At 42.1% G+C, this 71,790-nt stretch overlaps 2 protein-coding genes and 1 long non-coding RNA gene across 4 annotated transcripts; 2 read left to right on the top strand and 1 right to left on the bottom strand.

The window, feature by feature from the left end:
• Nucleotides 1-21,682: 21,682 nt before the first annotated feature.
• CIPC (CLOCK interacting pacemaker) lies at nt 21,683-32,240 on the top strand. Of its 2 annotated transcripts, none has more exons than XM_048307195.1 (4): nt 21,683-21,746; nt 23,657-23,831; nt 24,737-24,906; nt 28,415-32,240. In XM_048307195.1, exons 2-4 carry the CDS (start codon nt 23,765-23,767, stop codon nt 29,291-29,293), a joined length of 1,116 nt encoding a protein of 371 aa, XP_048163152.1. In that variant the 5' UTR covers nt 21,683-21,746; nt 23,657-23,764; the 3' UTR covers nt 29,294-32,240. The 2 variants fall into 2 exon arrangements, with proteins under 2 accessions (XP_048163152.1, XP_048163151.1); XM_048307194.1 differs by lacking the exon at nt 21,683-21,746 and adding an exon at nt 21,838-22,131.
• A 15,752-nt stretch (nt 32,241-47,992) lies between these two features.
• On the bottom strand, nt 47,993-55,857 carry ZDHHC22 (zinc finger DHHC-type palmitoyltransferase 22). The gene is made up of 2 exons (XM_048308010.1): nt 54,399-55,857; nt 47,993-50,180 (listed from the first exon to the last, which is right to left on the bottom strand). Exons 1-2 carry the CDS (start codon nt 54,955-54,957, stop codon nt 49,915-49,917), a joined length of 825 nt encoding a protein of 274 aa, XP_048163967.1. The 5' UTR covers nt 54,958-55,857; the 3' UTR covers nt 47,993-49,914.
• Nucleotides 55,858-55,883: 26 nt separating this feature from the next.
• LOC125327936 lies at nt 55,884-56,970 on the top strand. The gene is made up of 2 exons (XR_007204459.1): nt 55,884-56,503; nt 56,779-56,970. It is a non-coding gene; the product is annotated as an uncharacterized LOC125327936 (long non-coding RNA).
• The last annotated feature ends 14,820 nt before the right edge of the window (nt 56,971-71,790 follow it).

Genomic DNA, 71,790 nt, shown 5'->3' with positions numbered 1-71,790 from the left:
ATAGCAGTACGAAACAGCAGTTCAGGAAGTGATGAACTATATCATGCCTAGTTCAAACTTTAGAGGGAATGCAGTCAGTCAGCTGGTAACTCATCACAAAGCTGTAATTAGAAATTCAATTCTTGAGAAAGATGATAACAAACTTTAATAAAATCAACAAGAACTTGAGTTTATACTTCATCAATAAAACAGTAGTTTCTGAATCACATCAATATCATGTGTCAGTTCAATCCTGTAACACAGAACAGAGAACTACACTACAGGCACAAGAACATGCACAGTTTCCATCTTCCAGAAGTCACTCCTGAGGCCCCTATAATGACAGGGGTTTTGTTAGGTTGAACTCAAATGACACTAAAGTGAAACACTCTACATACAAGAAAGGCACCCCTCCATCCCATTCTGCTCCCTCAAGAAGATCCTTGCCAACTTGACCACTAAAACAATTTTCATTCTGACTTGAAATTAGTGCATCAAAACTAAAATCCCATCAAAGCTCATCTCATGGCCAATCTCATCAGAGAAATTTGGGAGAGTGAAAAATATTTCAAAAATGAAATTACACTACCAAAAAGGAGAGAAGAAAACAATAAATTTTTTCTCCTCTTCCTCAGGCAATGAATGGAAACTCAGAAGCAGGTGATATATTAATTAAATACAACAATTAAAAACAATTACTACCAAAAGCTCATGATCCAGCAAGAGATAAAGAACGTTATCTAATAAGTGGGTATCAGTGGGCTCAATCCTCTGTCCTTGCACACATCAGCCATAGAAGTCACTGGAGCCCATACTGAAACCTGGCCTTGAACAGACAGTTGCTTTGCTTTCCTGAACGTGTCTGATATCCACAGGACAGAAATCACGCCAGTACTTAGCTTTTCCTTTTGCCCATGCCATTGTATCTCATCACCAACTTTTCTGGCCCTCTTCTCTTTTACTTAATAATTTTACAACAAAGCTTGTGCCACCAAACACTTCCTGACACAGCTGTACATGGAGAGCAAATCTTCCTTTAGTGCTCTTACAGGAAAGACAGAAAACCAAATGCACAAAGCCTCATTTCACAAGCTTTGCTTTTCAACTTCATGACCGTCCCTAGCCTGCCCTAAATTTACAAAGCTATACCTTGTAAGCCATTAAGATTCCTTTCACCCATTACTGTGTCTGGGAGACAGTTCCAGAAGTTCATTTTTCTGATGGCTTGAGAACTTCTTTCAACTTCCTGTCTAAATGCATTAATTCATATTCATCTGATCTTATCTTTTAACTTTAATCATTCTTCTCCCTCCTTGCTATTTACTCCCAAATGTATTTCTAGAAAGTAATCATATCCTCTTTGAATCTTCCTCTTGGTCAGCCAAACCAAGCCATGTTCTTGTAATCTCCCCTCAAAAGACTTTTTTACCATTCCATTAAAGGTCCTTGAAGACCTTTCCTGGGTTTATTCCAGTTTAAATTCACTATTTTTTTCCAGTAAAGAAAGTCAGTCTGATACCAGTAATCCAGATGAGATATAACAGTATTTTGTCTTAATTGTATCAATATTTTCCAATATCCAAGGAGAAATCTGGGCTTGACCTTTACAGAGCCTTCTTCATTGCTAAAATATACTATCAGTGCATTTATTATATTAAACACAGAGGTTTAACTTCCTGCATCCCTGCTGACCAATGAGCCTCCAGCTCACAGCAGAAGGTCCTAAATGCATGACTTCGCAGTATTAATTTTTTTTCTCCTGATGATTCCTGCTGACTGTCATGTCATTCTTCCTACCTCATAGGCAGATTCTCCTCAATATTACTAATCCTAACTCTCCATTATCTGCAAATTTCATGAGCACAAACTGGGTTTTGAATTAGGGTCACTAATGTGAAACAGTAAAGAGAATCAGTCACAAGATGAATCTTTGAAAAATACCATAAATAAATTCTCTACGTTTTTACAACCTCTCTTTCAAAATAACATCACTGTTAAGTCTTCAGGTAGTTTTTAATTCCAAATCCTGTCCTCTTCTGCTTAAATAAAGATTTCCATGAACACAGTTTTAAATGTTTTGCTTAAATACAGATATATTGGCTCCACTACACTGTACTTTTTGAAGAAAACCCTTATCCTATCAGAGAAAGATGAGGTTTGTCTGACATGATCTACTTTTGTTAAAACCGTTACACATTATATCCCATTCTCTATTTACCTCTACTTCCATGATCTTGATTGCTCCTTCTTTTCAAACATTTTCTAAGACCTTGCACAACATCAAGGTCAAAACAGGAATCCTGTAGCTTTTCTCTCTCTTCTTAAAAACAAATTTTGGTATAGCCAATCCCATTGTACCACCCCAGAACTGAAAGATTAATTAAAAATCCTTGCTAGTAGAGTTGCAATTTCAAGTGCCTGTTCTTTCTGGCACATAATACAGATTTCTTGTTTTCTCAGGCTAGAACTCTAAACTTTTTATATTCTTATACACTGGTGATAGTCATTCCTATTACCCTAACATTATTCCCATTGGGTATATTATCCTCGTCCTCTGAATGTAATTATCTTTATTCTCTATCTAATTCTCAAATCATGAAGACCACACTTGCACCTTATAAAACCTCTTTTCATATTTAAATACAGTAGGTCACCAAAACAACAGAAGTACATGTCTTATATTAGCACTATGGTTAATGTGATATAAGAAATAGTCAACGCAGTATAAAAGAGTATAAAGGAAACTCCATTAACATAATTTGGCTCAATGATACTAGAAGACTATCACTGAAATCAGGAAAACATTCACAAGAAGGTATAATCTCCACCACTGCTTCTTACTAGAGGCACCAAGATTGTTGCAATCTTTCCATTTAGTGTGGAGAAAATGTTATTACATTGCTTTCATTCCTTATTTCATGAACAGAGGATGAGGTGAAAGATGTTGCAAGGGGAAATTACATCTAAGTTTTATGCCATGAAATTTTATCAAACAAAAAAGTGTATACTTTGTAAAATGTAAGTTTATAGACTGTAAACAGAAGAGCACATGGATTCACTGGTTTGTTATATTCACTTCTTATTTGGTATTGCTTTCTTTTTGCTATTATTATCCCATGAGAAAAGCCCATTTAAGTTCTTCCTGAGGCAGCATATGTCAGAAAAGAGACATCTCTATGCCATTATATGCATCTAAGAAAAAGGAGAAATCACTAAAATTAAGTTCTTACTCTCTTTTTATTCAGAGAGTTATGACATTTCTTCTATCTGCCTTTTCAGCCCACAGAAATGTGAAATAAAATGTAGAGTTCTCACAGCTCTTCAATCATAGTTTTCAATCATCCATGAGACTGGAGAACGATGTACAAGATTTGGAGAAATGGCATCTCTTTTCTTTCATTCCAGCATCTCCAGACTCCCATCAAGCTCTGCTCATCCAACTTAGTATGCTTGGACAAACAAGGTAACCGATCAATTTGACAATTAGTTAAACATAACAGCCTTTAGGATTTCTTCCAAGTTAACCTAAAACAGAACAAAGGAAATGAGGAACTAGGTCTAAATAATTCTTTTGCATGCAGAAACAGACCCTAAAAGAGGTATTTGCCTTCCACAATATTTTTAAAGCACTCTATAGCCATCTCAGAGAGATCTGCATTCAGGATACTCTCTTCCTATTTAACTGCCTTGGCCTCTTTCTCATTCCCTTCGATCTCACCGTTCCCATAAAGGGTCACAGATGTTGCAGATACAAGCATTCACAAGCTTGTAAATGACAGCAGTAATTTTGTTCATGTATATTCATTAGAATAAGTTTATAATTGCATGTTCATATAGTATTTCCATGGTACTATTCCACTGCTCTATCCAGGCAGTGCCTTTTACACATTATCCATTTTTCACATGACTTCAAACATCTAAGAACATGCAATTGGACTTATTTCATAGTGCACAGATAAAACAGTTTGGAGAAAAATTGCCCAGGAAGCCTATATTCTGTTTTTGCCCCTTTTGAATGCATACTTCAAACTTTAAAATTCCTTTGAGGTATTTTTGTTAGTAAAATGCATTTTTTTAAATCTAAGTTCATAGGTCAGAAAAGACTTTAAAATCCTTTAGTGGGATCTCTGGCATATCACAGTCTATTAAATTTTATTTCATACTAAGGCTACTAACTTATTTTTCACGAAGGCAAGAAAATAACCCCCAGTCCTGTTTTGAAGGTTATTCATATTTCTTTAGAGAAACTTTCAAATCTTCATCTTAGGGGTTGAAGAATCTCCATCTTCCTCTGTAGTTTATTCCATCACTGTTAAAAAATTCTGAGTTTTGTTCCTAGTGTGAATTTATTTGAATCCAGGTTCCAGAACAAAAGGATGCTACTGTAGTATGCCTATCCTCCCTAAAATGAATAGCTCCTTAGAATGTCGGTTTTCTCTACAGGAAAGTATTTATACATTGTAATCAAATCACTTCTGAATAATTTCTCTCTCCCTCTCTTTAAAAAAAAAGTGAAAGAGGCAGACTGGGCTCTTCAGTTTTCAAACTACAAAGTAATTCTCCACAATTATTTCTGTGGCTCTCTACCTACTCAAAGTGCTCACCAGTCTCTTTAAAATTCAAGTCTCATCGTTAGTCAGGATTCCAGCACCAATTCCATATGCAAAATTTAAATGACTTCTCAAGTGGTCCATTTCCAATTCAATTTACTTATTTTTGCCAATTCATTACAGTAGGAACCCGTGTGGAGTCATTTATCCACTGTGACCTTGAAAACTTTTCTGAATCACTGTTTTCCAGGAAACAACTCCTCTTCCTACAGAAGAACAGACAGCATGTTTTCTGCTCATAAATACATGATCTTGCTTTTGTCAGTGTTACAATACAACTTCTTTTGAATGACCATAACTTACTCAACCAGTCCAAGTGGTCCCATAAGACTGCCCTGGCTTCACTCAGTATTCACTATTTCTCCTATTTTTATATTACCCGCAAATGTTACCAAATGCACTTAGTACCATTTATTTCTTAAAATAATGGGGAAAATATGGATTAGCATTAGCCATCCACTAGCCTACTAATAACGTGTTAATCCTTGTGCAAGGTAACTCCATTCATGATGACTCCCTACTAACAACTATATTTTTGTCTTCCACGTTCTTCAACCAGAGCAGCATGTGCCTTGTTAATACTGTATAAGGTTCATTCTTGAATTAGGGTGGTTTTTTAGTCCCAGTTCAACTGCCTTATAAGAATCTGTATGTATGTTCTCTATAAATCAGTAAACATATAAATGTCAATCAGACTGACTAGACTGATTTTCTGTAAATCAACTTTGACTGGCATTCATTATATTTCAATTATTTAATTCTTTTTTTAAAGACAAATTCTTAATAACTTTCCATTGTATTGGCATGGGTTGATGCCAGGGTAACAGATCTATAGTTACTTGGGACAGGCTGCTTACCTTCTGGAATGTGAGCATAACCTTATTGCTCTCCCAGTGTCATGGAATAAATAATTAATTAGGGGTGAATGCAAATTTCATCATATAGAGCTATGTTGATCTCTATAATAATATGGTTCTAATCTTTAAAGTCATAGAACATGCTGCTGTTGGAGTCAGACAGCGCTAATAAAATCACCAGTATAAATGCAATATAGGTCACAGCATAGAAGTGAATAAGATGCACTTTGTTAGTAGATATCAGATACATTTTATGATAGCAAAAGAGCACCAGGAGTCAGGTTTAATTATATGTTTTGTTAATTAAAGAACTTCTTTCCCTCCTTTTCTGTTTACCAAACCTAGCTGGTGCTGTGCTTCTTATGTCCTGACAAATATTGTACCCCTACCTGACCCATGACTATTCTTCTTCCTCATTCTTTTCTAAGTCAGATAGCTTGCTTTATCTACTCTATTCCCACTCTTATCAAGAGGAAGGAGCTTTAGGATGCAAGGAAAAAGGTTTTACCGGTTTTCTTTCTGGTACCATGGCACTCCAGAATAACAGTGTCTGGAAAGGTGATGGTCCATGCTAGTCTGTTCAGAGAGTTCTTGGAAATGGACCATTTGTGCTCCCTTTATAAAGGGGATCCATCAGGAGGAAGGAAGATGAGTAGAGACAGAGAATGCTCAGGGTATTTGGCAGCTGGATTCCAACAAGCCACTCCAGAATATTTTAAAAACTGTTTTTCAGAGATTAACTGTTCAAATAAATCTGAATCACCAGAGACACATACTGAGCTTGCTGAACAGAACTGTATATATTTTGCAAAACTGACATCTGTCAGAATCTGAGTATCTATTCACTGTGATTCATCTTCCAAATTTCACTCTTTTGACATAAATTGTGGCATCACTTCTTCCCATACATGTCATGTACAAAGCCTGTTAGTGTTAAAAGAAGGAAGAAAAGTAGGCTTAGAGTCTATATTCCACATTTCTGCTACTTTTTCCTAATTTAGACAAAAATGCAGCAATTGTACGAATAATCAATAATGCTGGCTAGATGACATTTCTAATTATAAAAATTCTAGTAATAATCAAAGAATATTTTTTTCTCCCTGTGTGGTTCTAGCTGTTAATTAGATGTGCCATTTTTTTCACCGTGACCATGGCTGTAGACTTGCATGTCCATAAAATTTCTATCTGCCAAACTCACATTGTACTGGTTTTTGTAAATGTAACATCTCTGTAAAAAAAAAAAAACCAACAGTCTGTTGTGTTTTAATCACACTTTGGGCTCAACACAAATTTGAAAGCCTGTGTTATTTCCTATGAAAGTATAGAGATGTTTTAGATCTGATTTCCTTTGACCAAAAAATGACATAATACTGCTTGGATGCAGTAAAACGGAATTACAGATTAGTTTAGGTCACTCTATGCTATGCAAGTCATTATCTTTCTGTAAATGAAAATCAGGTCAAAAATTTTGCACCAAGTTCCTCTGAATGTTGTTGAGAAGGTGCAGCATCAACCCTCTTCTTTTAATCAAACAAATATGAGATAGATGGTTGCAGGAAAATTTTTGAACTCCCAAAATATGCCATATGATGGTGTCAAATGCTACATTATATCACAACTATACTTTCAATGTATACTGAACACCTGCTACAGAAATGTTTCAAGTGATTTTTAATGTAAATAACTTTATTCTCTTTATTTCCATCATTAGAACAAATGAAAATATCTCTTCTCTGGTTTTCTTTTGAACTAGTAGGCAACATCTATACCACCCTGGACACAATATTCTTTGCTTTTCTTTTCAGACACAAAATCGATAGCATTAAGTAGGAACCCCTTTTTCTCTCTGGATACTCGTATCCATTATTGGATCATTTCTCATGTGCAACGAACCATCTGCTTTAATGTCAAAGTTGATTCTTTTAGTTGTTCCTTTAATTTTTTCTTCTGTCTCTTCACTTGTAGTATCTAATATGAAACCACAAATTTAAATCTGTCTGAATGAGAGTATTCAGGACAAAGTGCTTCAATCACTTTCAAATTGCTCATTTTGTGCTACACCGAAGATGATGTTTTTAGAAGAAAAGAAGGTTGCAACTTTCTCTCAAGTTCAAGTCTTTGACTTCATTTCTTTCTTTTCTTCCTTTTTTTTTTTTTTAAGTGCAGTCACCAATTGATCTGTCATATTGTGGTTTTCAAAGATGAACTGAGAATGCCCTGAAAGGAGTTTGCAGTTGAAGAGCTGCAGGAAGACCTAGAGTAGGGAATTACATTTTCATTGTGGCTAACTTTCAATGACACTGAAGATATCTCACTTGGAAGATCATCAAACCCATGTTTTCCTCTTCAACAGACAAATCTTCATTCATTTGATGTAGAAACTCTGAAGAAACTAATTTTCATTTTGAAATAAGTGTGAATTCTTTTTATCTTGTGATTTAACAGCTCTTGACGATGCTTACATTTCACTTCAGAAAAATGAGCTGTTCTCATAACTTCAGTCTTTCCGATCACTTTTTCCCACTAAGTCTTTTAGTATTCCCTTTTTCAGCCCAGGTTAATATACATGGAATTTTTGTAATAACTACTTCTAAGTTACCTATTTGTTGTATTAATAAAAACCTATCCCATTTACTAAAAATAAAATAAAAATAACCACTTCTTGAAGTTAACACTGTAAAGAATGGAAAAAAGATTTGCTAATCATGACCTTCAATGATTTATCTTCCATTAATTTCCAGCAGATCAAATCCATCCTTGATTACATGATACTCTTACCAATTTTCTCCTTCACTATATCTAACATTTAGCTCCATCTCTGTTCTCCTGTGACTAAGAACATAATAAATTCCACCCATAAGGCTTCCAGTTCTGTAACTATGCTTAGTACAAAGAAATATTTTTTTAGTTTTATAATATTTATTTGACAAAGATTTAACAGACAAAAATGGAGACAGGAATAAAAGCAAAACAAGGCCTAATTTCTGTAAAAGTATATTATTTGGTTCTTTCTTTTTTTAAGAATCCTTATTTTTTTCAAGTCGCTGTACGTCTGAAACTTGTTTTCTATTAAACAGTTCACACACTGCTCTGTGACTTACCATGTTACTGGGCAATAACAATAATGCTCTAAGTTCTTGTTTTGTAAGTAGAGCAGTGATAAGGCCTTGTGATGTCCTTGGTGAGATGGTACTTTACACAGACATCAAAATTTTTACCTGAACTACAGATATGACTTTCAGAATTTTGTTAGATGAAGCCAAAAATTTCTAACTAAATTAGAAGTCAATCTGAAGCTCCCAATACAGTATTTTAAAAAGCTTGTGGAGGAAAAACATTGGAAAAGGAAAAAAGATGGCTTATACTTGGTGGGTGAGTTTTGCACTGAAAACATCAGAGTTATTTTTGGTTTAAGTATCAACTGCATATAAGTTTAATAGTTTCTGCCCCCAATTTTATATGGATACAGAGAAGCTCTTTCTGACGTTTGTATTACAAAAATCAGAATACCTCTTTCCTTTTTACAAAATGTTATTGAAGTGAATGTTGAAAGTGAATGGTGAAAAGTGCTTGGTTGCCATCACCGTTGTCTAAAAAGTGTTTGACATAGGCACAAGACTGGGACAGCCAAGGTTAGAGAAGGGCAAATTTCTGACATACGATGCCACTGGAAAATACCTTGAAAGCTCATCTCATCTATCTACAATCCTGATGCAGGGGAAAAGTATCAGTACCATTTCTGAGCACAGGTAATGTGAACATAACAAACTCCAGTAACAGAGATTTGACATCATCTCTTCCCAACACATGCCTGTGCTTCATAATTTCTACTTATTCCTCCCAATATCTAACCTGAATTTCTCTAGCTGCATTTTAAAACTCTTATTGCTTCTTGTCCTATCCATGCTGAATATGGAAAAAAATTATTATCCTTCTTTCTGGGGTAGCTTAGAAGCCTTATCTGAAGACATGTTTCACCTCAGACTTTTCTCATAGACTAAACACCGTCAGTTCTTCAAACTTTCCTCATAAATCGTGAGCACTCTCATTGTTCTCCTTTGGACTCATTCCAGTTAACCCACCTGCTCTGTGAAGTGTAATGATAAATGCTAACTAAAATATTCTAGGTGAGACTTTACTGATGCTGAGTATTATAATTTCCTGTATCTTACAGGCTACATTTCTAGTTTTGCATACAAGGGAGAGGTACTCCATCCCCCAGATCCTTTTTTAAAGGACTAACCAGTCATAATCCAAGCTATTAAAGCTGTTTAATCCCACCCAAATATGAAACTTCTAATTTCTCCATATTGAACTGCATCCAGTTTTCCAGACAGCTTCTCCAACCAGACAAGACCATTTTAAATTTGAATTCCGTCCTTCAGCTTGCTGTGGTCAGCCTATTGCCATCTGTAAATGGAATAAACATACTTTGTACTCCCCAAGCCACTACTGAAAATACCAAATAGTATGAGACACAGGAGAGATGCCCATTCAACCCAACTGATATAGCCCTCCAATTTGACAGTGCTGATTACTTTTGTTGTTTTGCTACTACTGCTACTGATAATGATTGTTTTGAGTATGCTTTCTGAATAATTCAGCACTAATCTTACCATCATGATGTTCTTACAAGTTTTCCTGCTTTGCTTAGGAAAATGTGGCCTATATATGACATGTAAAGATGGTTAGAAAACCTGCTGAAGTCAAGATACACAACATCTATTATTGCCCCTCTGTTCACAGATCTATTAGCCCAAAGCAGAAGGAAAACAGATTGATTTGATGTGGGCTGCTCTCAACAGATCCATTCTGTCTGTTAGACATTTCTTTGCTATCTTCCAGATGCTTACATATAATTCATTTGATTATTTGTCCATTTTATTTGTTCTAGCATTTTTTTAGGACTTGTAGTTAAAGTGGCTGATGAAAAATTCCATGGCTTCTTCTTTTTTTTTCCTTTAAGCATTACATTTTTCCTTTTTCAATCTCTTAGAGCCTTAGCAAGCATCCCCTATGTTATCAGAGATGCCTGCTGACAGCTTTAAATAGTTTTGGCCAGTGCTCCAAATAAGCTAGAGTCCATTTTATTAGTCTGCAAGATCATGGTCCTTAGTTTTTCATAATAATTATATTAGCCACATGATTACAGCAGATTTCTGTGGTGAATACTGAAATAAAAAAGGCATTTAATTGATCTAAGACATTACTAGTTTTGTCTCTCAGCTTAGTATTGAATAGCTTCTCAGTCTTTCTCTTATCCCTTACAGAATTCAAGTACAAACTTCATAGACATTAACTGTGATGCCCTTCATAAAACCAGATTTTTTAAGCTGGTCACTTATAAAAGGTTTCTTGCTCCTCCTAATTATAGCTTCTTCTGTGCCTTGTTCTTTTTGATTTCTTTTTGATTTTTGATTTTGATTTCTTTTTGATGTCCCTACATACTTATGCATTCCTTTATACTAATCCTAGTAATCCCACATAATTTTTATTTCCTGTATGACTCACATGTTTGAGGTCAATGTATATGATTTAACCAGATGATTTCTTGCTATATACTTACTATTCTTTCCTTGCATTGGGATCATTAAATTCCAAAGAGCATGTTTTTCATGAGGAAGTGCTTAATTCCTTTATTCCCTTAAATTTCTCTTACATGACATGTGATCTCCCAGTATCCTGAATTTGCTGAAGTCTGCTTTCTTGAAATCCTTTTTCTTCTACTTTGCTGTTCTCCCTCCCTTCCTTCAAAAGTATCATGGATACTTTCATTTCATGTTCACACAAGTTTCTCTTTCACTCTCATGTTCTCATCCACATCCTATTTAGCACAAGCCTGCTATTCTAACCTCTCCAGTTGCTTCCTCTACTTTCTGTATCAAGACCCTCACAATTTTTTTTTTTTTTTTTGCTCTCTCACTGTAAGCTGTTATATTCCTTTCCAGCTGAAGTCTACATAAACTTTTCCCCCTGTTTTTATGAAGTTTCATGCCCTAAAGCATTTGGCTAGTTTCTCAAAGAAAGCAAAAACACCCCCAAAAAGTGCCACCCCACAAAAGCCAAAACTGAACTCAAGCCTTATACAACAGGTATTGCTTGGGATTGCAATGGAAATCTTGGGATTGCAATGGAAATCTCCCTGTTTTCTCACCAGGTGTATGTATCCTCTTTCTGGATAAGCCACCATGTGTGCCCTTGTATTTCCATCAAATGAGCCATTTTAACAATCCATTACTATGTTAGTTGAGTTGGAGTTTCATATTAAGAATCCCAGCTTTTCTGCTACTATTTTCTATTCCGAATTTCTGTGTTTGAAGAAACATTTCCAGATTTGAAAGGAGAGCAGATCACTCAGGCTTCAGATTGCCTGCTTAGACTGTCATCAAGGGAAAAACACCTGTTCTCATGGAACTGTTTACATCAGTTTTTTCCAATGAAAACCCCAAACGTTTCCCAATGTGCATTCACCACTTGGGTGTTTTTCTGCTGACTCTCAGTCTGTGATTTGGAGTTTGCTTTTATCTACTGTAAGATGAAGAGAATGGCACCTATACTCCAGATTTAGGAACATTTGCTATTTACAGAAGAAAAATGGGAGGAATATTTGGTCTTAAAGTTGGAAAATAGGTTGGAAATCTCAAGTTATTTTCTCACTCTCCTACTTGTGCAGATATTGTGTTTACTAAGAAGAACATGTACTTTTCATGTGCTTTAAATAAAGTACAGGCATAATCCTAGTGAAGACAAGAGAGCTATAGCATGAATTCACATTAACTGAAGTAAACTCTTAAGATTAAAAACTTTTCTGGTGGTGACAGTGCCCTGGTGTGTGAACTTTGGCAATTCATTTATCTATTCTTTAATTTTTGGTTCCCAAAATGCAAAATGACTACGACAAGTTATCAAATTCATGAGGTGTTTGTCTTAGAGAATATTTATAAGACCAAAAAGGTTCCTAGATTATAAATGGTACAGAAAGCAAAGGATTATTATTAAAGATGCCCTCTTGGAATGATGCTTATATCTTAGTGATAACTTCATCCTTAAAATCACTAAAAGAAGATTTAAAAGCTTACAGAAAATGCTGAAATGAGGCAAATTTTCTCCCATCTCTGTAGAGCAGCAGCATTGAGAGCTCCAGCACACATCTGTCATCTGGAGGCCAAGCAGGCCTTCCACAATTCCAGGAAATCAATTCCAAAGACTGTAGATTGTCAGTTGCTTGTACACTGGAGGCCATCCAGGCAGCAGATTAAATTGTATGAGAAAATTGTAGCAGGCTCTAGACTGCGTGTAATGGAGACCCTCAATGACCTTTCCGAGGACTTGGGAAATATGCATTGAAATTGCCAGTGGGCCCTTTTGTAGCACCAAAACTGCATACTGAATTTCTCTTACTCATCACACAGGGTCATTCACAACTGAGCTGTTTCTGAAGAGGAAAAACAAACCAGAAAATGTAATCACCATCTTTTCTTCTTGCAGAAAATGTACGAGGTTACCAGAGATGCATTATCTGTACGACCAAAAAAAAAAAAAGAAGTTGGTACTTGTGAAAGCCACAGTCTGTAGCAGCATTTAATGGGGCTACTGTTCCTGAATCTTTCACCCTGAGAGATTTTGGCATAATACGCGAAACATTGGCCAAAATGATTGCTGATTGAATAAGATTGATATAGACAAGTAACAGTTTCAGTTTTGTTGTTTTATTCAGACTCTGTTAACCACCCCCTAGTTTTTAGGTTTCATTTTTTGTAGAGTAGACCCTGACAGTTCAAACTGCAAATGTGAGCCTTTCGATGCTGCTTACCTGGAGGTTCAGGCTACAGTATGCAACTCTCCTTGTCATGAACAGAAAAATTGCATGTACACAAAGAATGTAATCCCCTTAAAAAAATATAGATGAACCACACGGAATCCTGTTTCTTACTTCTGACCAGTCTATGGTTTCAAAACCTGGGGAGTTAACACCCCTGACTTCTACTTTCCCATTTATCAGTGGCAAGGTGGGCTGGTCATTTTATGTCACTCCTTAATAGTATTTCTACTCTTTAGGAAAGCTGCATGGCTTAACATATATTTGTATTTTTTTTTTTTTTAATCTACTAGAAAATATTTTCAGGGCATTTTAAGCAGATGGAATGAGTAGATTTGTTGGTGTGTAGTTGTGCTTCTCTGAATAGCTCCTTTACGTTCACTATGACAGATAAACATGTCCTTTTGCTTTGCTAAGAGATCATATGGAATCATATCCCAAGCTGCCCATAGCCTAAGAGTTTTGCGTTTAGCTTCAAAGCAGCTTTTAGGGCATCAAACTGAGCAAGTTTTTGGTCTGACAGCAAGGCTATACAATCTCTGTAAGGCACATGATCAGAGAGGGAACAGGAACTGCCCTTACTATTCTCATGTTTTGTTGACTCTGCCACAGACTTCCTACATCACTTTGACCAAGTTTTTAAAACTATTTCCTAAGTCCCTGTACAGTATTCTGGGGTAATAATTCCCCATGTCAGAAGTATCTGAATAGAAATTCATTGCTAAATGTCTTTTACACTAAGACTTCTAAGTAATACACTTTTTCAAAGAAAATTACCTCTCTGCTAAAGGAGCAGTTGTTCTACAGATTATAAACTAACCTTGTTTATATTTTTAACTTTGCTTTATCAGAGATCTTGTTCTGATACTTCTGTATGTTGTACCTTACGCTTTCACTTACACAGCAGTATTTTTCTGCCACATATATTTGATATTTTCAAAAACATTTTGATCAGCTATAGCACTTTCGGTGCTAGGTACTGTAGAATTAGACCTCCTATGTTCTGGGAAGGAAAGATGGGGAGAAAGGAATGGAGCAGCAATCCTTGCACACACAGAGAAAGGAAATCTATGGGCTAAATGACTGAAGAATGGAATGAAAGGCATATGAATATAAAGAGCAGACTTTCAAAGACTGTTTTAGCCACAGGCCTTTTCATGTCAAATATCTGGTGTATCCAGGCTGTAAAAAGCAAAGCAGGAATTTCTAGGATTGATTTTCATCCCTTTGACTCATCCCTTTCCTTTGCCCATTTGCTCTCGTAAGACAGGTCCAGAGTGTGCAACAGGAAACCAAGCAAAAACAATACAAGAAAAACGCATTTTAATTTTAGCCACACAGCTGCTTCTGGGTTCTTTAAATACACTCCTCTCTAAGTGCTTCCATACACCAAGATATCCAAGCACTCTAGACAGGCTGAGTCTCAACTGCAAACTCATTCCGCAACTAATCCCTGTCTGGCATTGTTACAGCAATCAAACCAAGTTGGTCAAACGCCCAGTTGGGGCAAACTGGGTGCTTATCCAAGGGCTCTCTGTTATGTGCCTTGAAGTGATGAGCTACAGTCTCCAAGTTCTTTGGGCAGAGACAAGTTTGTGGATAGGGATTAAACACAACCTCTTTTTTTCCTTACCTTCTCCTTCTGCACATTAATACACAGCATAAGAAACCAAAAATATCTTTTGAAGGCATGCCTGTGAGTGACACTGTGCCCTAGCATAATGTGACAGGTGACCTATTCTCCTTGTTCCAGGCTGCATGTAGTCTTGCTGTCTGGAAAACTATCTGGGGAATTTAAGAACTACCAGGAGAAAAATGGGAAATCTAAAAGCTCAGTCACATACTCAGTTCTTCATCTTGGGTTGGTTTTTTTTTCCCTATGGCTTTTGAAGGTGAAACAAACTACCTCTGAATTCCAGAGGTTTTTTACTGCCATCATGTGGAGAATTTCCTTAAAAAAAAGATTAAAACTGTCTTCCCTGACAAGATATGATTTTTCCTGCCCTTGGCAAAACTGAAAGAATCTAATTCAGTCTTCCATCTACACAGAGCTAGTCCTGGAGCCTCAAATGCCATAACATCTGGTAAATATTCAACTGACCTTAGTACATTTTGCTTTTGCCCTATTGAAGCAGTTTATTTGTTGGCATAGCAGAGCTGCACAAGATTGTGACAGCCTGGGTATGCTTGTCATTTCTGATATTCCATTACAGGTTTCTTTCTCTGGTCTGCAGGAACATACAAGCATTTAATATCAATGCTATTTCTCTCTGTGCAGCAATGCTACAAAGAAAAAAAAATATTACAGCAGGGTATCACAAATCAAATTACATAAGTTATCTTGGAATCAGAAATATAAATTTTTCAGGCATTCCTATTCCCACTATGCAATCTGCCATTTTATCTGACCACTATAACAATCACACTTGAGAAATCTGATAAACATAATACTGTTCTGGAAGGCTGGAAATTTAGACGGCTATATTCATTTTAATAAAACAAGAAGAGTATTTCTACATTCCAAGAAAGTCCAAGATTTCAAAAGTTTTGACCAAAACCAATGACTGTATTTCAGTTAGGAAAACCACCACATTTCATAGCTATTTTATTTAATTCTGTACTGTACTGATTAACATTGTATTTACAAATAAACTACGTATTTTTTCAATAAACTTTTCAGCGATATTGACAGATTTGCCTTAAAGGTTTTCCTTGTATTAAATCAATACAATCTGAAAGACAATTACTGTCAGGACATTTCATAGAAACTCTGTTATTTTCCCAAAGACATGCAAACAAGTGGTCCCATTTTCAAGACTGGTGAGCCCCCAGTAGCTCCTTATGAATCCAGCACAGCGGAAATCAGCCTTGCATGTAGACTAGGAATCCAATTTGTATCTTCTGTCCATTCTGCTATATCACTTGAAATAAACGCTGGTTTTTAGCTTCTCCCTGACCATAGGTTGCAAACAGTAATTAAGGACCTCAGCAAAGCCCATAAATGACTCCAGAACAAAAGTACATTTTAATTGATACTGACATCCTGTTAACAAGACTTCTTCAGAAGAGCTGCTACACCCACCAAGTTTTAAAAGTTGGTCTGAAGATCTGTGAAGTACTACCACCAAGGGACTGCCTTTTTCTAGTGTCATAAAAATCTGTTCAGATTTGGCTACATTATACAGTGTCCACTGTAAAAATCAGCACTTAGCAGATTTTTCTTGATCTGCTCCTATAAGCCCTCACAATTCCTATACCACTGGACACAAACTATTCAGTGTTTTGCTGTGATAGTGCAGTCCAGGTTTCTAAGGTAAAGGTAAAATATACCCCACTACTGTTCCCTACAATAGGGGAACATACTTTGCCCTGCAAAGCAAGAGCCAGTTCTATATTTGTCTTTCAAATGGTTCTAATAATTCTGAACGTTTCACAATCATACTGCTAGGCAAAGCTTCAACCACTACTAAGAGAACCCCCACACACCAGATTAGTTCAGCCACCTAATATAACAAGCCCACAGGGAAAGCAACTGAATCACAGTGGCATCTGAGATTCTCGGAAAGCCGACGTCCAGTCTATATGCTTGGCTCATCTATCCATACTGTGAGGCACAGCACATGGCTGTATCAATGTTACCACATCATATGATCTCCTACTGACTAGTCTGTAGGAAATGTAATCCTTCTATGTGCAACCAATATGGTTGGTCTTTAGTCCTCCGCAGCACGGGTCTGTACCCAAGGTTCAAGATTCAAGTCCTCTTTCACATGAAATATCTTTTTTTATCCTTGCATATAGAGTTACAAATTATTGCCTTTTCATTTGCTTGCAAAAGTGATGAAAATAACAGGCCAAAATCTTTACCAAAATCATAATCTCAAACACAGCCATGTCAAATATAGTTCCCAAAAATTAGGAAAATACATATTTGAGATCACCAATTCATCCTTAATTCTGATACATTATACATTTATGATGTCAGGATTTCTTTAATTACCTACTGACATCTTAGTGTTTTTCTACCAAACAAGGTGTCATTCAGTTGAATGGCTAAACGGTAATGGGAATAAATCATGTAGAGAATTAGGCTGTTGTTTTTAGCATTCCTATCTCATATTAGTTGCCCTTGGTACATAAAGAAAGAATCACAGAATCACATAATATTCTGAGTTGGAAGGAGCCCACAAGGATCATCACAGTCCAGCTACTGTCCCTGAACAGGACAGCCTCAAGAATCACACAGTTACCTAACATTACTTGAAAGTAAGATTTTGGACTCCTTATTGTAATTCTATGTAAATTAGACAAAAGCCTTTTCACCCTGAAAAAAAAAGTCCATAGGCAGTCCTTGATTGGACCAAGTTTGTCCTCTATATCCTGTAATCCAAAGAGAATCACGACACCCAGTGGTTACCAGAAATAACGCAGGCATACAGAAGCCATGTAGAATGTGAAGATGCTTATCTCAATTCTCAAGCTCACAAAATTAAGATGCAACTAGAAAAATGAAGACATTGGACAAGGTACAATCCATATTAAAGAGTCTGTAGAGATGGTCTTACCAAACTCAACACTTACGACACAAAAAAACTCGCAAAGCCACCACCAACACCTGAAATACCAACCCAAGTAATTTTTGAACTCCAGGAAAATATGACATCTAGCCTACTCTGGAGAAAACAGTAGTTCTTCCATGACAACAGTGTAAATCCTGTAGGTTTTTCCACCAGAAAAAAAACACTATCATGAGGAGATTTCCGTGACAGCACTGCACTGATTAAGTAAATCTATCCTTCTACACCCTGTAGCTTTCCACACACTATATTGAAGACTTGACAGAGAAGATGACTGTGCTGGGGAAGTGAGGGAATACAAAAGGGCTTGCTGCTCTCCAGAGTACTCTGGACTGCTGCAGTGCTCTAATGCTGCAAGGGTTAAAAGCAGTCACTGCTCTTTTGCACAGCTTCCCCAAATCCTCAGTTGGCCCAAAAGTCTAGGAGTTGCAAAGAGGGTATTAAATCCACTTTTGTTCTCCTTCAACACAGAACAGTACAGAAGAGTGTAAGAGCATCAGAAGTGCTTTATTTTTGATTTGCCATCTCTGCTAATCATTGGTTATTTTTAAATTAACATCATTCTGCCTTCTCTTAAATTGGATACATTTATGGTAAAGATGAAGTTGCAGATGGATATAACAATATGAAACGTGTACTTTGAAAAGAATACATAACTACAGTTGAAATTTAGAAGAAGATGAGCCATTACTAAAATACTTTCCTTAGAGAAAAATCTTGTTAAGTCAACTGCTGGTGAAATTCTATAACCTGTGATAGACTGCAGGTCAGAGCACACGATCACACAATGTTTCCTGCTTCAATATTTATTAAATGAGATATTAATTATTTACAAAATCCATATGTGGAAAGTCTTTTCAAAGAGATTTTGAGCTTTAATATTGTTTTAATGTCCAACAACACACTTTATCTGCATAAATTTGTTCTTTTGTTGAGACCAATGAAAAGAGGCATCATTTGAACAATATTCTTCTATTTATGTATTAAAATTACAGAAGCGAGTAACAGAAGGAACAAAGATACCTGTATTGAAATATCATACAAATTAGACTGGTTCAATGAAGTGAGATGAATAAAACTATTTACTTGCAGAGTAACTGAATACAATATAGTACTTGTTAAACTGTATTTTGTCTGTGATAGCAAAACAGAGCGGTGAGTATATGAAGAAAAAAGATTGAGTACATGGTGTTTTCAGACCTAACCTTTCCAGTTCAGACAGTGTAATGAGAAACCACATTCTTCTGACCTGGCTATGCTTTACTTCCAAAGTTTGCCAAACATTTCTTTCTACTTCTGTGTTAGGACAAAAGATTCTTTGTCCCATAAGCATTTATGAAGTCCATGCATCAACACCTTTATTAATCGTTCAGTAAGCACACAAGACCTATTATTTAACCACCTCATTGGATAAAAACTTGCCTTTGTCCCTCTTAAGCCATGAAAGATGATTTCTGCATCTTCTCCTGAAAGAAGAGATTCAACACCTTTTTTTAATACGTGTTGAAACACCTACACTGAATAAACATGCAGTCATACTTCACTCACATTCTTTTCACTCTTTTCCTGTTGTATGACCAGAATAAACAGGGAAGTGAACAAAAAGTTAATACTTACTTGTCAAAACACTCACCTTTAGGATAAACAAATCAACTACTGTATAACATAAGGAAAAAGGAAAACATCCGGTTGGCACTGACTGTAATCACTGAACTCACACAGTAAATAAGACCTGGGATCAATGAAGAATCAAATGAAAGGAAAAGGGAGAGAAGGGGCAGTGACAGAAATATCAAAATTACAAAAAGGGCATATTTGGAGGAGGAAGAATTTAGATTACAACGTTCAATATAAACCTCAGGTTTAAGCCAACATAATTCAGGGACAATTCAGGTGATAAAATTTAATTTATTTAGAACAGAGGTTTACCTTGACTATCCAAGAAAACTGCTCTATTAAACAGTATAGTATTTCAGTTCTCCTACCTGCTGCCCCTTGGATGAAGGCCTGGTATCACAAATTCCAAATCTGTTCTGAATCACTTGAACTGAACAGCAGGTTGTCTGTCCCAAACACAGGCTACTTGCCCTCTGGTGAGCTGTTTTCACTGAGTATCCGCACATACTCCCATATCCTGAGAAATCTGGCCTCTGTGCAGGACAGTAAGGGTTGTTCCTGGGTATAAGGCAACCCAGGACCAAGCCTGTGCAAATAAGACAATACAACAGCATTCTTAGCATGCTTTTCCTCAGAACTCAAAACTCCTGAACAGTAAGGCATCCAAATCCAGAGTCTAGAGATCACACATCTCACACTACAGTTTAGATGTAATCAGAGCCAACTCTGGCATTTCAGTGCTCAAAAATACATCCTAAGAATAAGAGACACTAGTGTTCTCTCACAGCATTTCAGATTGGTAGGACTGGAACCCATCAGTGCCAATTTTTCAAAACGACAACGTCATTTCATGTAATCTCAGACATTTTTGTGTTGTATTTGACAAGCTGTTTATGAGACCATTCTGAGATTAAAGGTCCTTCTCTTTTTCATTCAGGAATTTATTAGATCTTGTTGATCTCTTTAATCAGCGTATTTCAGGTTCTCTAACAAGGCTATCATAACAATGAAAGTGTTTCTTTCCATTTCTATTTAAGGAATTCACTGAGTCTTTGCTCAGGTCTTCCATACAGCCTTTTCAGTTTTCTCTAATGAAATGGCTTTCATGTCCAAATGCAAAATATTCTGACAGATTTCTGGGTGCTGGTAGCATTTATCCAGTTCTCAGAACAAGAATAGCTACTCTAGTTACATTCATTGAACCGGGGACTCATTTTCTCCTATTTATTTGCCCTTGATTTATATGCAGTTCATGGAAACCAAATCTGTGTATTTCACACTTTCCAATCATGTAAAAGTTGGTTGGTTTTTATGGTTTTACTCATGGCAGGAAGAAGCGATTCTTCCCCTGGACTTGGCACAGGTAAAACCACACCTCGAGTTCTGTGTCAATTCTGGGTCCCTCCATTCAGGAAAGGACACTGAGGTGCTGGAGCAAGTCCACAGAAGGGCAATGAAGCTGGTGAAGGATCTGGAGCACAAATTCTGTGACGAGCAGCTGGGTGTGTTTAGCCCAGAAAAAAAGGAGGCTCAGGGGTGAAATTATGCCTCTCAGAAGGAGGCGGAAAGGAGGCTGTAGCCACGTGGGGGTTGGCCTTTTCTCCCAGCAACCAGTGACAGGACAAGAGGACACAGTCTCGAGGTGTGCCACGGGAGGTTCATCTTGGAGATTAGAAGGAATTTCTTCACAGAAAGGGTGATTAGACATTGAAGCAGGATGCCTGAGGAGGTGCTGGAGTCACCGTCCCTGAAACTGTTTAAGAAAAGACTGGATGTGGCACTTAGTGCCATGGTCTAGTTGACATTGTGGTGTTAGGTCATAGGTTGGACTCGATGATCTGACATCTTTTCCACCCTGATTCTGTGATTCTGTGAGTCCTCTTTTTGTCGTGTTTACCTCTTTGAGACAACTTTGAGACCTCTTTGATGCTGCTTTCCTCATATTTGAAGTGCCTGTGTTTCATCTCTCATTCATAGAGTGAGAGAGGCTGCACAAAAGTCTCACCTTCTGTGTGGGGAAGGATCGTACTTTTTTGCACAGCATTCGGGAGGCGCAGCACCATCCCAAACTCCCGCCTCCGCTCACCCTGCCGGGCTTCCCCACACGCCCGGGCACGCCAATGAGCACGCTCAAGGCCCGCCCTCCCGCCAGCCCGCTCTGCGCATGCGCGCTCGGGGCGCAGCTGGCCGCGCTCCCCCTCGGCGGCCGCGGGGGCGGGGCGTGCCCGGGGCGGGGGTGGCGCATGCGCGGCCCGGCGCGGCTGAGCTGTGGCGGCCCCGCGCCCAGGTGAGGGGCGGCCTGGCTCGGCCCGGCCCGGCCCGACGGGAGGCGGCGGCCGCCGCCGTGAGGGAGCGGTGGCGGCCCTGGGGCTCCGGCACTGTGCTGTACCTGCCGCGCCTCGCCGTGTGGCGGGGCGGCGGCTCAGGCCCGGCAGCCGGGTGGCTCGGCCCGCCTGCGCGGGCTCTCCTCGTGCCGCAGGAGCCTGGCGTGTGGGCCCGGGAGGCGCTTGGGTGGGATCAGCGGGAGGAACGGCCCTGCACGACGGCGTGGGCGCCCGGTTCTAAATGCGGTGCGCGGCGGAGGTCCTGCCCGCCGGGCCCGGGGGACGGCTATGGCCCGGGGATGAGCAGGAGGGTTCTCACGCCCGTGCCTCGGGGGAGTGGCACTTCTGGTTTGTTTATTTTCCGTTGTGGTTGTGGTGTTTTGTTTTTTTCTATAAGAGAAGATGATGTGTCAGCCCTTCTCAGATCTTCCCTTGATGCAAAACTGGCAGATGTGGTGTTCTTGTTTTGTTTATTTCTAGCTCTCTTTCTGTTTCTTGTTTCGGTTTGAGGTGGTTTTGGTGTTTTGGGGTTTTGTTTTAGATTAGCATTTCTGCATATCACTTTCTTAAAAAAATACATTTGTTTTGGAAGGGGCTAAGTAATGAAAGTGTGGATCAGGACTTAAACCACTTCTTCCATTACAAGGATAGCATCTAGTCTGCACTTACGTAATCGTGTTTGTGCCATACCTGTTGGCTGGCAGGCAGGTGTGACTGAAGATGGAAAGTAAAAATGATGCAACTAGCTACTTGAGGAAGTTTTCTTCTGCTGACCATTATTCCATCATTCTTGTGATAGATAGTCATATTCCCATTTCAGAATTCATTACTGGTGCTAAGACTCAGGATTTTGGACCACATGTCTAACAAAGTTGGCAGGACCTGAAGAAGAAACTTTGATTTTTGGGTAGATTATTCCAGAATGTCTGTTGCAATGTCCTTTGAAGCAGCTTGTACTGGATACTGCTGCTGATGTGCTGCTGGCCTGACTGATGCAGACTCCTGAGTTCCTGTTTTTGTAATTTAAATATAAAACTTAACATGAGACATAACTTCAGTGGGTTACTTTATGGGAAAATAAGTTCAACAAATAGTAGTAGAAATAATTTCTGCACTTCATTCTGTCAGTTTTCTGTTAGCCAAACTCTCAAATATCTTCTGTAAGAGAAGCAGAAACTTTGTCTTACTAGATGCTGCCTACCCTCAGTAAGCAGCTGAAGGTTGTGACAAGTATGTAGTGTGGGAGGCCATAATGTTACTACATTTTTCTGATTTTCATAGCTTTTAAAGTTTCAGCCTTTCAGTGTTTACATTCTGGGTGTGGGCATTTCTAAGGCCCTGTCTCCCCTAGGAGTGTATTGCGCTATGTGTTGCTCTTTTAGCAGCATGGATTTCTTTAGCCCCCAGTGTGTTGACTGATCACTCATTCTTTCTCTCATGACTTACTCTACTCTTGAGAATGAAACAAACTGTGTTAGCAAAAACACAGCTTTGCAGGTTCAGCTGTATTTGTTTTAAGAACTTCACCCAGCACAACTGTCTTGTTTTGCAATTCAGCCCTTGGGACAACAAAGCTTTCATAAGATAAATAATGCCCTAAGTAATTTTAATTCTTGAAATAAATGTTGTTTATGAATAGCCTTTCATTTTTAGTTTGTTTTACTTTTTGGAGTGGAAAGACATGTCCAATACATTAGGTTTTGATCTAAATTTCATTCTTTCAGCATTTTGATATATTTGTTAAAGTCCCCAGTTAGGTCACTGGCAGTATAAAAGGAGATATGCAACTACCCACTGTTGCTGTGTTATACTGATGGAACTTTCTTCAGATTCAGATAAAGTCTTTCTTCTTTGTTTTTAACTGTTTTTGTAGTTCCTCAATGGAAAATATGTTAAAAACTGCCTGCAGCACTATGCAAGCACTTGGACAAAATAGTCATCTACTGACACCCTTGAGGAATTGTTGGGCAAAGTGACAGAAATGAAGAGCTTCAACCATCGCTTCAGTATGGCGGTAGCTGAATCTGACAAAGACTCCGGATATTCAGGTTTAGAAAACTGCTGTGTTACTTTTGTTGTGTGTTACCATGCTGAGGCTGTGCTTTAATTGGTGATGTTTAACAAATCTAAGTAAAAGAGTTTGTGTCTCACTATCTTGGAGGGCCTTTCTATGCAAGATAGGTTTCACCTGTAATCATCCTGCCACCAAAGTCTTTTGAAGTGGAACATGACCAAGTTATAAAGTTCATCCTGTGAATTTGAATGGCATGGGAATTTAGAATTAATGGAAGAATCTCAGACTTCAGAGTCTAGAAATGGAGTTGTCAAAATTGCTTTTTGTTCTTTGCAGTGATTAATGAATTTTTGGATTATGCTGCCCAGTGTCTCTTACTATCTGACCATATTGTCAGTAGAGCCTGATAAACCAGAGAGTAATGGTTATAACAGTAGTAAAATAATAGACACGGTGTGCTGTTTCAGTACTCAACAAAAGTGTGCAAAAATGACCTTTAAAGGAGAAAAAAAGCACTTCTATGAAAGATACCTGCTTTACTGGGGTTTTAGATAGAAAATTTCAAGACACAAAATGCCTGCATCACAAACTATGGATGTGGCAATGCTGGAGCCTGTAGTGCTTTCCTGTATAAGTTTTTAGAGCAACCTTCATGATACTATGCAGTCCCTTGGAGACTAAATACAAAAGAACAAAAAGTAATAGATTTTCGGGGGAGAAAATGTCTGTGTAAGAATATATCTGTGACCTGAAATACAAAGCCTTTTATTAGAGGCTGTCTAACAGCTGTCACAGCAGCTTTAATTTTGTTAATATTACAGAAGTAAATTTTATTGTTTTTTGTGACTTCGTTGAAAGGAGGCAGAATAGTAGGACTGGAAGGCAGTAATAAGCATATTGCATGTGAAACGACTAACAGCTGAATTCTACATCTGGCAGATGGAAGTTCAGAGTGCCCAAGTGCTATGGAGCAGACGGACTCAGAGGATGTGCTGAATGCACTGTGTTGGAATGCAGAGGATGGACCTTGGCAATGCCCGAGGACCACAAGCAGCTCCTTTCCTGCACTATCTCCTATGGTTGTTATGAAAAATGTGTTGGTTAAGCAGGTAGGGAAGAAATAATATCTTTAAAAATATTGCATGTTCTTAATTTTTTTAAAAAACGTTTTTCCTTTCAAAAAAGATTTTGCAAAGTTGCTACAGTCCAGAAAGCAACTGGTAATTTAAGAAGTTCTAATGTGATTCTCTGTTCTTTTGAGAGGCAGCTGGAATCACTAAGATGGAATGTGAAATCGGGAAACTGCTCCATATAATAAACCTCTTTGTCTCAAAGGAGTCCCCCCAAAATACATCTGCAAGAATGTTATGTAAATAGCACCAAAGATTAAACAGAAAAGGGTGATTTGCTTTTGGAAGCTGCTGTTGTCTTTTTCATTCAGTAAAGATGGTGAAGTAGGATGATAGGTTTGTTTCCTTAACTCTTAGGTTCTAGAAGTGCTTCATATGCAATGGGAAACACTAATCCAGAAAAGTTAAATCTTATCCAAAGTTAGCTGTGGTCCTTCTGTTTTAATAGTTATTTCACTTAATTGCATGTGATGGCTCACACTGCAACAATTACACTCCCTATTTATATTCTCCAGTATTTTTGTAATGTATAGTTCCTCTGGCACATCTGTGAGACCCTCTGTGTAAATTTTACATTTTAACAGAAGATGTGAGAAGTCCAAAGTACTGTCATATTAGTAGACCTCCTGCTCTATACTCACTCATTTTTGGAGCAGAGCAAAAGTTCTTCAGTGCTTTTTTTTACTAGAATACTTCTGAGAATACAGTGGGAAGGCGGAAAAAGAATTTAGATCCTGATTCTTTTTCTACTGAATCTGTTACGACAACAAGCAAGACGTAATATACACTGTTAGTATTTAGTAGATTATGCTTTTGTGGGGGAGGTGGTTCTGTTCCCTGAGCATCATGCTTTATCTTGACAAGAAACAATTTTATTTTATAGTCACGTTCCTAGATGTGTGGACAACACACTGTGTAAACAAATGCTGACGTTTTTATGTAGTTTTTATACAGGCAAGCTTCACCAAAGGCTGATAGCCTTTGGCCCAGAGCTCAAGAATTAAGACATTACCTGCACTGATTCCAGTGGTAAACTCCAAGTTGTGTTGCAAGCAATAAAAAGCAGCCGTTAATAATAAGTAGCTTATATATAGAGATGTATATATATATATATAAAAATCCAACCACATACATATATATAAAAAAAAACCTGGTAGTATAGCAAAAAAGAAATTTGGCAAGGAAGAGTTGGAGGTGGATAAAATGACCACACTTGGTTCTCTTGAGCAGTGCATCATAGTATCTAAGTCTAACTGTGTATGATTAAAGATATTACTGTTAAATGGAAAAACATTTACTACAATAAAGAAAAGCAACAAATCTGAATCAGAATAATAATGAAATGTCTTTCTGCCTCTTTTCATTATGCCTGGTTATCTCAGATGGTCAGCTTTTTAAAATGGTCTTTTCAAGGCAGCGCTCAGTTGGACTTGCTGGACCAAAAAAAAAAGAAAAAGCAGCATCCAGTGACTGCTGTTTATTTCTTCCAGTTTCAATCAGCATCATTCTTCTGTCTTGGAACCACTGTGATCCTCCACAGTGATGGTTACCTGCTGTTATCTGCTGGTCCAATTTCAGAATGTAAACAGCTAACGATAATGCTACTAAAAAAAAAAAATCAAGTGGCGATTAATTATCTAAAACACAGTTCTTCTGGTTGTGGTAAGGTTTCTGTAAGTCTTGTGAAAGTCTTCAATAAGTAGGAAGGCTTTTTCAACAAGTGGCACTGGTACATCAGGAAATCAGCCTTCATAGCTTTCATTAAAAAAAGGCAACAAAACACACAACAATTTGCAGGATTAGTAAAATAAAGGTGTCCTTCTCTACTGAAAATGAGATTTTGAGTAGGAGAACAAGAACACTGTGCAATGTGAGAAGGAAATGAAGAAACAACAGAGATAGGAAGAAACCTAAGAACAAGATAAACAGTTAAAACAGCTCTTTTGGTCTCAATGATTATGGGGCTCTGCTGTGCTAGGTGCTGTTCAGTGCAGTAAATGGCAACTTCTGACTCCAAAGCTTTGCTCCTTAAGGCTACATGTTCTGTCCTGTGTATGTATAGCTACAGTATTTATATGCTTCCTCACTCCTTACATCTCCAGATACTTTTCTTTTGAATGTTCTTTCTCTTGTGTTAAGGTAGTAATATTTATTTTTACAGGTAGCTGTTCTGTACCCCTATTCCATAAGCATCTTGCCCACTGAACCAAAGAAACATTGTGTCAGAGTAGGTAATTGAATGTTATCTCCAAGTCTCAGTGTCCTAATCAGTGGGTAATACCTGCTTTTGGTAAGTTCCAAGTCCTTTACTGGGGGAATGGACTTTAGCAAAGCATGTTAGCGTTTGCCAGTTTAAAACTTATGAGGCTGGTGGAAAGGATATGGATTTCAGATTACTAAAAATAATAAGATGTATTTGTGGTAGCTAAAAACTGTGCCTTCAGCAGACCTGCCAGTTGTGTTCCAAGTTGTAAGGAATCGAAAAAGCAGCTGACAATGTATTAGTATAATTGTAGTGGTGATGGCTTGAATATATTAAGAAGTGAGATTTTGCTTTAGAAAGAATTAGTGTCTCTTACTAGACTATTTGATATCTTTGGAGAAAAGCAGTCATGTTTTTGGCCAGAAGGTCTCATGAAGATCTGTAGTAAGGTGCTGGAGGAAAAAGAGGTAATGTCTTGTAAAAATGGATGTTTACCCCTATATTCCAGAGTATGGCTTGTGGGAGGGAGTAAAAACTTTGGCATTGTTCTTGATGTAAAATGCTTTTAAGGTTTATCAGTGCACACTATTTCACCAGAGGTATGAAGTTAAACTCCTTTGGGCTTCTGGCAGGCTTTTCTCCTTGCATTGATTGATATTCAGCCTTTTTTTTTCTGCTTCGTAGTTTTAAATTGATTGAAACCGTGTATTGTACTTCAAATTACAAGACTTACTGAACAGCTGTTGCGTATCTTAAATAACCATTTCAAAAGCTTGCTATAAGAATAGATTTGAGAAGATTTGACTTGCTGCATTTCAACAAAGAGGGTGTCTGAATTGTTCCTAAAATGTCTTTGCAGTCTTTCCTTGACTCTTAATATATTTCATAACCACAAAGCTTAATTATTTTTCAGCTTTCCTGTGCACTTGTAGTTTGATCCCAAGTCTGGGTCAAACTTTTTAATGAACATTGAACAATACAGGCTTTCATTGTAATCCTCATTTAGGAAAGCATGTATAAATTCAGATTGAATTGTTTTAAAATATATCTGTTGTTGTATAGTAAAAGGATTATGGATTACAGCTTTATTTCCAGAGTTACGCTCCATTGTCAGAGAAAGAGAAGGATGAGTTTGATAGAAAACTCTTCAGAAGACATTAATTGGACAGTATATATCAAATATGGAAAAATGGCACAGTCTACCTGTTTCATTTAAGTTTTTTTTTATCATCTTCTACAATGCTTTTGTAAGACTTGTGGTTTTTCCCTGTTTGTGCTTCTCAGGGGAGTTCATCACAGCTCCAGTCTTGGACTGTGCAGCCATCCTTTGAAGTGATTCCAGCTCAGCCACAGCTAGTGTTCCTTCGTCCGTCAATCCCACCTCCCATTAATCCTCACTCTGTTGGGAAAAAGAGAAATGACTCCACTAATTACCTGCCCATCCTGAATTCTTATCCCAAAATAGCACCACAGCCGTGCAAAAGAGATCACTCCTTTGATCTAGAAGAATGTCAGGAAACCACTTGCCATAAACGACTCTGCACTGAAGCGCCCAAGATGGAGACTTCTCCTGTACTGATGAGCACAGGCTTGCCTCCTAGTCCTTTTGCCCACCTACCAGTTAGCTTTAAGACCCCTCAGGATTCTAACCAGCAAAGTTCTTCAGCTGTGATGACAAGTGGAAAACTGTCAGCTCTTCCTGGTTGTCATCATGTTTCCAGTGACACTCAGAAAGTGCCAGGTTTGACTCCCCTTTTGCCCTTTGGAACTCTGCAGGCAACAAAGTGCACCCTTCATGAGAGCGAGAGTGCATCACAGACTACAATGCCGTCTGCAGTGTGGAGCCCTCCATTGATACCAGAAGAGATTTGCACTACCCCTGAGCTGCTCTTGCAACAACAAAGCAAGTGCAGACGCTTTCAGAATACGCTTGTTGTGCTACGCAGGTCAGGATTGCTGGAGATCACTTTAAAAACCAAGGAGCTCATTCATCAGAACCAGGTGACTCAGGCCGAGCTGGACCGGCTGAAGCATCAAACGCAGCTTTTCATAGAGGCAATAAAGAATAATGCTCCACAGTCATGGGCAGAGCTAGAAGCATCTCTAACAGGATCTGATAAAGCTGATAGCAACCTTGAAGACCCCACTTATCCCAACATGTAGTAAAAATCTGCATAGATGTTGGTCAAGTTATTTCTGTGCCTCCTTTTTCCTATCTCAAACTTTTACTTGAGCATTTTTTGAGTCCAAGACTTGTAATTGCCATTAACAATTTGTCTTCAGAGCCAGCTTTGGGACTGGAATAGCATGGTGGGTTCTAGACAGAATAGGTACTTAGTACTGCAGTGAATTTCATGCTAACTCTTTGTAATTCCTTGGACTGAAGAAGCTTGGATGGGCTCTGCTGGCGTGTTCCCATTCTTGAAGGGAAGACAGTCATTTGCAGTATTCTGCAAGCATCTTCCTATTGCCATCTTCAGATAGTTGTTTCTGAGAGTGCAGCAGCAGAACAGGCCCCACTGTGGGGCCATCATCAGTTCCAAGCAGGTGAAGGGAGCTGGTGTGAGGTGAAGTAAGTCCTTCTCCCACCCCCTTCCTTCTTTTTTTTATTTAGAGAAATCAGATGAATGTAGCGAGGGTGGGAGGTGTGTCAGCTTGGATAAACGCTCTAAAAATTTTATCTACCTAAGTTTGAACTTCAAAAAACAAACTCCAAGACATTTTTTCCTCCATATAGATTGATAGCATTCCTGGGCTGCTTGCCTTGAGACGTTGCTGATAGCACTGTGTGCATAAGATACTGACCTTGCTAGTGGAGAGCCACAGTAGTCATGTTAAAAAAGCTGTTTTACAGATGTTTATTTCATTGCAGTTTATCTAGACACTTAACTACATCACTCCCTGCAATCTGAAGGGATCATTTTTCAGAGCCAGTGTGTGTAGAAAATTGAGAACAGCTTTGTCTCAGAACGTTAAGGAATCCGAATAGTCTGTGATATGTTCCTTTCTGTGTGACAATGTTTTAAAAAACTCGTGCCATCTAGGTGACTAGGTATTTTGATGCTGTGATTCCTTTTATCATCTGTTTCAGATTGTTAAAAAAAGGAACTTGAAAGTAGAGTGGATGTCTTGCTAATTTGTGACTAGACCTTTACGTTTTCTGATGCCTCTAGGAGTCAGTATTGCAGAAGTCTGTAGAGAATACTTTTATAGTCCTTCCTCAAATAGGTGCATTAGAGAAACTGTAAGGGCCTTCTCTCTTGTAAGGGATTTTACCCTTTATACACTGATGAAATGTTTTATGTGTCTTACCAAGTTGAGGCATGTGAGTCCTCTTTGTACTAGCCATGGGCCTAGAGACTAAATGTTGCGGCAGGGTTTGCCCTAGTGGAGCTGTAGCAAACTAGTAGCCATGCCTTTCATGGGATCCTGCCTACCTGCTGAAGACTGGTGCAGTATGTGGGAATTGTTTAAAAGTGTTCTTAGACACTGTTCTGGCATTTCTTTTTTTTTTAATATACCTGATATAGTTGTGATACCACCATGTCTCATAACTTGCAGCCTGGTGATACTGAAACTTACCCAGCAAACCCAGAAGGCAGCACAGTACAGGGTAATAATGTAGGACATGTCCAGTGTAGACACAATCTATCAGTTGTGATATCTGCACGAAATGACATTTGGCAGGATAGATGTGATGGTACCTCAGGCCATTTATGAAATAAGAAGATTTTGTTTTCATCTGAACTTCTTACAAGGAGAGGAGGCAGATCCATTGATCAAATACATGTAATAGGCCTAGAGGTGAGAGGTATGAGAAAGTGCGTAGGATATTTTTCCTACTTTTCCTAAAGTTCTTATTCTATCTTTTAAATAGAGAGGAGAATTTGAAGTTCAGAATATGTATTTATAGGAAGCAGTTGCCCTAGAAAACAAGATGATGGGCTCAGGGTACCTGGAGATGAAAGGGAGGCAGAAAAAATGAAGTCAAATTGTAGCTGTCTGAGACAAGAAAAAATGAGTCTACCGGTGACCTTCTCCATTCTATTTCCACTGCTCTGATAGAGTATAAAAGAATGAAAAACTTGCCTTGCAGGGCAGTGCCCTCTGACTTAGGGAGACTTAGCTGATGGAAATCTCTCCTAGTCCTTATAGTAGCACATGTATTTTTTCCCTGACAGTACGGAGGGTGGGCTGAAGTGGGTGTGCTTACAGCTAATGGGCCTTTCAGCTGGTGTAATTTGTATAAATATATGTTCAATAAATCTGTGAATAAAGTCCAGCAACTGGTTAGAAATCTCCTCCTGGGCATCAGTCCAGACTTAAAAAGTATTTACTCAACTAGAAAAATCCACTCTGGAACTCATACTTAAATCTGGGGCCCCTTAGGAAGCATATCCCTAGATAATGGAAAACCTTAACTCAACATCTATTAAAAAAAAGGATGTTGAAGGTCCCTGGTGATAAATATATCATCAGGTACCATTCTGTTCAGTTTTCTTAGCTGCCTTTATTCCTGGGAGCCCTGATAGAGATTTAAAACAATAAGGGCTTTCCTTTCTTGGCTGCAATGTAATAAAATAGGTTAGCTTGGAAGTGCATTGAGAAAATTAGTTGACTACATCAGGACCAGGGTATGTCCAGATTCTGGGCAGGATCTTGAAGTGGTCCAGTAGATTTGAACAGAAATGTTAGCCTCTGTATGGAAACTGTAAGCAATGAACTCACAGGGGTTTTTGATCTTTGAAGCAGCAAGACTTGCTATTAAGAAGTTAGCTGAAGGCAGCTGTCTTGGTCTAATTGGTCAGATAGCCCGCTGCAGCTTCAGCTGTTGCTGACAACTTACAATTGGGGTAGCTTGATGGGTCAGACAGACTGATTTTTATATTAAGTTTTAATAAATGTTGGTATTTTTGATTACTTTTACTATGTCTTTTTGAAATTCTGCTATTCTGGTTGGAATGTAAATATTTTCTGTACTTTCAAAGCCCGTTGCTAGCTCTGAATACAGTAGCCTAACGCCTCTGTTATAGAACACGACCTTTTTGCTAAAACTTTACAGAAACTGACTGTGAAATACGAATGAAATAAAGTATATACTTGAAAAGTTTGTGGGTTATTTAGTGGTGTTGAACTGCAAAGTTGCTGGTTCCAAAGCATGCTTTAAATACAGCTCCACAGCAGCATGTTGCCCATGTGGGAAAGTACAGATCCAAAACTGATACTATGATGTATCTCTCTGAAGACAGTCATGTGAGCTTTAACAGTATGTATGAATTAAAGGGTCTCTGGGAGGAGCATGCATAGAAATGGGCTGTACAGAACTCTAAAAATACATTGTCGTGGGTGACCGCTGCCATAGATCTGTCATGAACAACCTGGAAGGATTTTTCCATCTCTGAACTGTTGTCTCCATGATGACTGTACATTATGCTCACCGTCTGTGCAGGGTGAACTCCCACGCTGTGTCTTAATCCTGTCAGCTGGGTATGCAGAAGTTTGAAATTGTGAAGTAAAAATCTTGGCTACTGAAAGAATTACTGGAGTAAAAAATTTTATACTCTCTTTTGAAGAACATTCTCCAACTAAATCTGTATACCAGCTTTTCACCAAAACACATTTCTTCAAAATGTGCCTGTCTTGACATGGTCTTTCTTTTGTTCAAACATGACTCTTGCAGGGAGAACTAGGCAGTCATGTCCAAAACATCCAGCAGCCTCGTGGCATGAGATTTTGTCCTAAAATACAAGAGATTCTGGTCAAAGCTCTTACTTGGCACCACACAAGACAATTTGAATCTTATTGCCTTGTATCCAAAAAGGAGTGCCATCAACTGAAATAATTTTATTTCCTGAGACTGGAGACTCTGTGTTTGCAAATTTTATGTTCATAAAAGTACGGATACAATTCAAGCAGGAAATTCTTGGGTTTCTGTCTCTTCTGACTACCTTTTCCTTTACATGGTTAAGTCTATCTGCAGCATGTCAGGCCTTTTCACCTTTATTTCACCGAGGCCCTACAGGTGAATTTCTTCTTTCAAGTATGTTGCATCTGTCTTGGTTTTCTTTCTCATGATAAAAACGTTCTGAAAGGAACGTTGCAGGCTTGGGCTGAGCAATCTCCTGGCATGCAAAATTTCTGGCATCCACTAGATTGAACATAGCATGCTGTTACTGCTTTCATTTTCATAATTTCTGGTACAAAAATGTAGGGTCCCTCCCTACCTACACAATTTTACACTCTTGCTGTACCTAGGTGATGCTTCTTTCAGGTGGTAGTATAATGCAGCCATATAGTCCCAACAGTATTGCATGGTCCTATGTGTCAAAAATGCTCATGCCCACTTCTCTTCCCTTTTTAAATCTACCTCATTTGAAGTATTTCCATGAAAAAAAATGTAGCAGTTCCAGTGTAATCTGATTCAGAAGGCAGAAGGAAACACCATGTGTTCAGTCTGCTCTCTTGCAGAGCAGTTTCCAAGACTTCCTCAAATTCTTGTTTAACTAAAGCTGTTCTTAGAAGAAGCATCCTGCATTGATTTGAAAGCTCCTAAGATTAAGAATCCACCCAAATTGTTTGAAATATCATTACTTACTGTTAAACACATGCCTCTTACATTGAGCCTGAATTTGTCATCTTTGTGTATCCAGCTGTCAGATCTTTTGTCTGTTGTCTGCTAAACTAAAGTGCATGCTGTGACATTGCTGTTTTCATTGTAGGCATTTGCAAACTGAACAAGTCACTCTTCAGCTTTCATTTTTAAAATAAGTAAATAGACTCAAGCCTTTTGGATCCTCTTTGTCTGTGGCACTCTTTTTTGGATCCTTTAAAATAAATGCATTTTTAATTGGAACACTAATAGCAAAACAGGACTGCTGAAAGAATTGCACAATATTCACTCTCCCTGCTGCTGTTCTACTTCATTTTTATAGGAGTCTTGGTCATGACATCCGATTGGAAGTCTAAATAATCCCTGTGCCTGTTGCTTCCGTGGTTGGTGAATCCCTGTGCCTGTGTGTTTCCACATTCCTTTGAATGCAGTTTGCAGCCAGAAAACAAAGCAATCTGGTTTTAGGAAGTGGCCAATTGTATTCATTAGTTTTCTCTGCTTCTGTCCTTTGAGACATTTTCATCTTTAGATGAGATTTTAAAGGTAATTTTATCTTGTATTTCAATTACTGAAAATATTAAATAATGTTATAGTAAAGAACCAATTTTTAAAATAAGAATAAGAAGATTTTGCTTAATGGATGTCTGTATACAATTCAGAAACCATAGTTGCAATGTATTTCATACCAACCAGTTAATTTTGTATAAATCCAGCTTCAGTCTGCATGTGGCACACTTTTAAATGCCCCTCAGTAGTATAAATACTACATGTGTGTTGGCTTTGTCTTCAACCAATTTTTAATTCTAGCTGATCAATATAAGGAGTCAGTTTTATCTGACCAGCTCTATTTCTTAGAAGCTTCAGTAATTTCAATTAGTTTTGCTTTCTATGTCCTGGAATAATCAAAAATTATGGGTTATTCCATTATTTTGCTTTCCATTGTCCTGCTGTGTCAACTTAAATCAGTCTACCTACTCAAGGAAAAGCTGATGCTCTATTAGTTCTTTCCTCACCTCAGTCCTCTGAAATCTTTCCTAGTAGTATGAAATTCATTTAAATAGTATTGGTAGTCCAGAGAGCTTCTTGATAAACTCCGTGAAATTTTTAGTCACAACTTATTCAGACTTGCTGAATTTAAAATTCGTAATAAGTGTTGTTTGAAATGTTCTGAATTACTTTTTGAAGTGGAAATCAAGCTACTGTTATGATCTGAGAGGCATAATACATCTTTTTTCTAATCGCTCAACAGGAATTTTTTTGAATTGCTTTTGCCATTGTGCACTGCAGCATTATAATTTTTATTTTGAACTGAAGCTCTGCCAGCAAAGATTTCTTCTGCATCTCATACATATTAAGAAATGGAGGAAATGGACTTTCCAGGGCCAAAAGAGGAGTTTCATTAAGTTCTTAATTGTTTTCTTCATGTTCTTATTGTGATTAAATTAATTTAGTTAATTGGAAGTGAAATGCTTCTTACCATGCTCACTTAACACAATCTTACTTTTTTTCCATAGCAGTAGTATGGATTTTATTTTTAGGCCAAGTACTTAGGCCAGGACTAAGAAATCCAATAACAGAAAACCAATCCTTACTGTTTTTTAGCAGACAGGACTGTTTGAAAAATGCATATGTTTTCAATGGAAAACTCAGGTGGTTTTTTTGAAAATGAAGAAATCTTTTGGCTGAAAGTTTAAGTGTTTTTCAGTGTTCGTCATAGCATTCATTTTTCAGTGAATCTCAAGCACTCTGGAAATAGTCTGGACTGTGGGAAAGGCAGATGATGTTATTTCTCTAAAGAAATGAGGTAAACCTTCATGTCCTTCACCTGGATTGGTTTGGGTTGCCTGTACGAGAAACAGGACCCCAACTTTGATGAGTGGTTCTACCACCTCATGCTGAAGAAGCAGATGCCTACATAGACAGTCAGAACTGCTCAGTTGTTTGCAATGGCAGAGGAGACCAATAGAGAGATCCCAAGTGAGGATGAAAGAGCATCTCCTGAGAAAATCACTGGCTGAGTGAGTACAAATACAGTTTTTTCACCCTAAAAATTGTACTTTAAAAAAAAATAAATACGGGTTTTGTTTGGCACAAAACATCATGGTGCTGGATAGGTCTTGTTCTACATTTGCCAGAGGCAGAGTTCAGTGCAGTGACAGTTTTGTGAAATGGGCAGTGTTTAGTGTGCAAAGTGTGAAATACGAGTGGGCAGTAGGAAAGCTGTTTTACACGGGGTGAATGTTAGCAATGCCTGTTGTTTTGTGTTCTTGCTAAGTATTGTCTCCCATGCAAATGATAATGTTATACATATCCAAACATGCTCAGGAGTCAGAATAGGATAGTCTATATCAAAGTGAAATTGGTTCTCCCTGTTCAACATCCTGTCACTAACCATGCTTGCAGAACACTTACACATTAATGCTTTTCGAGAACATTCTGAAAGTGGGTTGCTGAGATTAATTATGTGATAAATGGCCAGGAAGTATCCAAAACATTTGATTGCAACTGATTGTGCAAGGATGAAAGTTTGAGCTTGATGGTAATTATCTAAATAGTGGAACGCCTCCACATGTATAATGGGAGCTGCAGCCAACCCAAACTGGGACAGAGCAGGGCAAGTAACTGTACTGAGGTCTGTTGCTGTAGTGCTCCTGGTTCTGTGCAATAGCAGCGTTTGGGTAGAGACCGTTGAGAGACTGTAGTTAAGACAGACGTTGTCACTGAGAATGATATGTTGGTGCACAGATAAACCAATGGCCCTGACTACCTTCTAGCAGTTCAGAAACAAGCTGGGCGGTCTGAACACCCACCTCGTGGCCAAAGTCAAAGGCTCTATTTCTTTGAAAGGCTGGGATGCAAAGGTCAAACTTGCCTGCATGTTAAAATTGTTAGCCCATTCATTTTTTTCCACAGCCAAACTTAAAACAGTGGTGTTAGGAGAAACAGAATGATACACGGCCTCTGCTGGATCCTGGAGCCAGCAAAGTTATGGGAAGGATAATTGCAGTTTCTGAGGCTTGCTTTTTTTTCAAATTCCACTGCTTCTCCAGCACCTACCAGCCTGAGACACTACAGCCGTCTGATGTGAAGTGCGTATCAGTGAGCTTTGTTGGGTGAGTGGAAGGAGATGGATGCCTTCTCTTCCAGGGGGCAAGTGATGCCTTGATACCACTTCTGTTTCCAGATTATAACATCTGTTTATCTGCAGAAGAACGCCTCAGAGGAATGCTCACATTCTTGCTTCATCTCACTGCTCTGGCAGTCAGCTCAGTGACAACCAAGTGCTCAGTAGCCATGCAGAGATTCACTATTTCATAAAATATAATGACAATAGCAATAACAAGCCACTGCCTACCTCTCATATTAGTATGGGGAAGGGAGGAAAACACTCCATTGTTCTCCACAGCTTAGTTTATCTTTTGGCATGCTTTTCTTATTTCTTTATCACACCCTGTTCTGATCCAAGATCAGTCCTTAACACATCATTTTTCAGTAAATGGGCTACTGTATCCATTTTATCTCCCTTCAAAATATAAATATGACTAAAAATAAGTCCCAATTTGCCTGAGATCGTTTTCTGTTTGGGATGAGAACAAGTATAGCAGCACTCAGTTCTTGGATCTTCGTACATTTCCATGGCACCCAAGCTCCAGATGAGAACTTCTCTAACCTAAGCACACAAAACAGCATGAAATTGATACTGGCAATTGTGTTCACACTTAATGTCCTACAAGTGCCATTAGCACTGACATGTCTAACATATACTTTTGGACTTCTTCCTTATTTTGAGATTTGCCATGGTCTCTTTCTAATTAATTCAAAAAACATCTCAATGAAAATGTGATATTTATGATGTGTAGCATCAGCTCTCAGTCTTACTTCAGTGATTACTATTAATGTTCAGTATTTCCTTGGCATGAGAAAGTATTTGTTTTAAATCGCATGCTGTTGTCAATGCACTGTAATTTTCCATTGCTTTTCTATAGTCTTAAATTGTCACATCAGGTAGAAGATAAAATAAGAGAACTTTGAGTGAGGGACTGGTTGCCATATGGCTGACACCTAAAATCTTGGCAATTTGACGTGAAGAAAATTGAAAAAGATGAAGTAAATTCCACAAAATTATTGCCATAAGTAGGTGACAGCTGTTAGTAAAGGAGAAAGAACAAAGGCAAAGGAAAGGAAAAGAACACTGAACATCAGTGTTACCAAAGATTTTTCTCACAGATGTGTGAAAATAGATTTTAAGGTAGCTGTCCACACAGTAGACCAGTTTTCCAGGTTTCTTTTTAAAAATGTTTTTAAACACAGAGATTTTTTTTCACCGTTTGATTTAGATGTATAAACTGAAATGTATCTTGGTGGTGAAGAGGAACTAACTTGCTGCTTTCATTGAGTGTTCCCTCCTCTCCTCCAGCCAAAAAATACGCTGTAGGCTTAAATTTGTTGCTTTAATCCCACAAATCACACCCACCTCAAAAGCACTTGGCACTGGCATTGCTACTGCTGCATGAAATAATTCAAACAATGACATATGGTTGGAATTGAGATGGCCCCAGGCTCAGTTTCTTGTTTCCCCTTGTAGAAGGCACTTTGATCTTCTCAGCTGTAAAATGAGAAAAGCATAACTTGTTCCCTATTATAAAGTGCTTCAAGCTTCTTGTATAAGAATTGGAACAACAAGTCATGGCTGTGGGCTGTCATGGTTCTGGTGCTAGATTTTCTAAAGGCTGAGCATTTGTGTGGTTATACTAACCTACATTTTCTTTCATGTTAATAGATTAAACTACATACTCACTGGGTTAATTTCCCTAATGTAATTCCACAAGTGAGTATAGGGACTGTTTTCTTATGGTTTCGAAAACTGAAAGGAAAAAATGTAGCTGACTAAAATCTCTACTGCTATGCCTATCCAGGAAACTTTTATAAATATCTCAAGGTTGATAAGGCTAGAGGAATGGATAGAGTGCTAGCTGGCTGTGTTGCAGACACTAAAAAACCCTCTTGTGGTGTAAACAGACATCTGTTGTGCCCCGCTCATGTATTAATTTGTGCCCATGCATGTAATTTTCCTTTCCAGCATGTAAATCTCTTCATGTAACTGTAATAATGCAACATATGAAACTGGGGTCAAAAGCCTGGAGACTTGGGAGATGTCACATTATTCTGTCTAAAAAGGCACAATATTTGAAATCAGAAAAATGCTTTCAGTGCACTCCTGGAAGACGTTGAGTACTGCAGTCTAACCAACATACCTGCAAAACACATGAGTAAAATGAAGGGTGTGAGTAGTGCAGCTGCAGTCATGGGATTCTGTCCATGCTAGAAGCTAATATACTCAAATCTTTTTTTCCTGGACTGAGCTGCAGTTCTCTGCTACTTGTAGGACTGAGTGTTTTCATTATTGTCTTCATCCATGAAGCTTCTGTCCTGCTTGCTCGCATGGGTTTACATAGTTTGCACTATTTTGTTGGAGAGATGCTGGGATTTGTCAGAACCCAAGGTTAAAAGGATCAGGACTTTTAAGTACTGACTTTTGAGACAGTGTAAATTTTTGAAGTAATGTCATATGGCTTCTAATCTATAGCAATGCATTAGTGAGTGGAATTTTTGTATGCCTTGAAGAATCTTCAGGGGGCACAGTCTTGCCATTTGTGCACCTATATAACCCAGATGATTGAGTCACATTTGTTAAAAGACTTGACATTTGGCTAGTTAGCTGCAAAATCATTACTTTTTCTGATGTAGTGCTGGAGACTTCTGACCACCAGATAAATGTTTCTTATGCCTCAGGGACTTCCTGTGGGGAGTGAAAATCTGTACAACCTCTTAACACTTCCACTTAAATATGAACTTTAATTTTAGGCTTTTGCTGGAAATCTAAATTATGAATTGGACACATTTCCACTGGGGTTTCAGTAAGTAAATTTTATCAAACAAGTATAAAAGGTCATTCTAGTTGACTTATAAATAATAATAGCTGAGCTAATGAAATGTCTGCTTTCTCCTCTTTGGTATTTCCCACATATTGTAAAGGTCTCCCAGTTCTTCCATGTAAGTCTTTTCTATATGACCTGCTGTGTTTTATCACAAATCTTTCCATGTATTATCTTGAAGGAGGGGGAAAAGGAGCAAGAGTAAAGAAGAAAAAGAAAGACTGTCTTCAAATTATGTCAGAATTCAAAAGTGGTCTTAAATCTTTTATGACATCTCAGTTTGCATGTGTTTATGTAGCTGCTCTATTTGAGGGTCTTGACATTACCAAAGTTCTTAGCTGGTAGCATTTTTCCAAACCATCTGAAAGCTGTGTTATGGGAAGTTAACATACCTAACTGTTCATTTCAAGGTTAAAAAAAAGTCAAATAGAAATACGTTTTCTTCAGTTTGCACAGACACAGAGAGGTCATTCTGACAGTCCCTTAAAGTATGAAAAAGGGTATAAACATAAGCAGCTTGGGTATCTCTTAGTCCTATTGAAATTCTGAGAAATAACACCATAAGTCATCATCGAACAAAAACTGTGGTGGCCTGTGAACATACATGACAAGGGACAGAGAGAGTTTTCAGTAAGACAAGTCCCTAGTGCCACAAGAACCACTTTACGTTCGTACGTAAAGTTCGTTCGTTCTTACGACCAGAAAGGCTTCTCCCAGGCTGCATTGGTCTGTTATGTTCATCTACCCCAGTTTGGATTCCCGGGTTGCCTGTCAGCCTCTGCCCCTCGTCACTCCCCCAGAGCTTCCCCATTGGTCCCCGTTCCCTGGTGCTGCCTTTTCCCCGCCCCCGGATAAAACTGTGAATTTTGGGGTCACGTTCCTATTTGCCTCTGCAACCTTCGACAGCGTTGCAGGATTAAATGGTCCTGCGGGAACGCACGCAAATGCCCTTCTCAGCTCTTTCTACCGACTGTAACACTGAACCCACCCGTGCTGCTGTGGGGGCACGCGGGACCCCACGGAGCTGGGCAGGGACAGTGTTAGAAACCTACTTTAGGAATATAACATTGTGATATTGTTGGCCTACTCTCAATCATTGCTGATGCATTTACAAACAGAAGCCATGTGGGAATCAAGCTCTATACCATACTTATGAAAAGAAGACCAAAACACTGGTTTTTGCATCTTTCAACACATATCACCTATATATAACTTTATTTACACAACTATTTCTGTTTCATGTTACTTTTATTAAATAAATTTGCACTGGTGCTAATAAATATTTTGAACCCAGACGAGATGGTAAGAAGTGAAACGCAGAATAGAAAAGGATAGCTCCTATTGGATTAAGCTTGAACAACTGTCTAGGTAAAAAGTGGAAGCTTCTCTGATTTATTTTTCCCACTATTATTATTTATTTTTCCAGCAACAGCAGGCACTTCCCTATTCACTGTTCTTTACCCTCTTCATTCTGTAGCTCCCTAGATTCCAAGATTTCAGCTTCTCCAACCTAAGTTTATTCCAAAAGCTGACAGTGGAAGAACTGTTTGGAAGTATTTCCTGAAATGTTAACATATAATTTCCTTTTCTTAAACTGAACGCTGTTTCCAGTTGATGCTTGTTTGTCCAACATTGATTATTTTTCCCACCCTCCAAAATACATGGGTGGTTACCACATTTTCCTTACATCCACTTTAGTTGTAGTTTCCTGAGCTAGATAAATATGACAATTTTTTAAATCTTACAAATCCATTTCTCAGCTTCTTAATCACTTATGTCTTTTCTTTGAACTCCATCTGATTGACTAATAAAGGCAAAGCTGAATATAATATTCCATTTCATTCTGCATTACAGAACTATGGAAAAGGTTTATTGTAATTTTTTGCTTCAAGTCCACATGCAGTCTAAAATGCTGCCATCTTATTCTGCAGGCTCATCTCACTTTGTCCTTCATGGTATAATTTGCAGGCTGGGTTGGCACGCTCCTTCATGTATTTCACACTATCCTTCTCTTTTCCCATCAATATAATACATATCCTAATAAGCCCCTGCTGAAATTCATCCTTTCACAGAACATGCTAATAGCTGATTGGATGATGCTGGACAAGTTTTGGCCAAATTAGTTCATGAGGAGTAGTCTGTATGCAGAGTCAAAAAGAGATGGTCAAGGGGAGAAATGTGGTGTTGGCCTGCAGACTGATGTAGCTGGATCCGATAGGAAGCTTCTGTCCTACAGGAAAGATCCTTATCTGTTGGGGTCTCCTCCCCCTGCCATGTAGCCCTGGGAGGGGGGCCCTGAGGGGAGGCACAGGGTTTCCCTGTCCCTGGTCAGCCTCGTTCCCATTGGTTGGTTTGTGTTCCCCTGCGCGGGCAGAAGGACCCTTGGTCCGGTGACTGGAACAGTTCCTGGGCAGAGCTCCGGCCATGCGGCTGGAGAAATAAACATCTCTCTGAAACAGCTATCAAGAATCTGTTCATATATATTTCCTTTCCACGGGACTCCTGGTTTGGTGCATTGTGTTACAGAATCCCCGCTGTAACACTTACCTGAACTAGGGGGCTTCTAGTGCCCTGTTGACAGCCTGGATAGTTTTTTCTGAGCTGATGGCATCTCCTGCAGCAGGCATTGGCTCTGCCTAGGCTGGCTGTGCCTCCAGCTGCATTGGTTATACAGTCAAATTTCTGACATGCCTGTCTATCCTGAAGCAATGGAATGATATGAGGTGATTGTGAGGTGAATCCACACACCTGGAAAACACTCCAGTTCTGATAGACAGAAACTGGGTCTCAGAGTTTGATTTGAAATTTCACCTTTTCTCCCGGCATGAAATTATTATGTTTTTTGGAGCTTTGTTTCCAGAGCTTTAAAAGGGATTTTAAGTCTCTATAAACAGTATAGCTGATACATAGGTAGAATTGTGTTGCCACATTTTGCTTTCTTAGGCTTCTTCAGTAGCTTCATATTCACAAATTGACTTATTTCCTTGGATGGTTAGTGACAATGGAAGCATAAAGGAAGACAGCAAGAGTTGTCAGTAAATTGCGGTCTGGTGCATACTACTTCTAGTGCATACTGCTGATAGATCAGTCCAGAAGATTTATTTCATACCTGTACTGTGGCTTGAAGAGAAAAATTATTTCTCTTGACAATAATAATCTCAGTCAAGTTTTCTGTAGTGTAATAAATTGCTTGGTTAATCAAGGTTTTCTCAGACAAATCCATCCCATTGACTGTTACAGGTGTTCCCTGGAGAAGAAAATCATAGTATCAATGGCTGCTACTGGGATGACCTATGTTGGTCTTCAGTATTGAGTAAACCACTCAATATAGCATGGGATGTTTTGGCAGAACATCTAGTGACAGCTTTAAGTATCAAACTCAGTGGACTTTAATAAAGAACTGATTCTTGAAAGTTGTCAGTAGAGGGACGGGCTCTCCAAGTCTCGAAGGACTCAAAACATTGATCTTAACACTGGGTTCTTGGGAATTCTTAATTAGTGAATCACTTTTTCCTTTAGGTAATGCTATGCTGAAGTTTTTTCTCAAAGTAGCTTTCATAGCATCTGGACTTTGTGGGACTGTTTGACTTTGGCAGTTCATGTTTAGACCTACAAAGATTGCTTCTGTTGTACTGGTCAAGTGTTCCCTCCTGGCAGTTATAAACCATTAGGAGTTCCAGATGATCTGTCTCCTTTTTTCCTGTCACTGACCATAAAGCTCCTCTCTAGTCTCAAGCAGTTCTGGATGATAACATAATTCCTTGATAATAGTCTCTGTGACAAGGCTGCATTCAGCAGTTGCTTGTTAACTCGTACGGACTCTTGGGTGGGTCCACTGTGTTAACTCCATTGCCCAGTGAATATATAAGATTATTAAGGGTATTGTGATGACAAACCAATCTATTGTACTTTCATGAGTCTGATGATACATAGGTTCAGGTCTTCATCTCTTCTTGTCCAACACAAGCAGCTAAAAGACTGACCTGACAGCTAATGAAAATCTTCCAGTTAGGCATAATAATTTTGGAATGACTAGTGGTAAAGACAGACTGAGTAAAAGAGCTGAAATACAGGCCAGAGGCTGTGCATTCCCCTAAGCTGTTGGATATACAGTAAAATCTGTAGCAGACAAATGAAACTTTGGCACACAGAGCTTGCTATTGCCATCCCCTGCCTTGCCTCTTGTGAAGTAAATGATCAACATGCTCCATTTATTTTTAATTGATAGCAGCTCTGGAACTTCTATTAAGGTGACTGACAACATGTTAAAGGAGGCAGTATGCAAACAGTGTATGACACTGTATGTTGAGTCTGCATGGCCAGGTTTTGGTAGTGGGGAGGCTAGTGGGTGGCTTCTGTGAGAAACTGCTGGAAGCTTCCTCCCTGTCCAGCAGAGTCAATGCCAGGTGGTTCCAAGACAGATGTGCTGCTGACCAAGGCTGAGCCAATCAGGAATTATAGTAACACCTCTGTGATAATGTATTTAAGAAGAAAACAAAGGTTGTTGAGCAGATGTACTTGCAGCCAGAGAAGTGTGGGGTGAAAATACGTGACAGGAATAATTCTGCGGGACACCGAGTGGAGGAGAGGAAGGAAGTGTTCCAGGTGCCGGAGTCAAGATTCCCCTGTAGCCTGTGGTGAAGACTGTGGTGAGGCAGCTGTCAACCTGCAGCCCATAGAGGACCACAGGGGTACAGAGATCCACCTTCAGCCCGTGGCAGAGACCCACACCAGAGCAGGTGGATGCCTGAGAGAAGGCTCTGAACCCATGCGAGGCCTGTGCTGGAACAGGATCCTGGCAGGGACCTGCAGACCCATGGAGAGAGGAGCCCACACTGGAGCAGGTTTGCTGGCAGGACTTGTAACCCTGTGGGGACCCATGCCGTAGCAGACTGTGCCTAAAGGACTGTACCCCATGGAAGAGTGACCCATGTTGCAGCAGTTAATGGAGACTGTTGCCCATGGAATGGACTCATGTTGGAGAAGTTTGTGGAGGATTGTATCCCGTGAGAGGAACCCCACACTGGAGCAGGGGAGGGACTCCTCTCCCCGATTGGCAGCAGAAACAATCTGATGAGCTGACCATAACACCCATTCCCCATCTCCCTGCACCGCTCTGGGGGAGAAGAGGTAGACTTCAGGAAGGAGAGGAGAGAGGGGTGGGGAGAAGGTATTTTTAAGATTTATTTTACTTCTTATTATCCTGCTCTGATATTGTTAGTAATAAATTCAATTCATATCCCCAATTCAAATCTCTTTTACCTGAGATGGTATTTGGTGAGTGATCTCTCCCGGTCTTTATCTCAACCCATGAACCCTTCCTTAGTTATATTTTCTCTCCCCTGTCCAGATGCAGAGGGGAGTAATAGAGGGGTTTTGGTGGGTGCCCGGTGTCCAGCCAGGATCAACCCACTACACAGTGGTACTTTTATTTGTAAACATCTGGGGAGACTAGAAAATCTGGCTCTAAAAACCTTAAGAGACATGGCACTGGCGTGCTGGAGCTCTGACATCACTTGCCATAGGACAACCAATGCTAAAAGCTCTTTGGTATAATAAAGACAAAGCTGCTGCCAGGATGTCTCCATAAGAGGACTGAAGCACTCTTTGGTCCATGTTTGCTGACTTTTGGTGTAATCTCCAAGGATTCTTTATTCCCCAGGCTTTCTGGAAAAGAGCTGGAAAAGCAAAAATCCCACATGTGGACATCTCATTATTAGAGACCATCTTGCTGTTTGTTAAGTTGTCTGACGTTTCCATAGATTTAAATATCTAACAGGACACCGAGACTCCACATAGGTTTAAATTTTCTTCTCCCTATATTTGTATTGGACAAGTAGGTCATTGCTTTACTCCAACTGTGATAGTTCTGGCTGGTCTTTAAATAACTCAAAGAGAACTATATGGACTCTGCTGTTGCTGCTTATGGTTTCTATCCATGCATGTCCTTCTTGTAACATTAATTTGCTGTTCAAGAGAAAAAAACCCTTTTGGCTCTGCTGGGGCTTTGAGGTTTTTTGAGCAGAAAGTGATTAGCAATGAGTTTTGTTAACTTTCTTTGTGTCCATTCAGCCAACAATCAATGAAGTTAACTTGAATTCTGTTGTCATACCTCATACTTCCCGATGGCTCTCCTCATGCCTATGCACATCAAATCACTTCTGCTCTCACTGGGGCCACTTTCTCTGATTGCTCTCGACCTCAGCTTTTCTTTCAGTCCAGGACTGCTTGTCCTCCTCCAGCTATATCCTTACAGTTAATGAGTCTTCTCATTCATTTGGTCTGTCTCCTTGAAAGTATTTTTAGACTGTGATCATCTCCCTTGAGTTGGCTATTTCTTAAGATAAATGCTATTTCATGTCATCTTTTCTCCTATGTTCCCTGTGCCTTATTACTTGAGACTTTTATGTTTTAACTCTGTATCCTCTGAGGATATCTAATGAAGACCTTTTGGCATGCAGGCCTTCAGGGCTGCCCAGGAGTGCAGTATGAAGAGGAACACCGTCTACTACTTACTTTGTATGAGATTCTTACTATACATAAGAACAGACTTCTGGTTTACTTCAGAGTTGCATCTGCTAATTTCCTCTATACTGCCATTGTAAAGACTTCTGAGACCTTAGAGGTGACACCATTTTTTCGGATAGTCACACTTAAAATAGACAACCCACTAAGCAAAAGTCTGTGGTTTCTGTGCAAGGTCTTTAGCAACAGGGAGCTTTTACTTCAGCCACTAGTATTACCAGAGAAGAAATCTGGTGGTCATCTGATTTTCCAAAGCCAGAGAAGCCTAAGTGCTTTATTTTTAAAACCTTTGCGAGTATTTAGACATTGCCACAAGAAATCATGTTCCAAAATATATTTGCTATTGCAGCTGCTATGTAATGAAATGCAAATAGTAAGTAATGACTCTTTAAGCACAGAAGATGAGAAGCTTTTATTATTTATCCTTAGAAAACTTTAGAGCCATTGAACAGATTTAGAATTTGTGACATTGCCATTGAGCTCAGCCTTCATTTACTAAATCATAGCTAAGAGCAAAGGTTCTGTTCACAGTTGTTGAGCCCTGTTACATTTTCTTGCCAAGGATTTCTGTAAGTATAGAAAGGTATGACAAGGAAGCGATGTCAGGGCAGCTGACTAAAAAAATACCCTTAACTGTTCCTGCAGAACCACTACCCCAAACAGGGCAGTCTGCACACTTGGGAAAGAGCAGAGAATTAAGCCAATATACAGGGTCAGTCTAATGTTACATTTTTATAGCTCTTTCCATCCCAGAGGGTTGTAACTATAAAGGCTGTATCCATCTGAAAGTCCCCCACAACTGCTGAAACCCGGTAGTTTGCTGCAAATGAACCACTTAGCTACATAAAATGGTGATGCAGCAATTTCCAGCCAGGAACACAGGTGTCTGACAGGAAGAATAGTTGTGCGTGATTGTGCTGCAGTGACTCAAACTGGGATCTATCTGTGCTTCTGCAAAGACTGAAATTTTGTGGTGAGGGCAGACAGCTGTAACCCATTATCTAGACATAATCCAGCCCTGATGGGAAGAGGCAACAGGCTTCATGGGCAACTAATGTTGTTTATGTTTACTTGTACTGGATGAATTCTGTCCTTGCAGAGTGGCTCATTGAAACTCTGAGTTTTCTGCCCTTCTCAGTGTGCAGCCCTAAGGAGCTTTACAGTCCGAGGCATTGTGGCAGCAGGTGCCAAGTGCCATGAGCTGCCCGAGACTGCAGTGTCCCTCAAAAGCCAAAAGCAGGGGGCAAAGATGTCAAACCATAATTTCTGCTGGTGGGAGGTAGCTTCTGGCTGAAATTTCGAAAGTCTGTTGTCTTTAAGTCTACAAAAGTGGAGAAGCTGGATCAGCAAGTCTGTGGAGTAAGAACCATCCTTCCAAAGCAAAGTGTATGGCATGAGACTCTGGCTCTCATTCCAGTGTCTAGGTGACTGTCTGCTCACCTTGACACCATTTGCCAGGAAGGAATAAATTATGTTGAGATGCTGTTTGTGAGTGATGATAATAGCTTAATTTTCCCATAGCTTTGAGTTGACAAGCTATGAATTTGGTAGTGTAATTTATAAATAGAAATTGGAATGGGTCTGCAAATTGGTTATTAGATGCATTTTTAGATTGGTCATTACATTAAAGTAGAGAGGATGAAAGGACTTGTCAAAAATCACAGGATGAATTATTGGCAAAGCCAATAAACAAATCCTAATTTCTTCCTTTGACACATTTGTGTGTATGCTGTAACAAATGTACAGAGACAGCTAATGACAGCTAACTGTCAAAAAGCACACTACAGCTCATTTAAAAAATCAGAACACCTTTTATTGTTCACTGTTAGAGAAAATACAGCATATTACACAGGGAAACAATGGTGTGTTCATGTGAACACACACAGTGTGGAAGGATGTATATCCTCCATGTTTTGTAGTTATCCAGCTAAGGGCTTTTCCAGTATATTTTCAAGGTTACTCTGCTCATCACAATAGACTTTGTTTGTTATTGATTCAAATGTGTATTCAAGTGTAAAGCGGTCAAAGACGGTTACAAAGCCTGTAGGAACAAGTGCCTCCATTCTGCCTTGTGAGAAAAGCAAGGATGAAAGCAAGGTGCATTCCACTACCAGGAACGCACCAAGAGCATTTCTGAGGAAGAAATAACATTTTTCACGGCTTGTCAGCATACTCCCCAGCCTATTAAAGAGAAGCAATGGATTCCTATCCAGCCCACATAAGCTGATGCAGTTTGCCAAAACAGAGGCTTCTCATTGCAGCTGCTGGGAAATCCAGTGCTATGATCCTGGTAGAGATGTCACGGTATCCTTTCTTAAGGCATCTATAAGCATAGGATCTCAGCACTGATCTAATGGGCTGTTGCTGCAGCTAAAAAACAACTGACACATTAAGTTGATTAATCCCTGTAGTAATTCTATTAAGATCCTTAATGGAGGTATAGCATGGATAAATTTACCCCTCTGCAGCAATGCGAGAGGGAATTGCCCTGGAGAGCCTCTAACTAAAAGTGTGGCAGGGACGTCTGAGAAAAACATTTTTCTGTTTGTTTTAGTGCAAAATGAAGTGCCCTTATGGGCTGGAAAACCTCCCTGTCTTCTGGGATTTTGAACTCTTCACAGCATTAATGGTGCAGGTGTCCCCTGTGAGAGGGTGATGCATCAGGGCCCTGACACAGCAGCAATGCTCTTGGCACCCTCCCAACTGTTTGCTGTATGGCCACATTCCTTCTGTCTCTCTCACAGGTATGCATAATCTGCCTCATCACACGGCTTCTCAAACACAGCATTTTCCTTCACCTTTGTGGTTTCCTCTCCTTGTCCCTCCATCTGATCGTGATTTATCTGCTTGCTGCTCCCTGTCAGAAGGGCAGCTTTGCCTGGACTCTGTCACTGGACAAAGGACTGCTACAAATAAGTAGCAGAGCAACAGTCTTGACCTATCATTGTGTAGGGAACAGATCAAGAACAGAAATGAGAAATTGTCAATTTCTTTTTGTTTTCCTCCTGATTTTCTAGCCTGTGGAGAGAAGATTTACCTGATACATTAACCATGTTCATAGCCTGTTCCTAGGACAGCTTGATTGCATTGCAGTTCTGTCATTAAGGGCTTCTCAGTATTCAGTGAATCAAGAATCATATCTTTAGATGGAAAGGACCTACAAGGATCATTGAAATCCAGCTCTTTGCCCTACACGTGACAATCCCAAGAATCACACCATGTACCTGAGATCATTGTCCAAACACTTCCGGAATGATGCTCCCATGTGAAGTTACCTCAAGTATGTAAGAGCCAAAAAGGCACCCCACAAAACCCTCCTTAGGACTAGACACCATTTTTACAGTCTTCCACAACAGCCCAGGCTCCTGCTTCTGTTTGTTAAGACTATATAGGGTGACTAATGGGGCTGGGGACTGGAGGATTCAGACAGGAAGCCACAGGAGGGCCTGACTAATTTTTCTGCTAGTTCAAAGACTGTTGCCACATATGCAGGTGCAGTGATGTGACTACTAAGCTGCAGTATCTCGTCTACATGGTTTGTGATTTCCATGTTAATATGCTAAATTTATTCTGTTTGATAGCCCATCCTTTCCTCCCACAGCGGCTGCAATCCCGAGAGATGGAGTAGCCCAGCTCTGTAGTGATCCAGGAGACAGTGGGAGAGAACAGGGAAGGTGTTTTGTGCGTGGGATGCACACACACACACGGGGATTTTATTTCTCTTTCTGCCTACGGTAGTTACTCTCCACGTTCAGCACAGGGATGAGAAGTCCTAGCAGCCACTTCTTGCCAAAGACTTCTTGCAGGTTCTCTCTCCAGGGCCGGGCTCTTACCACCATTCCTTTCCGCACCTGGTAGCGTGTCTGCCCACGCAGGATCAGCAACATCTGGTGGCAGCAGAAGCCGGCGCAGGCCAGTCCAATCCCAAGCCAGAGGTAGAGCATGAGGATGACAAACATCTCAGAGCTAAGGAGAGCTCCTGCAAACCAAGAGTTGTGGGGAGGGAGGACAATAAAAGAAAGAGCTTAGACAACACACCTCACATACAGTGTAACACAGCCCCAGGAACCAACAAACCACCTGTTTTCTCTGGCCACAAGTGGGGAGGTAGGAAGAAAACAGGCTGGTTGCTCTAACCATATTAAATTATTTCCTTCATAGTGTCTGATGCAATGGACCTGCTGGGGAAATACTAAAATGATAATGATCTCTGTACACTTCTCCTTTTGCTGTTAATGTGAGGATCTAGATTACAGGGACAAATTCAGCCAGAAGTAAAGCATATCTGTAAGACTCCAGCACTATTTTGAACCATGATTAATTTATTTAAGGATTTACCCCCTCATCACATTGAATCTAAGATTTCTAGGATTTTGAAAAGAAAAGTGGATCCTACAGCATGTAGATCCTTCTAGAAGCTTTACTGTTTGTATTAACACAAGGCAGAAATATTTGAGATTTCTCTCTTTTTCTCCATCTCTACTATATGAGTATGTGTGTGTGTATATATATATATATATATACACACATACATACATACATATATATATATATATATAAATGTTAAAAAAGAAAAATAAATCAATAATGACTTTCCTACCTTTGGGGCAAGGCAGTTTTCATGTGAGTGCAAGAAAGAAACAGAAACCTTTCTGAAATACAATCCAAATTCCTTTTATTAGCTGCTGCTAGAATACACAAAATACTTGGAATGTCTGAAGCTCCTAATTCAACTGGTGGGATTTTAGTATATATTTATGATGAATATATATTTGAATAAAAATATTCTGTAGGCCCTTTCCTCTACAATGATTTTAGAACTCCTTCTGGAAAATATTAGTATAACAGCAGGTGTCACTGAGTGACCTTTCACTGTGTAAGCAGATCTAAACCCATTAATATAATATTCTCTGTGTGCCCATATGATGTTTATGCACATATTTTGTGTCTACTGGTATATTATTAAACACCCATATTTTCACACAGGCATATTTACACAAAGGAAATGAAATGTTTGTCAATACTGGTACAAATGTCTGATATCTTTTCACTGGTTCCTGTAAGGTTTAGAAATAAAAAAGTTCTCACATGCTTCTGTTCCTCTGGAAGACTTTGGGCCCCACAAGAGCAACAGTGATAGAGCAGGGATTGCATGGACAATAGAGGTGTACTGCATAAAAGACGTACATGGGTGCTTCAGGTTTTAAGTTCGATACAAGGGTCACTGGATATGCATCTCTTGCTTCCTGTTTTGCAATCTGTGAATCCCATCTTTTCCACCTGGCAGTGCTGTAAGTGAGAGATTGGGGCCAGCTCCTCTGAGGATAATTTGTAAGGACACTGACTACAGCCTCAAGCTTTCAGAGACTGTCCTCACTTGAAAAAGGCGCAGGAATCATTCCATTTTTTTCCTAAATGCAGTGTCATCTTTCCCTTCTTATTAGATCCCATTCAGCTCAGTGGGCTCCGTATGCAACACAGCAAGAGAAGAACAAGCCCCTTAGGATAATGACAAATCCTCATACCAATTCTGTCAGAATAACTTAATCTACCAGGTAAGAAGCCCAGAGCCAAATATTGGATTCTCCGTCCCTCTTTTACTGGACCAGAGTGTGACAGATATTTGTTCTTTCCTACAGCTGATACTGAGATGGGATATGGAGAGAGACATTTTCTTTAGACCCTTTGCAAGGCAGCTATAAGCTTTATTTATATGACTTGCTGAAATTCAGCATCCAGGAAGTAATTACCCTTGTTTCTCCTTGAAAATATTAAGCCTCTCTGAGCCATCCTGTTAAGACACGTGATTTTAAAATTTTTTTCTTCAGTTACCTACATAAAGCTTTTTCTATGATTTCTTTTGTGGGTCCAATCTGATGTGTTTACAGTAGTGCTCTCCATTTGTCCCTCATCCCCACAGTCTCTTTTAGTCTCAGATTCTTTTTTGCTCTAAGTGACCCAGTGTGATCTCAAGCTTATATTGCCATATATTATCCATGCCAGAAAAGCTGTATTGTAGGCTGCAGTTATAGACTTTGGATCCGATTCTGAAATCCATGCCTGAGTACAGTCTGGGAAGAATGAGCCAGCTGAAAACTTTCCCAGCATGAAAGCAGGGAACACTTCCTGCCGACCAGCAGATTCACCCTTCATCCTCCTTTACTACTTCTGCAGTACAGTGGGCATGATGGAGAAGAAGAAAGATAAAGTGTCTTCCCTGCTATCACAGTTCTCTGTTTGGATCATACAACAACCCTTAAGTAATAGTTACATTAGCTGAAAAATACTGGGTGAGCAACCCTTCCAGGTAACTGTTCAGGACTGTGTTTTTCTTTCCTGAAATGGAGGTTAAACGTGCTGGTAGAAACCAGTAGGCCCTTCCTCCCAAGCAATCAAGACACCACATGCCTGTATCTTACTGTGTGAGGCAGCAGTTCTCTTCTTAGCAGAACTAGAGGTTTGGTGGGAGCTGCTGGATGCTGCTGCCTCTCAAGGCACCCTCTCAAGGGTGTTCTGGCTCTTAGCCCTGCACCCAGACCCATTGTGTCCCACTCAAACACTGCGCACATGCTGTCTTGGCACCACAGTTGCTGACACCAGAGCTGGGGCACTTCGGTGTCTCAGCAAATATATGCCAGGACCCACCTCTGTGCACATGAGCCCTCAGAGTCATAGAAAACTAATTCCTTGATAATCTCCTCCCACATCCCTGCTCCCCCTCCCAGACTGCTGTGCTGAGCAGAGCTTAGGCACAGGGGAAAACCATTCCCAGTGTTTTTAATGCTAGTAAAGCTCATGCAACATTATTTACAAAAATTCTTCTAGCTGGAAAGATGATTCCATAAAAATGTCATGGCAGGATTTCATGTTTATTGTCTCTCAGTGATTACCATGACAAATCTGCTAATTTGCCAAATAGAGAGATATTTGTTTGTTTTCAGATGGCAACCCTGCAAACCCAGCCTGGAATCTGAAAAGCAAGTTGGGGCCTCTCTGGCTCCTGTATCCCCAGCACTGGAGTCTCCATACTCAGATCTTAATCAACACTTATGTTGACAGTGCACTAGCCAAAAGAGACTCCCTTCTTACTGAGCTCAGCTGAACCTCGAAAGCTAAAATATATGGGATACCTATTTTAGTCTAGTAAAAGCTGATGTAAGTGTGTGAGGCAGGAGCTGCAAAGGGGGAAATGGCAATTTTCTGCAGTCGCTCTCAGGGCAGAGTAACAGTCTAGGCTGTCTGCATAATCCCTTCTCTGAGGTCAGGATCTGTTTAACTCTTGGATTTGGACAGAGAAAGGGTTGGGGCTGGAGAGTTTGAGGGTGTGTTGAAAGGTGAAGAGGCAAGGCTTCTTGCTCTTCAAGAGCAGAGGATGAGTTATGGGAGCAAAATCAAGAGAGGGAAGGAGAAGGGTTGTGGAGATTTACGGAAAGGCAGGGAGAGAGGGGAAAGGGGAAGAAGTAGAAAGATGGGTGAGGAATGGTGGCAAGGAGAAGGAGGTATTTGCTTTTGGTGTGGAGCTTTTGCAAAGAGCAGCACAGAGAATTTCCCCTGGTTCTCTGTGGACTTGTGTCCCAGACTGGGGTCACAAGACAGGTACCTAATCGTGTCACATTAACTCCTTTCTTGGTTTCTGTTGTCTGAACCCCAATTCTCCTGTGCTAGAAGGATGAAAAAATCTCAGTAAGTTTGCACTGCCAGGAGGCAGGAGGTGGGTGTCAGTGAAGGGAGTGAGTGGACCTGGTTGAAGAGAATGAAGATATACCTGCTGGGATATGGGGAACTTGCAGATTTGTAGGGTACAAAAACATACAAGACCCCCCACCTCAACCTGTAGGACAGGCAAAAGATCCCCCATACCTGCAGTGAAATCTGTCTCCTCTGTCTAATTACAACACATGTTCTGCATAACAGATAGTCCTATTCCATCACCACCAAGTTGGTTATGGGGCATTTCTAGAGCCTAATGCATTAGGAATATGGCTATGGCTGTAACCTGGAGTGGGTCCCAGCTTCTTTTTCAGGTGAAGCCTTTTGAGAAGGCTGGCTGTAGCCTCCAAAGAAGGCCAATTGCCCCTCTTGCCCATTTCCATACCACACCTCTACACAGACAGCTATCCAAGGAAGATCAGGTCCCCCCATCCCAGAAGCCCTGGAGGAGGAACATGCTCCTCACCTCTGAGCAAGAAGTCCTTACCTGAGAAGAATTGGCTGATGGAGTGAGGCAGAAGAGTGAGGAAGGCCAGTGGGTCCGCAAAGGACATGGAAAGTGTAGCAGAAATGTAAGCCATGCCTACCACCAGGGAGTCAAGGCAAGCCAGGGAGGTGTAGAGGCAGAACATGATGAAGTTTCGCATGTTCCTGCTCCCGATGCAGTTCCCTGTGAAGAAACAGTGGTGGTCATGCCTCTGGGTGACTCTGGCACACAGTCTACAGAAGTGAGTGCAGGGTAAGGCTGAGCCAGGGGACCTGTTTCCATCCAGCCAGTCTGCCATTTCGGCTCCTTTGCCCAAGTTTAAGTCCTTGCCCAAGTCCTCGGGGGAGCTCTGGATCACAAGGATGTAGTTGCCCAGGGCATTAGCTGAGAGGAAGAGGAAGAGGGCCCCATGCAGCAGAGCAGGCGAGAAAAGTGGGGTGGTGGAAGGGTCTCTGAACATGCTGGGGATGAAGACAAAGATCTGGAGGACGAAGGTCACTAGGGAGATGCACAAGAAGTAGGCTGGAGCGACAACATTGAGCAACCTGAGAACAAGCATTGCGGATTACGTTCCTGCGGGGGAAAGCAAGGAGAGAAGGAACATCACCGCTCCGGCTGCACACTTCATCCTTCCATTTCCTGCCGGGTCCCGGCCCCGCTGCCTTCGGGAAATGCCCTCCGGGGGCCGCTCTCCCTCGCCGCCGCCCCACGGCCCCGGCCGGGCCGGGACAAAGGGACAGCCCGTGGGCAGCGACCGCTCCCCGGTCCCCCGAGGAGACACCCCGGCCCCGGCGCCAGCCTCCGGGGAACTTGCAGCAGCGGTGCCCCGGAGGGGCTGCAGAGGCTGGAAGGGGAGAGGCGGCTTCCGCGGTGTGCTGGCGATGTGAGCACTGCTCTGTTCGCCCAGCAGAGTCTCTCTGCCAGGCAGGGTCAGTTTTGGTATTGCATGAGAGGAAAAAAGGTGGTGCTGGAGGAGGGGGGAGTGAATTGGAAAGGAGGGGTGGGAGGAGGAGAAGGGGAGGGGGGAGAGGTTGCTCTAATCCACTGCAATACGGATCAAATCCAATGCTCTAATTTATCCCTTAAAGCCACGGATCTACAGATTACCTCTATGACCGCTGCCCTGTTCTGCACGAAATTAGAAAATATACAAAACAGCTGGTCAAGTGCTGTCCGGATGCAACCTGCGGCGCTCGGCTACCGAGCCGGGGCAGCCCCGCAGCTGCAGCCGCAGCTCTGCCCGGGCACGACGCATCCCCGCCGGACGGGCGGGCACCCCCGGCCCCGGGGCTCAGCCTGCATCGTCAGGGCACAGGATAGCCCGGGGGGCCACACGCGGCGGGGCAGCGAGCTGGGTGGCGGTGTGGCTGCCCCGGCACCCCGAGCACACCCACGCCGGCAGCCCCAAGGACTCCCCAGCGCCGGTGTCTGCAGAGCCCCGGCGGCCCCGGACCCGCCTCGGCCCCGCGGCGCTGCGGGCTTCACGCTGCCACCTTGCAGTCCCCTTGTCCCCAGGCACGGCGGGTGCCGCCCGGTACCGGCGTGTCTGGCGCCGGCGGAGCCGCTGCTATAGCCGGCTATGCCGAGAACCCCACGGCAGCCGAGCCGGAGCGCAGCCCGGAGTCTGCCTTGTTCTTCCTCTCCCCCTTCCTCTTCCTCTCCCTTCCTGCTCTTTTCCTGTCCCTCTTCTCTCTGCCCCTGCCCCGTGTCTGTCTCTCTCCGTCCAATGCCCCGTGTCTCTCCTTGTGCTTGTCCTCGTCCCTGTGCTTTTCAACCTCGGACTTCTCTTCCCCTTCTCCCTCCCTCTCTATGTCTCCCTCCCACGTCCTGTTCTTGTCCGGTCTTCTCCCTTCCCGACCCTCCCCGTGTTCCTGCCCCCGCCCCTGCCCGTCCCACCGTAGCTGTCCCTTCAGCACCACTCGCACCTGCTGCAGATCCTGCCACCTCCCACCGAGCACGACCCGGGCCAGAGGAAGAGAAAGATGTTCTTGGGCCTCTGGGATTCTGACAAGTCCCACGGGAGATCAGAAGTGTGGGAGGAGGCATTTTGCTGCTTCAGCCCGCAGAACACCATTCCTTCCCACAGTGTGGGTGAGGGAGGCAAGGTGAGGTTTCTGTGTGTCCCCGTGCTGCCCCAAAGCTGCCCCTGTTGGAAGCAGCATTAAAGGCAAGGGGAAATGTGGGGGGCGGGTGGGGAGTCTCTGCAGGTTCAAAGCCTCCCTTAACACAAGCAGGAAAGGCTTTGATCTGGGCAGGTGGTGCCTGGGCAGTAGAAGTAGCCTGGTGCTGGTAGAAGTTTTGCAGACATGTTTTCTCTCTGATAGCTACACACCCTCACCCCCCTCTGCCCACCCACGCTATCCTTGTACTGTCTACACAGGCTCTGTGCACAGCCTCTCCTTCTCCTACACACCTACGTGCTGCACCCTCCCAGCTCTGATGAATAGCATCCCTGTCTCCCTCCACAGATGAGCCACCCATGACAGGAGAACAGGAGAGAAGAGGGCTATTGGGCTGCAGCTGTGTCCCCTCTGCACTGGTGAAAAGTCAAATAAAAATGCATTTTACCTAATCTTGGGTCCTAGGCTTACTGGCCAGCCCCTCAGCACAGGCTGTGCTACTCCACAAGAGACTCTCCCCTTGCCTGAAGGTTCAGAGCAAAATGAAAGTGTGTTCATGTCTCAGTTTCTAGGGAGAGAGGACTGGAGGAGAAAGCGGCTGTGCTTATCTCCTGCACGTGCACTAGCATGGAAGGTGATGACAGCAACTGAGTGTTCAAAGGTTCTTTATTAGAAATGACTTTTCTCCCAGATAACTTTTTTGGTTCACCATTTCTGAGAAAAGCCATGGCAATAACACAAGCAAGTGCAAACCAAGCCTGTAGGCACTGGATCTGCAGTGATGAACAGCTAAGAGACACCTCTGGCAGAACTGAAGGGGAAGCTGCTCAGAACCGATCTAGTTTTCACTCCCACCTTCCTCATTCTTCTGTCACGACTACTGAGAATAAAAATCCTCCAATATTCCATCAACTCATCAATTTAAAGTAGACTGAGCCTTGCAATAGAGATACGTGACCCAGTCTAGGTTTTATCTTTAAATAATCAGACAGTGTTTTCTCCATATTTTAACAGCTTACATCAAAATAATAATAAAAAAATTACAGAGAAATCTTTTCATGTCATGAGAGACTCCCGACTGTAGGGACTGCATCTCATGAAAGACATTAAGCCTGCCTGTGGAGGGAACATCAAAAGCTGCAGCCAAAGCGAGGGGAGGAAGGGAAGGGAAGGGAAGGGAAGGGAAGGGAAGGGAAGGGAAGGGAAGGGAAGGGAAGGGAAGGGAAGGGAAGGGAAGGGAAGGGAAGGGAAGGGAAGGGAAGGGAAGGGAAGGGAAGGGAAGGGAAGGGAAGGGAAGGGAAGGGAAGGGAAGGGAAGGGAAGGGAAGGGAAGGGAAGGGAAGGGAAGGGAAGGGAAGGGAAGAACTGGTTTCCACTGGAATGGAAGATTGGCAAGGCAGATTATTCCCCACATTCTCATTAAAAAGCTCCTGCACATTGATGCATATGATTTATCTCTGTCAAAATAGTGGATTCATATTTTACAATATAGCAAAAAAAGTCCTCTTCCAGTGCTGTTGTGCTGATATTATGAGCTGTTTGCAGGATAGGGAGAAGTCGACTGGGGATGAATTTGCCTATGTATATGCATGTGTATATAAGAGAGAAATGGGTAAATAAGGAGATTAGCACAGGAAGTAAGCAAAAAGTTAATTTGGAGCAAGCATTAAAAAGTAACATTTACTGCATGAATTGGGTTTTCTGCTGTGAAATTAACATCATGAGACAACTTGGGGGTCTGACACTCAGAAATATTATCTCCTTTTCTCTTCTCTGAGTCTGGTTTTGACCCAGGAGGTGGAGTATTTCCCCATTCTGCTTTTCAACCATAGTTAAAATCACTTCACTCATGTGTCAAGATTTCCTTGTCTTTTGAGTAGGGCAAGGATGATGCTATCTGCCTTTGTTCAGAAGAATCTGGCAGCTGGGCATAAGAAACAACATGTAAGAGCAATTTATTGTTCTTATTACTTACTACGCAGATCTTCTCCAGAAATTAGCACAGTATACCGCAGCCAGTCCCTCTCTCGACACCAGCCTTGATGATTCTGAGTGTCACCACTCCACTCTCCCCTGCTGGCCAATTTTGTGCAGGGACTTCCCTTAATATGGACTCTTTCCCAATATGTCCCTTTAGCAAGCAGGGTAGGAAGCCACTGACATGATCTATAGAGTTGCTAGCCAGCTGGTGATTCCAACCTCTCATTCAGTCATCTGGGCTACATTTGATGATTGGCAGATGACAGTTTTCATAGCTTTGTCCCCAGATCTCCTAATTCTTTGTGCTCAGAGATTTCAAACAGAATAAAATACTGTTCCAGTTGATGCCATGCTCTGATACAGCCTGCTCAACATCTTTGAAGGTTTCACTTTAAATTGAATCCCAAATTATGTATAATTTCTTTCATCTCAAAATGTGCATTGCCTTAGCCCGTACCATTAGTTTATTTTTCAAGATACAGTCTGATGGTGATTTTTCTCTGAAATGAGTCATTTAACTTCTGCTATTTGCTGTTACATTTGTAAAGAAATGAATGCTCTCTGTGGTAAACCAGGTGTTGCTTGATTTAAATTGTCACTTAACTACAAGTTTTATAAAGTGGTTTTTGTTTTGGTTTGGTTTGGTTTTTCTTTTTCTGGGTAGTTAGCCTTCAAAATTTGAACACCTACAATGTCTGGAGAGGTTTCCTGTTTGATTAGGTAAAGCTGAATGGCCACAAAAAGTATCAGGGGAGGCCAGATGTCTTCAGTTTAGCAGCAAAACAAATGTAGCATGGCTGAGCTGCATGCCTTTATGCTGACCAGCTTCAAATCTGCCTAGGTGGAGGCATGATTACTGAGAGCAAAAGGGTGCTCAGCCCTTTCCTCATTCAGTTCTGGCTTATACTACATAGGTTGTCGGGATGGACCTGATCTTGCTTAAACACAAATCTAGTGCTAAGCTTCTATTCTTAGTGAGAAATGGCCTTCAGAGGCCAGCTCAACCATCTTTCCCAATTTTTCATATCCTTGCTCCAAGCTTACCTGTCCTTTGAAGACAAAAGTCTGATCAGGTCCTGAAGATCTCAGGTGATGGAGATTCTCCACCACCTCCAGGCAATCCATTCAGCTGCTTGTTACCCATTCGGAATATTTCATGCATAATGTGGCACTCCCTTGCAGCAGTCTAAGGTCTTAGTCCTTACCCCAGTGGATTCAGAGAAAGATAAATCTTTTCCTCACTGCAGTCTTTTACATACTTGAAAGTGGCTACCATGTCTTCTCTACATTAAGCTATTCAAGTCCTTTAATTCTACCTTTTGGTCTGTGTTCAAAAACCTCTGAAAGAAAGAGCAAGGGTCCTGGGATATTGTTCCTGTTGTACAAGCGCCTGAGAGGGTCATCCAGCACCGAGATCAGGCAGACTGACAGTATGGTTTTTGGCAGCTGGGTTTTAGTTGATGTAGATTGCCCATTGTGGTGCTTCAGTTGTTCTGAAGGGTTTAATGAGGAGAATGTTTATTACCAAAGGAAGAGATGGTAACTAAATGGGTGACCCACGGTCATGACTTTAGCATGCTGTCAAGCACATGCTGGATCTGAATTTATGACTTCAGCTACTGAACCTCTTTTTCAGCTCCCGTCTGGCCAATCTCCCATCTGGCTGGGGGAAATACTTTGAACCCCACTCTCCCAAAGAGCTTGTTCTCCACCTTTCCCTGTGACAATGTTCTTTAGAGAATGGCAGCACTTCAGAAGATGGAGTGAACTGTTTATTCGCAAAAGGTCAATTGCCTCCAAATAAAGAATGAGTTGTTGAGAAGGCTGTAAAAGATGTTTTATGCATATCAAACAAAACACCTTTTGAACTTCTGAATAGCAATGCCTCCCCACAGGCTGCTGTCGTTTCTGCCAGAAAGTCCAAAACTTGGGTGCTCCCAGTAGTGTGAACACCAAGGATATATATAGACAAGGAAAAAACTAACTGGTTTGTAAAATGTGTCTTAGTGGTCTTCTAATTCACAGTATTTCTTTTTAAACAGGACTTGATTCCTAAGGCACAAGCAAAGCCATCCTTCAAAACATTAGCTTACTTTGCTTTGCTACGCTCTGCCTCAGTTGGTGCTGGCTGCATGGCCTGCTTCTCTTCCTGCAAGCATGGAGCTGCCACAATGGCTACATTCCTCTGATGCTGGTGGTGACTAACAGGGGAGTGCCGTGACTATGAGATACCAGCTGTTTACAGGCACTCAGCAGGAATACAGAGCTCTGGCCACAAAAAATCAGAGCAGCCACTAATACTGCCTCTTCTTGTGTGAAAGTCCTTACATGTCTCATTGTCCTTCCCAACCTATCTCACTCTCTTGGAGCCATATAAACATCTAAATAATTTTTTGGGAGCAGAGGAGAAAGACCAAATGGCCAGCATGTTTCCAAGGAGCTGGAATATCACATTGTTCATGATGCTCTGGTCCATTTTAGCCAGCCCATGCAATGGAGCAACAGGCCTGTGTGAAGCAAGGGCTCTAAGTCACAATTTATGGTGTACCCCACCGTGTCAGGAAAGCTGTTGCAAAAATCACATTTCACTTATTTTCTGCTTGGTGGTGGTGTCAGGAAACAAACTTTTGCAGTCAAGTGAAGTTCAGTGTGTCAGAGCATAACAGCAGGAAGAGAAAATATTGATGTTAGGTGGGAAGGGAGTGTTGTAGGAAGGAAGGCACTCTTGGGCCCGAGCTCAGGCCAGGGTTGTTTTCTGTGGCTGTGGTCCACTCTCTCCTCCATCCCCCTCGCCCTGCAAATGCTCCTGAGCTCTGTCCTCATAATGGTGTGGGAATTCTTCCCCTAAGAGACTCAAGATTCTTCCCTTCAAGTGCCTAAAGCTGCTCCCTTCATCAAACGCTGCCCATAATACTGTCTCCACACCAGAGGAATAGCTGAATGCTGCAGCAAAACCCCCTATGGAAAAGCTCCCGTAGTGAAAAGAAAAAGAAAGAAAAGAAAAGAAAAGGGGAAGTACTATGGGCATTTTGTTCCTGCAAAGCTCTGAGCATCCTCTGCAGGTGTCTGGGTGCGCTTGAGTTCCTGTCATCCCCAGCAGGCCTCAGTACCACATGTTATATCCTAACAACAAAGTGTCATGGTAGGACTCTTCTCCTTGCTTTCAAGATACTTTGACTATCAGATAAAGTACACAATAAAACATCTCTAAAAACATTTGTCTCAGCTGACTGATTTGGAGCTCCTGAGCCATAAAGCTCAAGACAACTGAGCAGAGCTATCACTCCCAGGTGACTATCATGGAAAGTTATTGGAGCAAGGTTCCTGACATTCTGCATCATTTCCAGGCAGGACGTTGCAGGAACAGAGCTCTTAAGGAGTAGAAAATTAAACTAATAAATGTAAATGGTGTTTATTGCAAGGGAGGATTAAACCCCAAACTAACAGGCATGAACATGTGAGGATGGGCATCCAAAGCAATCTTCCGTCAGAAGAAGCAGCTCCTGCTCCAAAAATCGTGCACTGCCCTTTTTCACAGGTCTGGCTTCTTCCTTCCCACCCCCAGCTGGCTGCCCAACCCTCGTCTGCCATCGTTGGATGCTTTCAGCATTGTGTCAAATTTATACTGGGCATATCAAGATGCAGGAGCCCTGATCTTCCTTTCTGGTTGTGAAGTGTCAAGCACACCTAGGGAATCCTATAAATAATAAACAATAACACATGCACATATTCATAACCAAGTCATTGTTTACATAGTGAATATTCAGCACACACCAGATGGTTCTTCTTTCACTGCCTCCAAAATGGAAATGACCAGTTACTAAAGATAAAATATTCCTTCCCTCTACTGCTTCCCTAGGGCTCCTACTTGTTGTTCTCTTGTAGAACTGCTGCTCCTTAGAGAAGGAAGCCTTTCAGTCTTGGAAACATTGAAATCAGATCTGAAATATGAAATGTTTCAGCAGAAGCTGCAGATAAACGAACATAATGTTAAATCAATTCCAGAAAATAGGCTTGGATTAATCCTCCTGCCTGCTGCAGCAGTGCTCTGGGAGAAGAAGTCTCTCCCCCCACTGTCACATGGCTGCTGCCTCTGCTATCAAGAGGTCCCTCCATTGGGTCTGTAAGAGCAGTTCCTAAATTACTTTTGCTCTTCAAAAATGCTAGCTAGCAGCCAGTGCACTACATGTACTGCACACAGCCACCACCCAGCCACACTGCAGGTGGCAATGATTTTAACTGATTACTACGTGTTGCTACATGGAGGGCCAGACTCTGCTTGCTTCATTTCCACCCATCCCAGTGGCTGCAGTTTTCATTTATGATCTCTTACATAAGATGCACTAACAGCACTGGGAGAAGAGACCAGGCCCTCAGCCACTCAATGCTGAGTCAGACCATCTTGCTTCTTGCCTTTCTTTGTTCCCACCTGCAATACATAAGCTTGCCCAGCTCCATTGAGGAGATGGTCCTATCCCATCCCATCCTATCCCATCCTATCCAGTATTTTGGTATGAAGGACGCTAGGCTCAAACCATGGCAGATTTAGGAGGACCTTGAGTCCAGGCACTTCACTTTCCAAGCACATGCTTAAGCCCCAGATTTGGTGCAGAAGAAGGGCCATTATCTCTGCCAGTCAGGTGCCCACATGGAAGCGATTCCCACACTGATCCCTGAGTCAAGTTGCATTCTGTGCAACCCTGAGCTAGGCACCCGTTCAGCTCCATCACCAGCCAGGGCATCCTCTTGGCAGCTCTCTGTCCCTACTGGTGAGGAACAGCATCTTTTCCTGGAGCAAATCTGGCTTGCTTTAACAGAAGAAATTCAAAGTACCATTCAGGAAGAAGAGGCGGAACCATGTCCTCTTCTCAGGAGGCTGGAGGCAGCCCCACGCTCACCTTTTCCCAGCCCCCGTGTGACCTGGACTTTCAGGGGAGGCAATTCTTTCTTTGTGCCATAAGGATGGGGGTGCGGGTGGGACTGGGCAAGTTATTCCTACAAATGCTGGAGGCAAATCCCAGGCCCCTGAGGCCAATACCACCTCTGGGCTAGGCAAGGCTGAAGGGTAAACCTTGCTCTAGGAATATCATCTCCCTAGATGAGCCAAGGAAAAATAATTGAGATGCTACTTTCTTTTCTCAGCTGTATGAAAAAAAAGACACGATTTGATAATGGATAGCTGTTTGCCAGTTTCCAGGAACCACCTGATGTATTTGGTATCAAAAAAATGAAGATCTCAGCACTGCTTTGAGTAAGGTTAAGCTGATGGCACTTCATCAAGGTCAACTACACGTGAGTCTGCCAGAAGAAAGAGCATGCATCTGTCAGATGGTAATTTCCCTCATCCCCAAGCTTCTGGGCACCTCCAAAGGCCAGTGATAGTCCAGGGACTACAGAGCCACTGTAGTGTCTGCCGTGGGGACAACACCTTCAGTCATTTCTCCCTCCTTACAGGGATAGTGACCGAGTGAGGAAAACCAGAGGACTGCACTGGAGAAGCAGTGGTTCTCCTCAGGGGAGGACTGTAGGGGATAACTACTGAGGACCACAGTGTAAACAGCAAGAAGAAAGGGGAATTATACCCATCTGAAGACCCACTGAGGAGCTAGGGAAGGAAACAGAAAAATGAGGAATAAATATAAGGGAGAAGTTCCATAGCAGTGAGACTAGACTTTCTCCAGACTTGTCTTCACTTGCTTCTCTCAGACTCGTGTCTGGTGGATTTGGGGTAAGCACAGCCAGTGGCTGGGTTCCAAAATGCCTTCCAGAAGCAGAAGCCAGAATCTGCTTCACTCACAGCTTGGGAAAGGGAGCTGTCCCATAGAACTGGCAGGGGTAACAGGCACCTTCCACTCTGGGAGCAGAGGGAGCAGCGGCTGCACAGTGGACAGCAAGGACAAGGTCACTTTCGGGGGTTCAAGGGGACCAGGGCCAAGAAGAGCCTTGTGGAGAGCTCAGGCAGAAGGAATCCTGGCATGATGTGGAGGACAGGACGTAAAGGAGGTGGGAAACAAGAGTGGAAGAGATGAAGATGCAGGGATGGAGGGGATTTCAGTGTGATATGAAAGCTGGAAAGAACAAAGGTGGTCGGGGTCAGAAAGAGCCAGCAGAGAGGCTGGGGTGCTCGCCGGGATGAGAGGGTCAGGCGGCACTGGCTTCCCAGGCACCCTTCCGGCGCCGACCCTCCCCGTCGAACCTCCCGGGACACCCGCCCCCTGCCCGGTTTTCCAGCTGCTGCTGCTGGCCCCTCTCCGACACGTTTGCAACCAAGGGAGGGCTGCAGGTCCACGCGTGACAGGTGAGTCTCTCACCTCCTGAGGAATGACCAGCGGGGTGCTGGGGATAGGCTGGCACAGGGAGGGACACAGCCCCCCGGCACGGCACGGCCCGGCCCGGCACGGCCCTGGGCGTGGCAGGGATGCCGGGCCAGGCCGGCAGGTGGCGCTGGGAACGCGCCGGGAGCTGCGGGAGGAGGGGGCGGAGGAAGGAGGTGAGCGGAGCCGGGGAGGAGTGCGTGGCCTGCCCGCGGTCTCACAGGGCGGGGACATTTGTGGACGTGGGATGGGAGCCAACCATCCCTACCCAAGAGAAGTCTCTGCCCTGTCTCCCTCTCCAGCTCCGCCGGGGAGCCCCCAGTCCTGCAGCTGTGATCAACCTTTGGGGGCAGTGCTTTCTTCCCGAGCAGGACCCACCTGCAGAGCAGCATCCCCCACCGAGAGCTCCCCAAACTGCCCCTGGTGAGGACTGCAGTCCTCAGTACAGGAGGATAAAAGATACATCAGATGTGATGTGTCTTTTACCCGATGCAGTAGGATGCTCTTTTGCAACGTGGCTAAATATGGTCCAGGAGTCCTCCAAGCTTTTGCTTGGGAGATGTAGTGCTTTCTCCTTGTTCGTTATGCCACATATTACATTGGTCACCAACAGGGAGCAAAAGAGCTGCTGCATCTGCCTTGTCGCAGCATGGTGGAGCTCTCCCTGCAGCTCTGGGAGGTCTGCTGAAGCAGTGGCAGAGCTGCCAGTTGCAGAGCTACCCAGGAAGGTGGATGAGGGACCAGATGTAGGGCTGTGATCAGCAGTGACCACCAGTGTTTTAGGAGTCTGCTTGTCATGGGATGGCATTATTAGCCATAAATTGTTTGTCATTCACTCACATTTCCCTTCTGGTTTCAGTTCAGTTGAGCATTCCCAGATTCTCCCAGGTGTAACTCCAGCCTGATAAACTCCATATTATCTCCATCTGAGTGGTGCCTTCATTTCAGTGCATGTGAGAAGGAAGGGAGGGATAAAAGAGGTGCAAAAAATAGAACCATAGACTCATAGAGTGGTTTGGGTTGGAAGGAACCTTCTAGATCATCTAGTCCCAATGTCCTGCCATTAGCCATGATACCTTCCACTAGAACAGGTTGGTCAAAGCCCCATCCAGCCTTGGGCTTGAACATTTTCAGAGAGGGGCAGCCACAATTTCTCTGAGCAACTTGGTCCGGTGCCTCATCACTCTCACAGTAAGGAATTTCTTCCTAATATCTAATCTAAACCTACCCTCTTTCAGTTTGAAGCCACTGCCCCTTGTCCTATCACTACATGCCCCTGTAGGTGTCCCTCTCCAGCTCTCTTGTAGGCTGCGTTTAGGTACTGGAAGGTGCTATAAGCTCTCCCTGGAGCACCTTTTCTGCTCCAGTCTGAACAACCCTAACTCTCTCAGCCCATCTTCATAGAAGATGAATGAAGTTGAAGGTGATAAATTATACACACAGTAAAACCATAGGTAAAGCCAGCAGCATGAGCAGGGAAGTTAATAAATAATTATTTGTTGTCAATTAGGCTCAAACGTTGACCACATCTTCCAGGCAGAGAAATGGATGAAAGTAGCTTATCAGTGGGTCAGAAGAGACACAAGGAGACATTGTGTCCTTCATACAATGTGTGGCTTCACCAGGGAACATCTTGCTGCAAAGTGCTGTGGATGTCCACAATTTATATGCTTCTGAATCTCCTTCAAGAGCAATGTGTTTGCTGGTGAATGGGAGAGGACACTAAAGGAGCATCATCCACCTGCTCTGTTCTTAATTTCTTCTCAAGATGTTTGCTGCCAGCCACTTCCAGAAACAGAATGATAGCCTACACAAACCTGTTTTCTGACCTAGAACAGCCCTTCCTTTTTCTTTCCATTTTGTATTTTTTTTCATTCTGTTGCTTTTCTCTACATAAAAAAGGGCCAATGAGCTACTTAGAAAATAAGTTTTTGTTGAATATTTTGTTTATGAGACAGCCTATTTAGAGTTAATGACTTTCACAAGGGACTGCACCACTGTGCATTAGCTAGCTGCGCTCCTGGCAACTGTTCGAGCCAGGGAGAGCATCAGTGCATTGAGCGTTTGCTCCCAGGAAGGCTGGCATGTGGGCAGAGACACAGCCTGCATGCAGAGCCCCGCATTTGGCCGGAACATTATGGTTCATTACATGATGTGCATCTTCCTCACTGCCTCTCCCGGCTCAGCCTGTTAGCTTACATCTTTTCCCTATAATCCACTGACATTCTCATTAAAACTACCATCACTTTTCCCTGGTCTATCTGCAATCAGTCTTTCATGGCTCTAGACATCATCAAAAATGCCATTTTCTGCTTCAGAAGGTCAAGTGCTCAGCCTGAATCTTCTTCTCCTATGTCAGGAATTACCAGTTGCACCTCTTGAAGCCAAGGGATCATTTCCCTGAGACTTCCAGAAAATATTTCACTCTGATCCATGACCTCCATTTCAAGTTCCGTATAACCATGTTTTTATTTTGTTTCTTTCTCACACACATTTGCTTAAGAGAGGGAGATGTATTTTACACAGAGTAAATGAACCCATGTTCCTTTCTGCATCCATCTCCACAAGGAAGTGACATGGCACGTCCTAGGCTTTGAGAGCAGACACAGCGGGCCAGGTCAGAATGTCTGGTATTGACAGGGTAGGTGAGCAGCAGGCCTGACCTCTGGGGAAGTGCACACTACCTATTTGCAGAATAATGCAAGGATGTTTGATGCACAAAAGCTCAATTGGTGCTATCAAGTGCAATCCTGACTGTCTAGCTCTCCACTGGGTCCTTCTTCAAGGAGGTGAGTGAAGTGTTCCATGTTGCTAAGGCAGTATCAGGGTAGGGAAAAGTGGAGGAACATTTGATTAGTTGGGCTGAAGAGAGGAAAGCACCAAGCAAGAGGTTGCACCATTTGCTTGTGGTGATACAGGACCTGATGGGAGCATCTACAGAGACACTGCTGCAGGCAGTAGTGGCTGACAGCCAGGAGGGCTGGGGATGGTATTTGTGAAGATGAACATGTTGGGTTTAGGCTGCATTGGGGACTTGGACAACTTGGGCTGCCTGCATTGAGGGCCCAGCTATGGTGTCTTTTGGAGCAGGGCTGGTGGTGTCTGGGCAGCACCATGGGAATATCTTGCTTACCCAAAGAACAGAGATATAGAGTCACAGAGAAATCTTGTGCCTGCAAGTACTGAGCCACATTGCCCCACCTGACTGGCAATTGGGAAGAGCCAATTAGCATATATTAATGCAACTGATTAGTGCGTGGTCACGCAGCCTGGGTGGTGGGTGATTTTTGGAGCAGATTTGAAATTATAAGCATGCAGACGCCAAACCACAAGGGAGCCGGCATGGGGGAGAGACAATTTCCCAGCATAGCAGCTGCGGCCCCAGTTTCTCAGCTATTCCCAATGGCAAGCTGCCTTCAAAGAGCCCTGAGAAGATCCGGGGTGAGCACTTGAAAATTAAGAAATTAACTTTTTTAATTAACGGAACACAGGTGGCTGGTGTGATGGTGGCTCAGCCTCTGCTGCAGCTCTTCCAGCCTCTCCTTTTGCACGGCATAAGTGCCATGTCTCCTGTGGGAAGGGAGAAGCACCTTGCCTGGGCCGGGGGTCCCCACCAGGAGCCCCCAGTGGAGGGCACAGAGCCCTCCCCAGTGCAGGGGGCTGCGGTTCTGAGGCAGCCGTCTCTGCCGGATGTCAGGGGGGTTGTGCGGGAGGTACTGCCCCGCATTCGGGCTCTGGGAGCGGGCTGTGGGGCAGCCCGGAGTTCCCTGGCCGGGCTGCGGCTGGGGCTGACGCTGCCTTAGCGCGGGGTGGTGCCCGCAGCTCCCCCGCGCTCCGAAGTGCGCACTGCAAGGAGCTGCTGCCGACAGGAGCTCCGTTTCCTTAGTTACGGCAGGCCGGAGATATTTCGGGAAGGAGGCAGGCAGCGCTAGGAAAGGCGGCAGGTCTGGGGAAAGAAAGCTCCGCGGTGCCCGGGCTTCACCAGCCCCGTACACCGTGTCTGAACTGCCCGGGCTCCGTTTCCCGGAGCCCAGATCGAAGGAATGCCGGGCGCCCATGGCCGGGACTGGAGTCGGCACAGAAGGGCTGCAGTTCCGTGCCAGGGAAAATCCGCTCACACCGCGGGGTGAGCGTAGCTCCGACCTCCGCAGGCGTGAGCTTCCATCTCTTCCCAGGGGTTAATCTCCCACTTGCCCAGGGGTGAGAAGAAATTCATTCCTGCTTTTGCAGCATGAAAATAATGCAATGATTCTATCAGCCCTCCAAGGAAACAAGTAATTTTGTCCTAGAAGCAGTTTGCAGGTAAGAAAGTCTGGGATCACAACCAGGGCTGTGCTATACCATTTTGTGCTTTTGCCCATTTCAAGCTTCCCTTCTCAGGTTCTGTATCCAGGTCTGCCCACACTGCAGAGTCCCATGGAGCCCTGCATTGGCTCCCACCCCTGCACTAGGGAGGTCAGGGCTCTCTGGGATGGTTGCCTACAGGCAACCATTTGCCAAGGGCTTGCATGCCGCGCTCAGCACACTCCAGCTGGCCCACTCATCCTGGTGGGGAGCAGCCAACATGGGGATATCCCGGCAGTGCCATGCCATGCCAAGCTGGGCTGTCAGCCAGGGACTCAAACACAGTCTAGGTGGCTCCAGGGGCAGGGATCAGGGACTAAAAGGTGTTCTAATTCCCTGACCCTTCAAGTCTGCCCTTGGTCAGGGCAATTCACAGATTTCCGGTTTCACACAAATCAGCTCCATAGGGGTATTCAAAGGCACATCTCCAGGTAAAGGCCACACCTTTGCCAGTATTTGCCTCTGTAGCTCAGAGACACTGGTGCTGCCCAAGGATAAACCAACAGCCTTTTTTAAAAACATAGCTGCAATAGCCTTTTTCTACAGATGTCATTCTCAGGAACAGTTGCACCATCTTGCTTGAAATATGTCTAGACGAATTCAGCCTGAGTCCCTCAATCTGCCTGGAGAAATTCAGCGTAAATATTAAGGCCATAAATGATGGAAAAGAGGAATTACAATTGGGAGATTCACACAGCAGGATGCAGTGCCACAGTCCCAGCTTCCAAGCAGCTCCCTGTGCCTCATCCTCCTGCTGCCTCTGGCCGCAGCTCCACATCTCTCTCACACTGCTGTAGGGTTATGAGCGATGCAGGAAGGAGGTATTGTGTTCCTTCACACCCAGAGCTGGAGCTGAGCCACACACCGCTCATGCTTCTCAGGCATGTGGAGGACTTAAAATCCATGGGATGCCGGAGCCCTTGTGAGACCACACTTGTAAGGCTCTTCTTGGGCCAAAATCATGGCCAGTGAGGCCCAGTATGTAACAGAAGATGAAGGAGTTTTTCTCCCTTTTAGGGTTCCTCTGTATTTCCTTTTTGGTTTATTATTCTATTCTATTCTATTCTATTCCAGCTAGGCACAATCTGTGCCAGAGGCAGGAGAAACAAGTATCTCCAGGGAATGACTTACACGCCAGCTAGGTTTGTCCAGCTTTGTGTGATCCCTGATGTCTTGGCAGGTAAAAGGAAGGGGAGAGGGTGTTCCCACCTTTGGGACTGGGGCAGCTCACCAGCAGCAAGGTTGCCAGATCTGCTCAGAAGTTAAGATTTCCCAGCAGCGTTTGCCAATTTAAGTCATCAAACATGTTGGCTTCCAGTTCAGTCGGTCAGAGAAGCCATGGCTTATGAAAAACAGTCTTTACTTGCTGAGAAGTAGGGGATCAAATATTGGGGACCCAGTGGCAGATCACAGTCGTGAGGCATTTTAGAAAATCCCCATGGATTTTTTTCTCCCACAAGCTCCCATTACTCATTGCTTGCAGAGCACGTGTTGCACTAAGCTGGCATGGTCATCTCTGCTCTCTCCTGAGGTAGGCAGTGTCCCCTGATGCACGGCAGCAGGCAAGGTCTCCAAACCTTGGTGATGCTGTAGGACTGCCACTGGCTTGTCTGGAATGAGAAGGCAAACTCTGTGGCTTCTACACATCAGACATATGGCTAAGGAAGATAGCAGTGAAAGAGATTTTGAAACATTTTTTTATTCAATTGTTCCCTGAAGTCTTGGGCATGTGTTGTTTGGGCTATGGTAGCTCCTAGAAGTCACTGGTTGGAGATAAAGGTCTCATTTATATGAGACTCATTTACGTGAAACTGAAGTTTTATCAAAAGACATCATGTTGTAGCCAGCCTGTTCTCTGCACCATGCTCCAGCAGACCCGAAGTCAGCTGAGGGCTACCTCAGCCTTGGGGAGCCTAAAAAAAGAAAGGAAAGACACTAAGGGGTACACCTGGCTTTCACCTCTTGGTTCCTCATGGTCTGTGAGCTGTGCCAGCCATTTCCACTTGCAGTATGAATGAAGCTGTTATATTATGTTCATTCCCTGATGCTTCTCCTGGCGATTTTCTTAGCTGTGCTTGTAAGACTGGAAGGTCTTTTACTTAAATGGTTGGAGTTTAACCACTGGACTGTGCTTCTTCAGCCCAAAAGTGATGAAATGAGCCAAAACAAGCCTTCAGAGGATGCTGCAGAACAATACTATTTACTCAGCATCTGGAGAAGCCACAGATGTGGGACCCCAGGTCTAACATACGAGGCAGGAGCAATGAAGCACTTGGCATGTCAGTGAGACTTCTCTGCAGTCACATTCTGGTGACTGTTCCCTGGTAGCCCACTTGCAGGTGAGTCTCTGACCATCACTTGGGTGTTGGGTGCCGGCCGTTTGAAACAGCCAGTACTGCAGCCCTGAGGGTGCTTTGGGAGGTTTCTCCAGCACAGAGTGCACTGCCTGCATCATCACGGATTGGAGAAATGGGGACCAAACTGGGATGCTCATGGAAAACGAGGCTCTCAGTGCTCCTTTGCACTTGGTGGGTCAGGTCCCTGTCTGTCCTGCTGATCATTCCATACGAAGGCAGAGACCCTCTGCAGGAACAAGACCCGTAGGAACGTTCTTAGCTACCACCCCTGCTGCCAC

Source organism: Corvus hawaiiensis, chromosome 6, assembly GCF_020740725.1.
Source record: "Corvus hawaiiensis isolate bCorHaw1 chromosome 6, bCorHaw1.pri.cur, whole genome shotgun sequence".
NCBI classification, from domain to species: domain Eukaryota; kingdom Metazoa; phylum Chordata; class Aves; order Passeriformes; family Corvidae; genus Corvus; species Corvus hawaiiensis.
Note: the sequence above shows the minus strand (reverse complement) of the source record. Positions and strands in the feature narration are given on the sequence as shown.

Excerpts from the sequence above, each read along its gene's own strand:
- ZDHHC22 (XM_048308010.1), bottom strand. The coding sequence starts at position 54,957 with ATGCTTGTTCTCAGGTTGCTCAATGTTGTCGCTCCAGCCTACTTCTTG. Across the intron at positions 50,181-54,398 it reads CATCAGCCAATTCTTCTCAG|GAGCTCTCCTTAGCTCTGAG; the intron begins GTAAGGACTTCT and ends CTTGGTTTGCAG.
- CIPC (XM_048307195.1), top strand. The coding sequence starts at position 23,765 with ATGAAGAGCTTCAACCATCGCTTCAGTATGGCGGTAGCTGAATCTGAC. Across the intron at positions 23,832-24,736 it reads CAAAGACTCCGGATATTCAG|ATGGAAGTTCAGAGTGCCCA; the intron begins GTTTAGAAAACT and ends TACATCTGGCAG. Across the intron at positions 24,907-28,414 it reads AAAATGTGTTGGTTAAGCAG|GGGAGTTCATCACAGCTCCA; the intron begins GTAGGGAAGAAA and ends TGTGCTTCTCAG.